Here is a 72,089-nt window from a genome sequence, read left to right as displayed (position 1 = left end):
TGAGTCCTGAAATTAAAGGAATCCACTGAGATCTGAATAAAGCGGAGATGTGTGTGTGTGTGTGTGCATGTGCACGCACACACATGTACACATATTCGTTGTCTTTCACTATCTTTGCCTTAGGATCTTGTATTTTACAATCTCTCAATCGATGACTACAATTTGGAGCTTGGTTGATGAGATTGTTACGTGATGTTAAGTCCAGCTCTCTGGGGTTGTGACCTGCACCATCACTTTCTAGGATGGCCTATAGCAGGGAATATTGCATTTACAAGCAAGACACATCTACCTCCTTCCTCATATTCATAATGATTTTAGTAAATACTCAATAAATGTTAAAATGGTGGCACCATAAAACAATAACTAAGGGATTTATGTGGATTATCTCCTTTAATCCTCACAGCAGGGCTTTTGGATAAAGAAACTGACAGTGAAATTAACTAACTCGACTGAGGCCACAAAGCTGATGAGAGATGAACAGACAGCCTTTTTCTAGAGCTCACAGATTCCTTTAGAGCCTTGGGACTAAGTTGATGCTAGGTTTAGTTCCTAGTTCTTTTGGAAGAAAATCAGAAATTACCTAGACAGAGATTCAAGTTTTTCATTACCTGCGTTTGTAACATATTTCCGTTAAATGAGATTAAGACCATGATGATACACTTAACAGATAGGCTTGTTCTGTGTTCATTGATTCATTCATTGATCCATAGATATTGTTGAGTACATACAATGAGGCGTCTGTGCTGAGTACGGAGCAAACAAAAGTGAGCAAAATATAGTTCCTTGAGAGCAGCTGGAAAATTATACGGTAACAAAAGGCTTGCCTAGGATATTGTGAGAACCATGAAAAAAGGCACTTCTCCCAAATTTGGGGGTGGGAGTGGAGTTCACCATTGTAGCCTGCAGCCAGTAAGAGAAGCCGCAAGTCTATCGCAAACAATCAGGAAATGTGCAAGGGTGGAGGTGATCATTTAAATATACAGTTACTGGGTTCTTTAGTAAGAGGCCTAATATTCTTTCAGCTTCTCCCCACCCATGGAGCAAAAACAAAGTCGGAAGCAGCTTAAAACCAGAAAGCCTTCAATGGATTAAAGAGAATTGAAATTCCCAACATTGTGGAGTTAATGCCACTGCTCAGAAAACTCATGCTCCCATTAATGTGTTTTTATAAAAAATGACCAGTGTGGGAAAGGGAAATGATACAGCTATTTTGCAAAACAGTTTAGCACGTAAACTTTCAAAAGTTACACCTAAAAGGAAAGTGAAACAAATAAAGTGAAAAATGAAGTTAAACATATATTTACTATATGATCCAGCCATTCCATTCCTAGGTATCTCCCAAGAAAAATGAAAACATACGTTGACACGAAGACTCATGCATGAATGTTCATAGCAGCCTTATTCATAAGGTCAGAAAGTTGTAACCATCCAAATGTCCATCAAATGGGGAATGACTAAGCAGCACGTGTTCTTATATACAATGGAACACTATTTGGCAAGAAAAAGGAACAAAATTCTGTTACACGCTACAACATGGATGAACCTCGGAAACATAGGCTAACATGTATATGAAATGTCCAGGAAAGGGAGACCTTTGGAGACAGAAAGGTGATAAGTGATTTCCTGGGGCTGGGAGTGAAAATGAAGAATAACTGCTGACTGGGACAAGGGATCTCTTTGGGGTGATGGAAATGTTCTAAAACCGAATTGTGGTGATCGTTGAGAAATTGTGAAAATTCACTAAAAATCCTTCAATTGTCCACTGAAAACAAATTTATTTTACAGTACATAATTATACCTTTAAAAAACTTTAAAAAAATGGCCAATAGCCTACTAAAATTTCTGTTTGAGTTAGTTGGAGCGTCTGAAATGTCATTTTAAATATTAATGACTATAACAGCCATCTCGGCTGTATACTCTTTTCAACATAACCTTCAAATCTGTTTCATTCTTTGGCTTAGAAAAGAGCACAAGACTTTAAAGGTGGCTCAGGGAATTAGTAAGTCATGGAAGCTAAACATTTTCATCAGGTTAGTTAAAATGACAAGATATATGATTAATAGATGTTTTCCAGCAGATCTGAACTTCTTGTCAGCATTTCAGATTCTGTAGGACTTTCTGGGCCTATGATGGATCTAGATTAGCACTGATAGTTCTTTTCCATAATTGTGTTGTACCCAAGGATGGCCCTGGAAATAAATGACATTCCTCAACCTAGAGCTATGAATTAGCCAAAACAAGACAGTGTTATTTTGGGGGGTATGTATCAAAGTAACATTACACATCTTTTTTGAAGAGCTCTGGACTGAAAGTCATGGGAAACATTTGAAGAAATCTAGTTTTCTCAAATTTCAGTTCTGCCTTTTAAACCAATTTTCTTGGATCAGGACTGAAAATTCTGCAGAGCAATTTAACTCTAGGAGAGGAACTGATAAGATTAGCACAATTCATTCTCAAGAATCAGGCAGGTGTCACCTGAAATTCACTTGAAATTTCACCTCCTAGGAGAGCTGGGTCCCATGTTCTGTGCTTCCATAGGGGTTAGGAAGGAACAGTCGCTGGTTTCTGAGAGGCTTGGTTTTAGTTCTTACTGTTGTTAACTGAAAAAAAAAAAAAGCACAGCCTAAAAGTTAAGAATTATGTTTTATTTGGCAGACTTTTCTGAGGACTTAAGCCCAGGAGATAGCCTCTCCGATGGCTCTGAGGGACTGTTCCAAAGAAGTCAGGGAGGAGCCAGGATATATAGGAGTTTTTGCAACAAAAACCAGGAAGTCAGAGCATCAAAAGATGACTGTTAATGAAAGAAAACCAGACTTCTCAAGTTACTGGATTTAGTGCTTTTGTCTGTATGGGAAGATGCAAGAGTCTGGGCTCACTGAAATCATTCCTCTGATATGCACCTCATCCATCTGGGACCCGTATTCTGTTTTTATCCATCCTGAATCCCCTCAGTGCACCATTGTGGGGTGGCTGTCATGTGATGGCTTGATGGCTAAAACATCCTTTGTTTACTGATACGGCAGGTGACACTATCAGTGTGACTTCTGGTAAGTAACTGAATCTTTTCAATCCTCAGTTTTTCTATCAGTAAAATGGAAACAATAATTGAATCTCTTCCAGAGGGTTGGGGTAAAGGATTACAAAAATAATTCATATACAGAGTTTGGCCCAAATTAGGTGCCTCAAATCATGGTCTATTCCTCATAGTAGTTGTGGTATTCTGTAGAACCTTCCATCAGAGGTAGGACCACTGTTCTATTATCATCAATTGAAAATATCTAGAATGTGTTCAAATGTGACCACTTTGAGCAGGGAGATTGTTGTTCTATGTCCTCAGCATGAAGCATAGTACCAGGCACATTTTACTTGGTTCAAAATATTTCTCTAGTAATTTAACTGAATCGTGCCTCATTTAATTTTTTTTTTACTTTATTTTTTTAATTAAAAAATTTTATTGAAGTATAGTTGATTTACAATGTTGTGTTATTTTCAGGTGTACAGAAAAGTGATTCAGTTATACATACACATATATCCACTCTTTTTTAGATTCTTTTCCCATATAAGTCATTACAGACTATTGAATTGAGTTCCCTGTGCTATACAGTAGTTCCTTATTAGTTATCTATTTTATATATAATAGTGTGTATGTGTCAATTCCAGTCTCCCAATTTATCCCTCCCTCCCTTTCCCCCCTGTTATCCATAAGATTGTTTTCTACATCTGTGACTCTATTTCTGTTTTGTAAATAAGTTCATTTGTACCATTTTTTTAGATTCCACATATAAATGATATCATATGACATTTGTCTTTTTCTGTCTGACTTACTTCACTCAGCATGACAATCTCTAGGTCCATCCATGTTGCTGCAAATGGCATTATTTCATTCTTTTTTAATGGCTGAGTAATATTCTATTGTATATACGTACCACATCTTCTTTATCCATTCCTCTGTCGATGGACATTTGGGTTGCTTTCAGGTCTTGGCTATTGTAAATAGTGCTGCAATGAACTTTGGGGTGCATGTATCTTTTCAAATTATGGTTTTCTCCCAGTATATGCCCAGGAGTGGGATTGCAGGATCATATGGTAACTCTATTTTTAGTTTTTTAAGGAACTTCCATACTGTTCTCCATAGTGGCTGCACCAATTCACATTCCCATCCACAGTGTAGGAGGGTTCCCTTTTCTCCACACCCTCTCCAGCATTTATTGTTTGTAGATTTTTTTGATGATGGCCATTCTGACTGGTGTGAGTGGTGCCTCATTTTATAGGTGAGGGAAGAAAGCTCAGAGATAGCGAATGGTTTTTCCACGTTGCATGGACGGTCAGGGCAGAGCTACGATGGAACTTAGTACCCCTGGTCATTCATCTGGTGCAACTGGCCCATTTAGTAATAGAGAGTGAGGATTGTGCTAGGAAAAAGGGAGGGGAGGACATTCATAAAACCTTGAACAGCTGCAGCTTCGGGGGGAGTTGGTGGGGGGATTCTTGTCTTTAACTGGACCTCATGCTTGATTGTCTGATTCTCTGTCTCCGTGACACTTTTTACCCACTCCCCCCAAATCCACTTTTCACTGTGCCTACCCAGCCAAACCTCAGCTCAAGGTCAGGGTTGAAATTGTCTTAACCCCAGGCTTCTGAGTTTGCGTAGAAAATCATGTGACTGGACAGGATGCCATCATTGCAAAATTATGGATTCCGGCGCTTAATAAAGTTCCAGTGACATAGGTAGGCACTTGGTATATATATATATATTTAAAAAAATTTTTTTTTTCCGGTACGCGGGCCTCTCACATTGCAGAGCACAGGCTCAGGACACGCAGGCTCAGCGGCCATGGCTCACGGGCCCAGCCGCTCCGCTGCATGTGCGATCTTCCCGGACCGGGGCGCAAACCCGTGTCCCCTGCATCGGCAGGCAGACTCTCAACCACTGCGCCACCAGGGAAGCCCAGCACTTGGTATATCTTGAGAGAGGATGTGAGTGAGTGAATGAATGAACCAATCTTGTTCCACATAAGGACTGAGAAATGGAATATTTCCTGCCATACCAGTAAACAAAGGGTGTCACAGCCACCAGTGATTGCAACAGAGCTGGTGAGCCCTGAGGGAACTCAGGAAGGAAAGAATACCTGCCATCTAGCAGCCATCAGACTGCAGCCACTCCCCACGGTGAGCCCTGAGGAAACTCAGGATGTGAAAATACAGGATACTGGCCCCAGATAGCTGAGGTGCACATCAAAGGAATGATTTCAGTGAGCCCAGGCTCTTGCATCTTCCCATACATAGAAAAGCGCTAAATTCCTTAACTTGAGATACCTGGTTTTCCTTTAATTAACAATAATCTTTTGACATTCCCGACTGCCTGCCCTTTGTTGCAAGACTTTTATACAACCTGGCTCCCCCACTCCTTGGAGCAGTTCTCTCAGGGTTACTTGAGATGCTGTCTCCCGGGCTTGAAGTCCTAAAAATTCCTGCCGAATAAAACATAACTCTCAACTTTTAGGTTGTGAATATTTTGTAAGTTGGCAGGACCCATAGTTGTCTCTGGTCAGCTCCTCTCCCATCCCCAGATTCCTGGAAGGCACCAAGGAGAACAGCTGTGAGCTCATTCTCTGCAGTTCAAATCCCAGCTCCATCATTTCCCATCAGCCCATTCTAGAACAATTAATCTCTCTGTGGCTTTGTGACCTTACCTGGAAAATGGGGTGGGTGGGAGAGTACATGAAATAACTCATGTTAAGTGCTTTGCACATTGCCTGGCACATCAATGAATATTAGCTGATCATTATTACTACTACTACAATCACCCCAACCTCTAACTCAGACTTGGGAAGACAGTCTCGCCCTCTGCTGGAAGGAGAAGCTTGGAGCCATCAGGGGTGAATGAGCTCACATTCCAACTCCTACTCCCAGATTATAAACTGAGGACACACGTGCTGCAATTTGCATTTTAGGAAGATGACAACTTCAAGAGAGTTTTTTCAGGATAGGCCAGCGTGTAGTATTATTTAGAAATTTAATTATAGAAATTTCCAGGAGAAATAGAAATTTCCAGGAGAAATAGAATCTGGGGGTCATCTAAGACAATGCCTTCGCCACACAGCTGGGGAAATTGAGACCCTACGGTGTAAATACTGACAGTTGGCTTTTCTTTTTGTAAGGTGAGTGGCTGATTTAAGCTTTCATGGCCGAAGCATCCACTTCAAAGATGGCTGTCTCACATAAACACTAGTCACAGGCTAGAGAAAAAAACAGCCCTCTGCCCCCCGTCATCCTCAGGCTTCTTTGCTTTGGAAATCTTGGTTGATTTCAATAACTGACCATTTGGCCTCTTTCCCTGGTTTGAATTCCCTATTATGTCTTAAATTCACCAATAAAAGGTGAGCCTGCAAAACCCCAGCCCCACCGTGGACCCAGTACTAGCAGAACTGTGTAGCGCTGGTGCATTCTCTGTCTGTCCGTCTCTCTGTCCCTTGTCTCTCTCTCCTCTTCTCCCCCTCCGGCCCACCTTCCCTCCCCACGTGACTTCGCTGTGTGGCTTCAGGTGTGCCATGTAATTTCCAGCACCTGTAAGTAATAAATCTTTTCCATTTCAAAGTTTCCTGATGGTTATTGTCGAGGGTGTCTTGCAATCATAAGAAGTGCACAAGGGCCTGTCCAGCCATGACATTGGTTATGATAGGCTGAGACCAGGTGAAGTGACTCCCAGACCGACACTGGGGCCCAGGCATATTGACTCCCGGGGCAGAATATTTCTCATGCTGTGATCTCTAGGCACACAGGCTGGAGTTTGCTCTGAGCTTTAACCTGCCTTGATGCTGGTAAATCGACCATCTCTTCCGTTTTATTCCTAACGGGAGAGGAACCAGGGTGCGTTGTGCAAGCCTGCCCTCTGCTGGATAACACATGTATTGACGCAAAGGGAAGCTCAGGTGAAGTCCACCCGCAAAGCAAGCCAGACACCACACTGAGAGATGCTCTCTCTAAGGAGAAGAGGAAATCCTTGGGTACCTTGGGGTGTGTGTAGGGGCGGTTCCTGGAAGTCTAGTGCCAGGATGGAAAGTGTTGTGCTTTTATTAAAGGATCAGGGGCAAAAAAAATAAAGAAAAATAAAGAAAGCAGGGGCTGAGCATGGGAGAATTGGTGTTTCTTTTAAGAGGAATACAGCAAATGCCATTACTTCAGCCACCTCATCATTGCTCTCTTACGAGGTCTCAGGCTCCCAGAATATTGCTAAGAGGTGTTTTGCAGGAGTCCTGCCCTTTTCTAGTTTGTAAATCTTGGAAATTATTTCACAAAAGTCTGGAAGAGGGGATGCAAAGAATAAAGAGCGGATAAAAAAATTGCTAAGTGTAGTCAGCTTTATAAAAATGATGATAAGGTTAGGCTGTGACTTAACATAGCTACGGATGTTCCCGTTAGGATGTCAAAGGAGAGGGGGGCAGCATCACGATGAACCCTGTGCTTTTCCGTCATAGCACCATCCATTTTGCTTACTGAGCACCTGACTCTTTCTTGGAAAACTGCCAGCTCCACGTTTACCTTGTTTGCTGCTGTATCTCCAGAATCTAGTCACAGTGCCTTGTATACACGAGGTGCTTGATAATTAGCTATTGCTTGACCGACTAAAAACTCTGTGGACTGGGCTTCCCTGGTGGCGCAGTGGTTGAGAGTCCGCCTGCCAATACAGGGGACATGGGTTCGTGCCCTGGTCCGGGAGGATCCCACATGCCGCGGAGCGGCTGGGCCCGTGAGCCATGGCCGCTGAGCCTGCGCGTCCGGAGCCTGTGCTCCGCAACGGGAGGACCACAGCAGTGAGAGGCCCGCGTACCGCAAAACAAAACAAAACAAAACTCTGTGGACTGCCTCTAAGTCATGCTGGTAGTTTACAGGTAAAAAAAGTTTCTTTATGTTTTAGAATAAGTACCTGCAAACATGGGTCATCGATTTGGAATTTTTTTAGTGTTCTAGAATATGTTTGTCAACTCAGCCCAAGGACTCCACGGAACTGAAAATGTAAATTGACTTTAATATTGTCAGTGTTGAGCCTGCCATTTCCTTAAAGGTGAGACTACATGAGTCACAAAGCTTAACTGGATTATTTGTTATCAGCACAAAATGAGTGCTTTTGTTAACTAGGGTTTGACATTGGGTCTGGCACTGAATGGCTATGAGGATGTGGGCAAGTTATTCACAACTCTGAGCTTCTGTGTTTCCATCTGTTAAATGGAAATATAAATAGTAACTATTTCATAGTTTTTTTCTGAAGAATAAACAAGTTTATTTCATTTACTTGGTGCTGTGGTTGATACATGGAAAATGCTTAGAAAATATTATTATCAGAAGAAGAGAAAGGAGAAGGAGAGGAAGATGGCAGAAGGAGGCTGAGAAAGAAATAGTTGTTTCAGGTACAATCTATGATTTCATAATCCTTGCTATGTTGACTACTTGGCATAAGGGTTATTAAATTTTGCTAATTAAATTAGTGTTACTTTTATATAGATAAACCAAATTTTAGGACTTAACTTCTCAAATTATCTAGTTGGAGAAGTGATTTTAGAAAATAGTATTTCTTTTTTTTCTTATTTCGAAAAGTAGTGCATTCTCACCACAGAAAAATTGGAAAATGCAGAAAAGCATCACAGAAAAAAAAGTGGACGACTCTTAGTGAACTACTCTATAACCTTCAAGCCTTTTGCATTTTATAAAACTCTGATCATTAAATCTGTTTTGCAACTTTTTCTCACTTCTTTATCATCACTCTTCTCCCATAACAGTAAAAATCAAGCTTTAGAAGAATATTTAAAGACTGCACAGTACCCATAGCATCCACCTTAATGAAGTTAAGCCAGATTCCCTGTTGCTGGACATTAGGTGATTCCAACATATACTGAATAACAATGAATGTTGTGTGGAACCTCCTGGTGACTAAATCTTTCTGCATATTCTTAATACTTTTATTGGGGATGACTGTTTTGGCAGTGGAGATTCTAGGTTAAAAAAGTACAATCAGTGTCTGTGAGGATAATTTTCTCAATACCACCCATGGTTGAATTCTCAGAGCCAGGTCACAAATAATCCACTGAATCTGAAAAATGGTGAAAGTTAAAGCAAGGTCTGGCATCCAAACTCCAAAATCTGGGCCCCCTTAACTTCCTTGAATCTTTCCTGTGGTCCATGCATCCCAGATCCCTGCTATCCATTCTTAGAGATTTCTGAAGCCCTGGGAAGCAGTAGCAAGCCTGGGCCATGGACCCAGCGTGTGCTGGTAAATGTTTAACCACTGGCTCTGCAGAGGGTGAGGGAAGCCCTGCTTTATAGCATTTTCTAGTTTTTTTGTGGGGAAACACTCCCACCATGACCAATTTTAAGCTACTAACATGGTATCATTGAATGTGAAGTTAGGAAGAGAAGTCTACCATGGGCTCTTGAGAGCTGGAAGGGGCCTACTCCAGCACACCACTGGGTGTCAACGCATAGACAACATGGCCACCTATTCCCCCTTCCTTCCGCAAAGGAGCTGTGAAGTCCAAGGACACTTTTCATTCCTCTTTACCAATTATGATTTCAGGTGCCCAAGAAAGCACCTCACTGTCTGCCCCCCATCCCAGTCTTTTCCAACTTATTGTAGAGACGTCGTGCTTCAAGGCAGTACACGTTTCCTTTTCATAATTACTGGTAAGTTACATGCAAACATCTCATTGTGATAATAGCTGACTGAAATCTGCTTATACTACGTTGAAAATGACTACTCAAAGATTCTTTCCTGTTTAGATTGTGGGAGGCAGAATAGATGGGTGTCAGATGTCAGAAGCATCCTTTTGCATCAATTACTTCGTTTTGCAAATTAAAAAATTAAAATACAGAGAGGTCCCTTAGCATGTCCAATTACATTTCAGTTACTTTTTACAAATGTTTCCTGAGCATCCCTGTATGTGTAAGGTTCATAGGGATGGACACAAAGCTCGCCAATAGGAAGTGTCATATATTGAGCGTTTCCAGGTGCCAAGAACTGTGCTAGACAATTTACACATATTACCCTTGTAGTTTAGTCTTCATCATGGAAGGTTGCTTCCATCTTTATCCCACAAAAAAGAAACAGATGTTAGGACTAAATGCATCTCACTGATTGCCAACTCCAGGTTTTTCTTCTGAGTCACTCTGTACTATTCTGCTGGGGCTGCCATATTTAGGTATCACAGACTGGGGAGCTTAAACAACAGAAATTTGTTTTCTCACAGTTACGGAGGCTAGAAGTCCCAAATCAAGGTCCAGCAGGGTCGGTTTCTGGGGAGGACTTTCTTTCTAGTTTCCGTCTTCTCACTGTGTCCTCACATGAGATCTTGGGTCTCTCTTCCTCTTTTTATAAGGACACCAACACTATCAGATTAGGACTCCACTCTTATAACCTCTTGTAACCTTAATTACCTCCTAAAGACCCTATCTCCAAACACAGTCACACTGGCAGTTAGGGCTTCAACACATGAATTTTGGTGGGGGGAGGACACAATTCAGTCCATGACATACTCTAACATGCTTCTTTCCCTTCAACAGTTGCAAGTACATATTAACATTAGGGACATACAATGGAACATTACTCAGCCATAAAAAAGAATGAAATAACGCCATTTGCAGCAACATGGATGGACCTAGAGATCATCACACTAAGTGAAGTTAGTCAGACAAATATCACATGATATTGCTTATATGTGGAATCCAAAAAAAATGTACAAATTAATTTATTTACAGAACAGAAATAGACTCACAGAAATAGAAACCAAACTTACAGGGAATTTCCTGACAGTCCAGTGGTTAGGACTCTGAGCTTTCATTGCTGAGGGTGCGGGTTCAATCCCTGGTCAGGGAACTAATATCCCGCAAGCCACACGGTGTGGCCAAAAAAAAAAGAGAGAACAAACTCATGGTTACCAAAGGGGATAGCAGTGGGGTGGGGCGGGGGGCGGTGGTGGAGATAAATGAGGAGTTTGGGATAAATAGATACACACTACTATATATAAAGAGATAAACAACAAGGGCCTACTCTGTGGCACAGAGAACTATATCCAGTATCTTGTAATAACCTATAACGGAAAAGAATCTGAAAAAGAAGATATAGATATAGCTATACCTAAGTCACTTTGCTGTACACCTGAAACTAACACAACATTGTAAATTAACTATACTTCAGTAAATAAAGGGTTTAAAAAATTAGGGGCATGAAAATGATCATTGGAAGCCAGCTCCCTGTGCCCACAGTCTGTCATCTCATGTGGCATCTATGGTTAAGAAGAAAGGTAGGCTTTAATCACATGTTCAGGATAGCAGTAAAAACAAAGGACCAATTTAAGCCCCAACATAGATGAATCTCCAACGCACCCTATTAAGTGAAAGAAGTCAGACTCACAAGACGACATAATGCGTGATTCCTTTTATATGACATCCTGGAAAAGGTTAAACTGTAGGAGTAGAAAACAGATCAGTGGTTTGTTTTGATCTCTTGGGAGTGGGAGCTGGGGATGCAGGAAGGAGTTCATTTCAGAGGAGCATGAGGGAATTTGGGGAGATGATGGAACGGTTGCATACCTTGACTGTGATGTATGGTTACACAACTGCGAGCATTTGTCAAAACTGATGGAACTGTGCCATAAAAGTTTTTTATTTTTTTAAACTATATGTAAACTTTACTTGAGGAATGTCTGGGCTCTCTGTCAACCATGTGATGTCTTGTGAAGTTTGAGGTCCACCTTTGTCCATCCAGGCTCTGTCCATGTTCCTCTTTGGGTGTATGTTAGAGAGGCTCTTCATACACAGTTTATTTTTCAGTAAACCAAAGTCTTAGTTTTCCATTTATCTGTGACTTTATTATATCTTTATTGATTTCTCTGTCTAGGAAACAGGCTTGGTCCAGGGCAGTTTCATTTAGGTTGTATGGCTTATACACACAACAATCTGTGAGATTAATAGTTATTCCCAATTTCCTGATTAAGAAACGGAGCCTCGCTGTATAGTACAGGGAACTCAGTGCTCTCCGATGGCCTATATGGGAAAAGAATCTAAGAAAAAAGGGAGTGGATATATTTATATGTGTGGCTGATTCACTTTGCTGTGCACCTGAAACTGGCACAGCTTTGTAAATCAACCATACTCCAATAAGAATTTTAAAAAAAGAAAAGAAGGAAAAAAAATCATGGCAGAAAACACAGAGTCTCACGTTTTCTTCAAATAACTTGCCTGTGCTCACACAGGTGCTGAAATGGTAGACCAGCATTCCGATTTTGGTGTGGCTGATGTGGCAATGTCCGGTTATAGCTTCCTGATTAATTCGTCTTGTGTTAAATATTCCCAGGTTTTTGTTTAATGACTCAGCGTCCATTAGAATACTACTTAACAGAAACCTCAACTCAGGAGGCTTAAGCTATAAAGAGAACTTAATGGTTTGTGAATTTCAAAGTCCATTAGTATGGACTTAGGTAAGTTTCAAGCCACTGACCCAACCAACATCATAACAGACCAGCTTTCGTCTTGCCATTTTAGTTTCTATGGAATATAGGCTGTTAATCTGATGTCTTAATTCTAAGGCTGAATATTCTTTGTGAACCCAAGACAATGGCCAACATCAACTGATGCTTCTTTCTCCAAGCCACACCCCTAGCCCCTGCCATCTTCCTGCACATCTCGTTCAGTCACAAGCCCAACACTGCAATAATTATTGTGGACACAGGCTTGCATACACTTGGTTGGTTTAAGCCAATCCCAAACCTAACCTCAAGGCTGGGAAACACATTTCTGTTCAGAAGGAGAGAGTGCAGTGGGATAATGGGGAAGCTTCCAGAGTATCTGCTACAGTATTCAAGCCCGACTTAAAAGCTAACTCACCAGCCAAAAAAATGTTTCCTATTATCTGTGTACGTGTTGTCAACAACTTTTATTTGTGAAGGTTCAGACAGAATGGGAAGATGCCTTGTCTACCATGGGCATCTGCGGTCAGTTTCTGGAGGGGCACCCTGAGCCTGCTGGGGTGTCATCACCTTCTCAGTTTTGATGGAGGGCAAAGGGCTAGAGGTTGGCTTTGGAGTGTGACTGCTAGTGGGTGTTTGAGGAGCCTTCCTTTTAAGCTGAAGCAGTGTTAGAAGTCACCAGATCTTTTCTTTCTGTATCCACAAGCATCTGAAGCCTGCCGTGGATGTAATTCTGGTGAGAGCAGAAAGAAGAGATTTGTGGTCACTTTTGTACAATGATTAGAGTACACATTTATTTGGCGTTTTATGCAGCTTTCATTTATGGGATCTAGAAGCAGACAGAATGTGGAGGTGGCTGGGTACTGAGGTCCGGATGCAGATTGCTCAAACTACATTCCATTACCCAAAGGTCTCCTCCATCTGGCATGCATTCTAGATCCAGATGGTTTTTTCTTCTTTAATTGGAGACTAGTTGATCTACACTGTTGTTGTGTTAGTTTCTGGTGTACAACAAAATGATTCAGTTATATATATGCACACACACACACACGTATATGTATATATATATTCTTTTTCAAATCCTTTTCCATTATGGTTTATTACCGAATGTTGAATATAATTCCCTGTGTAGTACACAGGGACCTCTTGTTGTTTATTTTATATGTAGCAGTTTGTATCTGCTGATCTCAGACTCCTAATTTATCCCTCCCCCAACCCTCTTTCCCCTTTGGTAACTGTAAGTTTGTTTTCTATGTGTATGAATCTGTTTCTGTTTTGTAAATAGGTTCATTTGTGTCATATTCTAGATTTCACATGTAAGTGATCACATATGGTATTTGTCTTTGTCTGGGTTGCTTCCTTCAGATGATTATCTCTAGGTCCATCCATGTAGCTGTGAATGGCATTATTTCATTCTTTTTTATGGCTGAGTAATATTCTGTTGTATACATACACCACATCTTCTTTATCCATTCATCTGTCAGTGGACATTTAGGTTGCTTCCATATCTTGGCTATCGTAAATAATGCTGCAGTGAACATTGGGGTGCATGTCAGATGGTGTTTCTGATCTTCCACTCTGACTCTGTCACAGAGACAGCTAGCTATCCCCAGTATCCATCCTTCACTTTTTTCTACAACAATAACAGAATAACAGATTAAAGAGCTACATTTCCCAGTCTCCTCTAAGATGACACATGGCCACGAAACTAAGTTCTATTCAATGGGATGTAGCAGGAGTGGTGTGTACAACTTCAAGAAACCATTCTTAAAGGAAGGGTCTCTGATTTTTCTCCTCTTTCATCCTTCCTTCTGGCTGGAGTGTTGATACATTGACTGGAACTGGGGTCACCATCTTGGATCAGACGGTGAGAATTGTGTGCTGAGGTTGCTGGGACAACACAATAGAAAATGTGGGGTTCTTGGTGAGGTGGGGTCATCCTTCCAGCCCTGGACTGCCTGTGTTAGCTGTCATGTATAACCATTCCAGTGTTGGTTTTCTGTCACTTGCCCCTAAATGTAATAGAAATAATAGCTAATGGTTAGAAACGTGCCTGGCACCCAGGGAGGCTTCTGTAATTGAACCTAGGCTGTCTGGCTTCAAGGGTCCCAGTTCTTAATCTCCATGCTGTCTTGAGCTTATACAAATGCCACCCAGCAGACTCTGCTGGAGGGACTGTGGAAGAGGAGTTCAGGTCTAGCAGACAGCGCTGAGGGAGTTACTAGATTGTAGCTTCTTTCCAAAAGTGCTTCGGATGAGGCTAATGCAAATGATCGGAAATAGATGGCTTAAATTGCCATTAAAATAGACACACGGGTTTAAAAGTTGAGAGCAGAGCACGCGGCCAAATGCATAATGTGTTTCCTTGAGCCTGGAAGGTTGGCCCATTGGCCTGAAATGGTGTATGGCCCGAGAACATGGAGGTTCATCTATTTCTAATTAATTGGGTTTTGTGGTGCTTTTGGAGGGTCTTTGGCCACATGACAGATGAGGAGGGAACCACCGCCAGGACCTTCTCTCTTAAGCTCCCGAAGGCAGATGTGTCTTCAGCGTTTCCAAATCTAATTATTGTTGTAACCTGAGCAAGTTACTTGCCTGCCAGTAGGGTATTTTTCTTGTTTCTATTCCAGGATTTCATATTTGAAAATCTCTTATGAGCCTTTCTAAGCTGGGGCAAGCAATCTTGAATCAGATAAAACTGAAAGGATTCATATTCACATTCAAGGCAACAGAGGCCTGGAAAAAGTTTATCTTCCCTCTTCTTGGGCTTCATAAGTTTGTTTTCTCATTCATTCAATTATTCATAAGAAAGCGTTGGCTAAATTCTGACCATTAATAATGTGACTTTGAACAAGTTACTTCCCATACATTCTCTCTAATTTTTATAACAAATTTCCAATAGATTAAAAGTGTACATAGTAGGTGAATGGAAATGATGGTTGTAGTTATTATTATCATTATTTTCAAAGCCCTATGCTAGTCAAAGGAAAAAATTAGCAACAGTTAGAAAATATAGGACAAATATGCCATCTTGTCTCTCAGCCTTGACAGACATGGATAATCATTCATTTATTCAAATGTCAAACAAATATCTCTTCAACACCTGTTGTTTACCATATACTATGTTGGGAAGTGAACATAAAAAAGTTAAATAAATACTTGGTTCCAGTTTCAAGGACTTTCCTTACAGTCTAGAGCAGTACATACCAATAGATATATAATGTACATCATATATATAATTTTGCTTTTCCAGGAATCACACTAGAAAGTAAAAAGAAACGTGCAATTAACCTGTTAATTTCATAAACTAATTAATTTTAGAAACCTGTTGTTAATGTATATTTGTTCCATTATCTCGGAACTATCATCATTTCAACATATACTCACTATAAAATGATTCATAAGATATTGCATTGTGAGTCTTCCAAATCTAGTGTATATTTTACATATATAGTACATCTCAAATCAGATGCTAAATTTCTGGAAATCCTTGATCTGTATTTAGAGTTCATAAAATTTTTTTTTTTTTTTTTTTGGCGATATGCGGGCCTCTCACTGTCGTGGCCTCTCCCGTTGCAGAGCACAGGCTCCGGACACGGAGGCTCAGCAGCTACGGCCCACGGGCCCAGCCGCTCCGCGGCATGTGGGATATTCCCGGACCGGGGCACGAACCCGCGTCCCCTGCATCGGCAGGCGGACTCTCAACCACTGCGCCACCAGGGAAGCCCAAGATTTCATAAAATTTTTAACTTACAAAGTAGTTCACATACTCAAGTTGTTCCACACTTTCAAAATTTCCATTAAGCAAATCAGCTTTTAAATGTAAATTTATTAAAATTAAGTAAAATTTAAAACCCAGTTCCTCAGTCACACCAGCCACATTTCAAGTGCTCGATAGCCACATGTGACCAGAGGCTGCTGTTCTGGACAATGTAGGTCTAGGGAGGGCAGTGGCCATTAAATAATCATAGTTCAGTTGCAAATACGGTATTTCAAAAGAGTAGTATGTAGTGCAATGAGAATGAATAACAGAGGGATTAACACCTGCCCTGGGAGGTCGGGACACTTTCCTTGAGTAGGAAATATTTCAGCTGAGGTCTGGAGGATAAACAGGAGTTTTACAGAGGAAGGAGGTTAGGAAGAAAGATCTGTGCAAAGGCCCTGTGGCAGGAGGGATCGTGGAATTAAGAGCCAACAGAAGAAAGCAGATTTCATTTACAATAGAACCCAGCTGTAAACCGGTGCTTCCCTGCTCCTTAGGAACTAAACGTGATCAGTCCAGTCCGTTCCTTGCCCATCTCACAGAAAAGGAGATTCCCTCTTCAATAATTCTTCAAATTCCTGGGGGCTTATGGCCTAAAGGGCCATCACAGCTGTAAGACACAGCATTATATAATAGAAATGCAGCAGCCAGGAGGTGACCGGTGTGTGGCCCAACAAGCCAGTGGTAATTGGCTGCTTTCAGCTGTGAGATCTTAGGCCAATTGTTAAGTCACTTAGTGACTCAGTTTATCAGGTAAATGAGGAAAATAATTCTCATCTTGTGAAATTGCTGTGAGAAGTAAATGACATAAATAGCGCCTGGCACCTGGTAGATGCTGGAAGGTAGTTCATGACCTTCTTATAGTCCCCTTCAAGAGTCCCTGTGCATGCTCCCATTATTGTGTTTAATCTAATAGGGGAGGTAGTCAAAACCTTAATTTCCTATTAACTTTTCCGTTTGCTTCTTCAGAAAAGGGTCCATGCCTTGTGTCTATCACTGTGCCTGGCACATGGCACGTTGCCCGTGATACTTACTGAAGAGTGTTTAGCAAGAGCTATACCCATGGAGAAGAGGGAATGACAGGTGGGAAAAACTTGTGGGTGGAGGAACTGAGAAATGAAATCAAAAGCGTGAAGTTCCTTACTGTGGACCATTGCTGCTTTTCTTTGCATCTCAAACTCCACCAAAGACAGGTTTTTTTCCCCAAATGTTTTAATAGGCTGAAAGCACCTCGAAGGTAGGGACCAGACATTCTGCATCAGTACATCTTACACTTTACTATAAATCACTCAAGGGTCTTGTTAGAATGCAGATTCTCAGTGAGTGAGTCTGCTGTGGGGCCTGAGACTCTGAATTTCTAGAAGCTCCCAGGTACTGCTGATGCTGGTGGTCCCAGACCACACTTGGAGTAGGAAGGGTCTACATCTTTCCGATGTCCAAAACAGTGTGTCCAAAACAAGATCCCCCAGTGTTTAATATTTATTTATTTAACTATGGATGTATGCATTTCTTATTTTTAGAAAGAGACTTTATTTTCTAGAGCAGTATTAGGTTCACAGCAGAGTTGACCAGGAAGTGCAGAGAATCCTTGAATACCCCCTGCCCCGACCCCTTGCAGTCTTCTCCATATCAACGTCCACACCAGAGTGGTACCTGTGTTACAATCAATGAACCTACACTGACGCATCATTATCAGCCCAAGTCCATAGTTTACCTTAGGGTTCATTCTTGGTGTTGTATATTCTTTGGGTTTGGATAAATATATAATGACACGTATCCATCATTATAGTATCACACAGAAGAGTTTCACAGCAATAAAGATCTTCTATGCTCTGCCTATTCATTCCTCCCTTCCCGCAACCCCTGGCAACCACTAACCTTGTACCATCTCCATAGTTTTGCCTTTTCCATTATGTCATATAGTTGGAATCACACAGTGTGTAACCTTTCCCGACTGACTCCTTTCACTTAGTTATGTGCATTGACGTGTCCTCTGTGTCTTTTCATGGCTCGATAGCACCTTTCTTTGTAGCACTGAATAATATCCCCTTGTCTGGATGTACTACAGTTTATTTATCCATTCACGCACCGAAGGACATCTTGGTCGCTTCCAAGTTTTGGCAATTATGAATAAATCTGCAATAAACGTCAGTGTGCAGGTTTTCACGTGGATATAAGTTTTCAGCTCTTTAGGGTAAATGCCAAGGAGCATCACTGGTGTATCACATGGTAAGAGTATGTTTAGTTTTATAAGAAACTACCAAACTGTCTTCCAAAGTAGCTGTACTATTTTGCATTCCCACCCGCAGTGCATGAGCGTTCCTGTTGCTCCACGTCCTTGCCAATGTGTGGTGCTGTCAGTGTTCTGCATTTTGACATTCTAATAGATGTGTTGTGGTATATCCTTGTTTAAAAATTTTTTTTAGCATCTTTATTGGAGTATAATTGCTTTACAATGGTGTGTTAGTTTCTGTTGTATAACAAAGTGAAGCAGCTATACATATATCCCCATATCCCCTCCCTCTTGCATCTCCCTCCCACCCTCCCTATCCCACCCCTCCAGGCGGTCACAAAGCACCGAGCTCATCTCCCTGTGCTATGCGGCTGCTTCCCACTAGCCATTTACCTTACGTTTGGTAGTGTATATATGTCCATGCCTCTCTCTCACTTTGCAACAGCTTACCCTTCCCCCTCCCCGTGTCCTCAAGTCCATTCTCTAGTAGGTCTGTGTCTTTATTCCTCTCTTACCTCTAGGTTCTTCTTGACATTTTCTTTTCTTAGATTCCATATATATGTGTTAGCATACGGTATTTGTATTTCTCTTTCTGGCTTACTTCACTCTGTATGACAGACTCTAGGTCCATCCACCTCACTACAAATAACTCAATTTCGTTTCTTTTTATGGCTGAGTAATATTCCATTGTATATATGTGCCACATCTTCTTTATCCATTCATCCGATGATGGACACTTAGGTTGTTTCCATCTCCGGGCTATTGCAAATAGAGCTGCAATGAACATTTTGGTACATGACTCTTTTTGAATTATGTTTTTCTCAGGGTATATGCCCAGTAGTGGGATTGCTGGGTCATACGGTAGTTCTATATTTAGTTTTTTAAGGAACCTCCATACTGTTCTCCATAGTGGCTGTACCAATTCACATTCCCACCAGCAGTGCAAGAGTGTTCCCTTTTCTCCACACCCTCTCCAGCCTCTTCAATAAGTGGTGCTGGGAAAACTGGACAGCTACATGTAAAAGAATGAGATTAGATCACTCCCTAACACCATACACAAAAATAAGCTCAAAATGGATTAAAGACCGAAATGTAAGGCCAGAAACTATCAAACTCTTAGAGGAAAACATAGGCAGAACACTCTATGACATAAATCACAGCAAGATCCTTTTTGGCCCACCTCCTAGAGAAATGGAAATAAAAACAAAAATAAACAAATGGGACCTAATGAAGCTTCAAAGCTTTTGCACAGCAAAGGAAACCATAAACAAGACCAAAAGACAACCCTCAGAATGGGAGAAAATATTTGCAAATGAAGCAACTGACAAAGGATTAATCTCCAAAATTTATAAGCAGCTCATGCAGCTCAATAACAAAAAAACAAACAACCCAATCCAAAAATGGGCAGAAGACCTAAATAGACACTTCTCCAAAGAAGATATACAGACTGCCAACAAACACATGAAAGAATGCTCAACATCATTAATCATTAGAGAAATGCAAATCAAAACTACAATGAGATGTCATCTCACACCAGTCAGAATGGCCATCATCAAAAAATCTAGAAACAATTAATGCCGTTTTTGACTGTGAAATTTAAAAGCTACCAGCTGCATGGTCCTTGTGCTTCCAGCTCTGAATGATTTACGTCTTAATGAAAGGTCCACTAGGGGGAGAAGTTTAGTAGCGTTGGAACTCCGCCGCTCAGCCAGAAGTGGTTTTTTTTCCCCCTTGAAAAGTCGACCCTTCAATAAACAAAAGATCGCTCGCGAAATCACACACCCCTACGCCAGACTGTTTGGTGTGCTTGTCCTGAGTTTTCCGGCGGCACCTTTACAGAAGCGTGGCGGCGCTTCCGGGAAGGGCTGATGTATCTATCCTTCGGACGCGCAGCCGAGCAGAGCGGCGTCTGGGAGCAGAAGCCCTTGCGTTTCCAAACATTGGGGCTGAGGGTGTTTATTCATGACGAGTGAACCAAACTCCCGCATTGTTTAGAATCAGGAGTTGTTCAGGAGATCGTGCTGGGCTCCCAAGGGCTTGCAGGGATGCTGCGCACCGAGCGGGGCTGTTCTCAGCACTGGTACCTGTCCAGAAAGTAGGCACATTTATTTACTCACTGTAGGCTTTTAGCTGCAAGGTGTACTTTCAGTGGTGCTCCGAGTATATACCTCCTAAGAAGACATCTGTCAGAGTGCCAGAAGTTCCACCACTGATGAAAGATGTTTTAGAACCCCTGGCCCAGGAGGATCCCTTCCCCAATTCCTGCCATGGCTGTGTGCTGCATTTCTTTAGTTGCCTTTGAATGGAGTCATCTTTTTTAACGAAATAAATTTATCTTAAAAAAAAAAAGACGAATAGCTATTATAAGTGGAAAATAAGTTCCACTTCCCATTGATAGAAAGCACGTGCAAAGATAACTTCAGCAAAGACACAGTGGTATTACTCAGATGGATACCGTGGCCTCCTCAAGATTTTAAGCCTGAGACCTGCTGCCTATTAAGCAAGAAGATTAGCAAGTGATAGAAAGACGTGTTAAAGATGGTTTAGGCCCCGTATGAGGTTTTTCTTTTCTTTGACAAAATAATCAAAAGGCCTGAAAGGGAACAGCTTTTCCCCGATGTGATTCAGTTATTTCATGTCTTGTCTGTGTGCAGCTAGTCTTCCTGTAATCCACCTAAAACCACGTACTCTACCACCAGCAGACCCCTCTAATACTTTGGAAAACACAACTTTATTCTTCTTTTTTTTTTTAATTTTATTTATTTATTTTTGGCTGCGTTGGGTCCTCATTGCTGCGTGTGGTCTTTCTTTAGTTGCGATGAGCTACTCTTCGTTGCAGTGTGCGGGCTTCTCATTGCGGTGGCTTCTCTTGTTGCAGAGCACGGGCTCTAGGTGCGTGGGCTTCAGTAGTTGGGGCACGCGGGCTCTAGAGCGCAGGCTCAGTAGTTGTGGCACACGGGCTTAGTTGCTCCGCAGCATGTGGGATCTTCCCAGACCAGGGCTCGAACCCGTGTCCCCTGCATTGGCAGGCGGATTCTTAACCACTACGCCACCAGGGAAGCCCCTTGGAAAACACAACATTAAATCAAAGCCATGAAAGCATCACCTGCTAGAAAGATCTCCCTCTGTTGCCTAGAAGTGAGAAGCCGCTCAATTTCTTCAAGAAGAAGGAAGCTACAGATCTACCTCCAAAGCTGTCTGTGTTATTAAAGATAACTCAACAGATTGACTAGAACTGAAGAGCATCCCCACCACCTGGCTAGCAGGCTGCATTTCTTTCTTTATTTTAATGTCTCATACTAAAAATAATTGAACTCGTTTGCAGGAACTTTGACTCCTTTGTTTTCCCCACATCCCACATTCAGTTTGCTCCTATGTTGTAGGTTTTGCAATCTGTTCTCTGGTCTGTGTCTCAAGTGATGCTGCCTTAGTCTAAAGTCTCATCTGCTATCGCCTCAACTTGATAACAGTTTCCTGCGTCTGTCTCTCCATCCTTCATTCCATCATCTACATAAAAATGATCCTCCAATAACAGTGCACAGTTTTTGCTGTGATCTTCCCCTGCTTAAAGATTTCTAAGTAAAATGCCCAAGGCTACACAATTTGTTAAGTGGCAGAGCTGGGATCCAAGTTCATTTGTCCAGTTCCAAAGGCCATAAGTTTATGACCATATCAGTGTTCATTGCCAAAGACGTAAGTTAAGCAACTGAACCTTCTTCCGCAAAGAAGTAATTTGTAGGCTTTAAGAACCCAAATACATCCGACATTTCCCAAGACGAAAATGGCTATTAATTCAACCAGTCAGTATTTATTAAATAAATCTGTACCCTTTTTGTTGAAGGGATAGAAACACACTCACATTGGTTCAAATACTAGGTGATATTTATTAGTTGTACACTGTGTATAATTGAGCCGTTTGGGAGGTGGGGCTAGCTTCTGGCCTGGCTGAATCCAGGAACCAGGTCCCTAGGACTCGGTCACTGGCTCTGTATCTCTCAGCCCTGCTTGTATCTGTGTTGCTCCTTCTTGAGCAGCTCCTCCTCTAGTGATGACAAGATGCCTGGTGAAGCTCACTGGCCCCAGGAACCTGCACAGAAAGAGACTACTCACTTCCTGGATTATACTTGCCAAGTTTTCGGCACTGAATCTCATTGGCCTAGCTTGGGTCATGTGACAATTGTGAACCAATCATTTGTGCCAGGGGAATGGTTTATGCTGATTGGCCCAACCTAGATCATGTGCCCATATCTGGAATCAGGGAGTGGAGTTAGGCTCTCTGAAACAAACGGATTTAGGCTGGAGGAGGGTAGTTTTCTGAACGGAAACTGAGATATGGTTACCAGGAAAGAATGGGGGAAAGCGGGGAATAGATACTGGGCAGGCCAAAGCAACAGGTGCTGCCACACCTCCTCCGTGCTTATGACTCGTTGTATATTGTGTGGGATGAAGAGGCATTTAAAGCATTGTCATGTTGTCAAAGAACTAGTACTCAGGTGGCAGATAAGAAGCAATAAGAGAACAAAAGGGGGCATTATCTCTATTTTATAGTTCACAATAAGCAGTTAAACCAGGTGAAATAGGAACTCAAAAAGGGGAGGGATCATCTGTGGGAATTAGGGGTAAAATCATTATTGAGACATTCTGGAGAAGAAGGGTCTTGAAGGATGGGCAGAAAAGGTAGGCAATTGCCTTAGGAAAGATATGGGCCCCCTGACCTCCCCTGGTGTCACACCTGTGAATATGTTTCATTACATGACAAGAGGGACTTTGCAGATGAAATAAGGCTAGCAGTCAATTGATAATCAGAAGTTGGGCAATTCTCAGGCACCGGGTCATCTAGAAACAGCTCACTGCATCTCTTCCCTGAAAGTTCCCCCTTAAAAGGGGTGTAGATGAGAAGGAAAGAGTGGCATCTCTGGTACTCAGGATCAGACAAAGGGTGTTTGTGTCACTTCTGGATATAAGAGGAAGGAATATGTATTTTGGATCCTGAAATATTGGGATTTCTTAGACGCTGAGAAGCAGGATTGGAAGTAATTGAAACTGTGGTTTAAGTGGCCGCCAGCTTCAGAAGCATCTGGGTGTTTAATAAAAACTACAGAATCCCTTTGAATCAGAAACCAGGTGAGCTTAGAAATCTGCATTTTAAGGTAACCTTCTCAGGTTGACTTTGAGGCACACTTGACTTTGACAGTGACTGACTTGTGAGGTCAATGGAACAGAATCTTAGGAATGGAGGACTGGACAGAATATGAAGGATTTAAAATTTTGGCTTTCTGCTTCATTGCCCTTCTGTGCTTTTCCCTCAAACTTTCCCTTCCACTTATTTACTTGCCATGATATTGATCACACGTTTCCAGGTCTGCAGATGGGTTAGAGGTGGTGTGTGGCAGAGTTATTTAGAGTAGATACACGATGGTGGTTGGTGAAGAAAACATTTGAATTCTTGACTTTCCCCATCTCAAGCCCCTCTTCTGCATTTTAGAACAAGAGTTCTGAGTCTCTGGTCCATGGATAATTTTAGGGTGTTCACAGAGCTTCTGGAGACTAGGCTTCCAACTCTGTATTAGTACATTCAAGAATGTTCTGTGGAAGTCTCTATGGCTTTCTAATTATGTCAAGGTGGTTTCTGATCCCGAGAAATATCAAAAACCACCACCTCAGAGACTCGTTTTTTTCAGGGACCAAGGTCTATTCACACAGATTCTTTGGGAAGAACTTGGACACAGTTTGCATCTAGTTCCATCTTTTAGTGCTTTGGAACTCTAAAAGCCCCAGCAGCCAGCCCAGCACCTTTCCTGTGTCTTGGGATTATGGAAATATGAAAGGAATTTGCTTTGCTGAGTAATTTTGAGTAACTTGAGCTGTGTATTTGGGGGAAAAGAGAAAAATCTATCAAGCAGTCCTGTGCCCTGCCCTATGGCACAGACAACGTTTCTCCAACCCACATGCCCCCCAAATTGAAATCACTGTTACCCTAAGGACAACATGTGGTCCAGGAAGGGGTATGCCTGATTTTAGAAAGCCAGACTCATCGCTGGGGCGATCTTTAATAGAAGTCTTGCTTGAACAATGGTTTTTACCCCAGAGTGTGATCACAGCTGTTTTATTTTAGCTAATGCAGCAATTCAAGCAATTAAATCCACATTCCACTGTGGCTATTTAATTTCACGTAGTTCTCCGCGCATTGTCATGAAAGTATTCTTTGAGACTTGCAAAGTCAAAACAGAACGTAGACGTTTTTTTCTTCTAAAATAGCCACACTTGCTTCTTCAAGTTGTCTTTTCTTGGTTGATGTCTCGTAAGGATGTCAACTTTTAACCTCTAGGAGTTGAGTTCCATTGGGAGAAATGAGATTTATTATTCAGAGGCTATAGAATAAGTATCATGGCAAATCACAGTCCGGGATAAAGAGGAGGACCTGTTCCTTTTAGCAACAAAATAACTTAAATCAGGGAGTTCATGTTGAAATCTGATATTGTTATAAAATTAAATAAGATGATTATCTCCTGGTTATAACATTATATATGAATAAAAGATTTGATGTTTTTATTGTGTGACTCCCCTTTCCTTACGATTATATATTGTGTAATTATTTTATTCAATCATTCAACAAATATTCATTGAGTTGCTACTATGTGTCAGGAATGGTGAACAAGATGGACACAGTTCTTGGCCTCGTTCCATTTTTATCCTTTCTGGAAAGACCGACAAGGAGCCAGGAAATTTAGAAAATGAATACAAGAATTGGAGATTGTGGTACATGTCAAGAAGGAAATAAAAAGGGGGTGAAATAGGAATGAACTGGGAAAGGAGGTTACTTTAATTAAAAAAAAAATACAACCATAGAAGCTCCCTCTGCAGATGGTATATTTAAGCCGATGCTTAAAGGAAAGATGATTTAAAGGAAAGGTTTGTATATTTATAGGAATAGGGGAAGGGCATCACAGGCAGAGGGAATTGGTAAGGGCTTGAGATGGGAAAGAGCTTGCAGCTTGGTGTGTTTGAAGAACTACAGGGTGAGCGAAGTGGCTGGAGCACAGTGAGTGAGATGAGTGTGGAGGGAAAGTGATTATTCCTGCTCTTGCCTTGTTGAAATGTGATTACACTGTTGGGTCTGAACTTACAGTGGCATAGTCACTGCCATTTTGCTTGCCACTGCCTGGGGGTAAGGTGTGCCCTTTCCAGCAAAACTCAGGATGAGCTGTACTGAGATCATGGCGCTTGGGGTGTTATGAACTAAATGTTTGTGTCTCTCCGCACCCCCACCCATAGTCATATATTGAAGCCCAAATCTGCAACGTGATGGTATTTGGAGGCGGGACCTTTGGAAAGTAATTAGGTCATGAGAGTGGAGCCCCCATGAATGGGATTAATGCTCTTCAAAGAAGCAACAGGAGAGACATGCTGTCTCTTTCCCTCCCTCCCTCTCTCTCTCTCTCTCTGAGTCATGTGAAGACACAGTGAGATGCTGGGTGGTCTATAAACTAGGAAGAGGATCCTCACCAAGCGCCCGACCATGCTGGCACCCTGATCTCAGACTTCCAGCCTTCAGAACTGTGGGAAATAATTGTCTATTGTTTAAACCATCCAGCCTATGGTGTTCTGCTGTAGCAGCCTGAGCTGCCTAAGACGTAGGAGTGAAAAGTACTGCGGTGCTTTAACAAGGGAGCAAATTGAGTGAGTGAGTGTTTCTGCTTAGCTGTACTGAGAACAGCAACCAACCTGCAGCGTTCACAAAGTCAGAATCTAACCAGGATGCTGGGGAAATGTCTCCAGCCCTTTGAGCTAAACAGGAGCCTATACCAGGGAAATCTGACGACATTACAGGGTTTATTATTGTCATATTGATCTCCTATTTTGCCTACTCTTAAATAGAAAGAGAAATGACCTAACTTTGGCAGCCAGCCTCAAGTGTGCTAAAGGGAAGACATGAAGGGTTCCCACTCTAAGACTTGGGCTAAGGAATAAAGGGGTAGCAGGAATCAGGGAGAAGAAGGGGAGGAGAGAAAGATAATAAAGTCTGCTCAGGACTTCCCTGATGGTGCAGTGGTTGAGAATCCGCCTGCCAATGCAGGGGACAGGGGTTCGAGCCCTGGGCCGGGAAGATCCCACATGCCACGGAGCAACTAAGCCCGTGCGCCACAACTACTGTGCCTGCGCTCTAGAGCCCGTGAGCCACAACTACTGAAACTCCCGTGCCGCAACTACTGAAGCCCGTGCGCCTAGAGTCCGTGCTCCGCAACAGGAGAAGACACTGCAATGAGAAGCCCACACACTGCAAAGAAGAGTAGCCCCTGCTCGCCACGACTAGAGAAAAGCCCGTGCGCAGCAACGAAGACTCAACGCAGCCAGAAATAAATAAATAAATAAATTTATTTAAATAAATAAAGTCTGCTCAGTCAGCTTCCCTTCTCTTCTTCAAGTGAGTCGGTTATTACTTAATTTATCAAGAAGATCTAAAAATATTGGGATTGGGCTTTATCCTGCCCATTCAGTTATTTTCACAGAGCACCTACTCTGTGCGAAGTCCTGTGAGAGATAACTTTGGAGATGCTAGTGCAATTTACATACTGACTGTCGCCTCTAGGAGCTTGAAAACGTTGGGGACAGTCGCCATGTCCATGAATAAGGGCCGCGATAACTCAAAGCAGGGACACATTGTTTCTGGAGGGAGGAATCTCGAATGGTTGTATGAAGGAGGAGAAATATAAGTCAGGATTCGAATTATCGGTGGGATTTGGGTGATGGATATGAGAGCGGGAAGGAGTCTCAGGCACAGAGAACCTTGTCGTAGACAAGGCAAGTGGGACTGCATCGTAGGGCTTCGTAAGTATTGCCTGGAGAGCCTGTTACAAATGAAGGTAGGCAGGAACCATCCTGAGAAATTCTGATTAACAAGGCCAGGGTGGGGCTTAAGGATGTGAATTTTAAGGACATGTCACATGAATCTGTTGCAGAGGGTCCAAGGACCACCCCTGGAGGAATGCTGGTCTAGAGGAGAGCCGGTGAACCCCCGAGGTAGCAGTATTTGTTGAAGGGCATTCATGTAGAATAAACTTGGGAAGGTTGGTAGGAGCCATGCACACAGAAGGTCTTAAATGCTAAGTGCTTTATTTTGCCACATAGCTACCATTTTTTTTCTTGAGCAGTCACTATGAACTAGATCCTCAAAAGAACATTGTAAGAAACTTATTTTAGTCCGATGTAAGATGAAGACCCCTAACCTTAGATGAGGGTAAGTGACATGTTCGTTTCCCCAAACAGTAAGTGGCAACACTGGGAATCAAACCCAGGTGGTTCAATAGGTAATGGGTAATGGGGTCAACGTGATTAGAAATGAGATTGAGAACAATCGTTGGCTACATGATGAAACAGAAGAAATTGCTGGTGGAGTGTCTCCTGAAACGGCGCAGACAAGGGTTAGGTACAAAAGACCTGCCCAGTGGAAGAGAGGGGAGATGTCGCAAGAATTCCTGGAACGTTTTGGGCGATTGTATCGCACGGGGTGGAGTGGGCCCATCGCACTTCTCAGTCACTCACGATTTCATCAAGTTGGCAGAGGCCTTGCATGGCCACTTCCGCAAACCCTGTCCCTCTGGGACTCAGAGTACGTGGGTGTTGTCAGCACTGTTGGTGATGTGCTGACCTCCAAGCCTCTCTGGCACACGGAGGAGCGGTAAATTGTTGAGGTGAAGGTGTTGAAGTCAGATGTCTTGGGTTCAAATTCTGACACTCCACTTCACTGCCTGAATGACCCTGGGCTAGTTTATTTCATCTCTTTGTGCCTCCGTTTTCTCATCTGTAAAATGGAGAGGTAATATTGGCATCTTCAAGCAACGGATATGGGATTGAAATGAAATAACATATAAGAAAGGCTTAGAATCACTTCTGGCACAGAATAAACACTTACTATATGCTAGGATTTACTCATATTGCTACTATTTTTACTATTTTATTTTTGACTTTTATTTTTGTGTTTTCAGCTCCTAGGCATTGTGAATCTTGGACACGCCTGTTGCTAACTTGACAAGCCACAGGCTTATTTGTTCAGCACTGAGAGAAGTTTCCGTATCAAGAGCCTGCCTTTGAGGGAACGGACTGTGGACAGTGGTCAAGGAGAAATTCCTCTTCTGATTAGTTTTATTGCCCCTGTGACATCTGAGGAGTATGAAGTAGGCTGGTAATTCAATCCTAGAAGGAAATTGGAATATTAAAGAAACAGCTTATTGTTGCAATCCCATCAAACTTGCCTCTTCCAGTGGCAGTGAGAAGCTCCATGGTGGGTAAGGTTTCCTTCTTACAAAGTGAGCAACACCCTGCTAAAGGGGAGGGAGTGTCTTCTCTTCTGAATCCTTTTCCCTGGCGCTCTGTGACTGTTATGTCGGTAACTTTTATATATGATTCACATTCGTTTAATGACTGTAGGATTGATATATTTTCCCCACACTGGGCAATGAAACCAGTTATATTTGTTGACTCTCATTAGACTTCTTATTTATGTATAGAGAATTGGGGCCACTGACCACATAAATCATGGCCATCCCAAGAAGTCTGATGTAAAGAAAATAAGCTGCATTATTTAAAGAGCACCTTCGCAGCTTACAGTTCTCAGAGAAAGCTAAATGTAAGGTGGGAGCAAAAATATGCACCTGACACGTATATTTACAACTTGGGGAAGAAGAATCCAGGAGGGAAGAGGAAGTACAAAAACTATGGGCCCGTAGCCAAAACGGAGTTGATACATTTGAGGAACTGGGAGGCATTTGCGTGTAGTAGGCAAAGGGCAGCGGGCTGTGAGCGAGCAGAGAAACTTCAGGAACCAAGGTATATAAAGCTTGGACAGCCATGGTTTCATTTGGAATATAGTTGAAGCTGTGGAACATTTCTAAGCAAGACTGTAAGATATTATGACTTACATCTTTTAAAAATTCACTCTGGGACTTCCCTGGTGGCACAGTAGTTGAGAGTCTGCCTGCCGATGCGGGGGACACGGGTTCGTGCCCCGGTCCGGGAAGATCCCACGTGCCGCGGAGCGGCTGGGCCCGTGAGCCATGGCCGCTGAGCCTGTGCGTCCGGAGCCTGTGCTCCGCAACGGGAGAGGCCACAACAGTGAGAGGCCCGCGTACCGCAAAAAAAAAAAAAAAAAAAAAAAAATCACTCTGGGGTCTGGTAGAGAATAGATTCTAGAGGACAAAAGTAGAGGCAGAAGTCGGTTAGGAGGCTATGCTGTCAGGCTGTGAGTTAGAGTAGATACTCATTAAATTGTGTAAAAATACTGCATAATTCATTCTCGTAACATGCTTGAGTTGAAGAAAACTATGGATTACTCTGAAGTTAGTTGAGAATAAGTCATTGCTACCCCTGGAGAGTTACAGACTCTTCTTGAACGTCAAGATTTCTGAAGATTAGCTTGTGGCGTCATCAGCTCTTATGCCTGTGCGTGGGTGTGGCAGCTTCTGTACACCTTGGTCTGTGCAAACGTACAGCACTGCAGGACAGAGCACACTGACGAAAGGGAGAAGCCTGGTGTCTTAAAGAAAGGAGCCTTCTGTCAGTTGAAGGCCATTTATTAAAAAAATAATTAACCCAGAGGTACAAAGAGGTACAAAGTCCAGTGGAAGAGGGGGTGGGAAACTGGAGAAATGAAAACAAGTCCTGAGGTGTCATGGTTCCCAGCAGGAGTTGAACCAGGTGCTGGGGGGGTGGGAGTGAGGACAGCAGGGCACACACTTCTTCAGGGCAGCTGGATCCATCTCCTGCGAGACTCAAGTCATGGACACGACCCACCCCAAGGGGACTACTTAGCATCAGGCGGCCTAAGCTAATTTGCAAACTCCTGACATTCTTAGAGTAATTGCAAGCCAATTTGGCCAAGGGCAAATGACTGCCAATGGTGAAGTCATTTTGCAGAATTTTCCTTGCTTACCCAAATCCTACAGCTGAAGGAAATAAGAGAAATTTAAGCAGTATATTGGACTCCCAGAGCGAAAGTCCTAAGGTAGAAAATGAACACCAACTTACAGAACCTTAGCCCTTTTCAGAAACCCATGGATTTAATGAATTCCAGCTTCTGTCCCCAGCTGACCCCAGTTTTCTTCCCTTCATTCCAGGCCTGGGGCTCTGAATTAGGTTTTTTAAAGTGTAGCTGAGCCTGCTTGTTGCCCACAGGCAAAGAAGCTCTGGTCGAAGGAGAGGAGTTATAAGGAGGTCTGTTTTAGCTCAGAATTGGGGAAAAAAATGTTTTAGTAACCATAGCTGCCCCACAGTGGACAGACTGCCTTGTGAAATAATAATAATAAGAGGTTAACATTTATTGAGCATATACTATGTGTCAGACGCTAAGTGCTTCACGTGCCTTATTTTATTTGGTCCACAGCATAGCTCGTTTTGCAGATGAAGAAACTATAGAAGGATGAAAGTTATGTGTCTGAGGTCACGTAATTATTCTACATCTTCTCCCTGGGGTGAGGTTGGTAAACAGAGACTGCACGTTTGAAAGAATGAATGAAGGAATGAATTTAATTAAGTTCCAGAAATAGGTTTTGAAAAGCTACTCTGTGCCAGGCATAGTGTTAGGCATTTGGGAGTAAACAAAGACCAAGATGATCTAGATGATGGCTGGAAGATCTTTCCAGACTAATAGGAACGATTTAGGAGGTACTTTAGAATTTATAAAATTAAACATTTACAAAATTCCCAAAAATGTGGTGACAGCATTTGGTTGCATTTTCAGGTGGAGATGGATTTAGGAAAGACTTCCTGCATGAAAATGGCATTTCAACTGGACATAGAAAGATCATCTGGAGGGAAGTTGGAGACAGCTTGGGGACCGAGGAGTATTCCAAAGTATGGCATTTACCTTTTATTCATGTAATTCATAAAATGCATACATTTTATTCCTGAGTGTGAGGAATTCATGAGTGCTTTTTCTAGGAGGGGGTGATCTGAAAGTACCGAGAATGATCTGCTAGCTAGAAATGAAGAGATTTGGTTAAAAGCAGGAGTGACGGTCAGAGGCCAGTTCGATGTCCAGGAGAGTGGGAACAAGACCCTGGGTAGGAGTGATACGAGTTGGAGGAGAGGGGCAGGCGGCTGGAAGAAAGCTTTTAGAGGTAGCATCAGTGAGTCGGAAGTAGGCAGACTGACAAGGAAGACGGAACCAATGATGCTTCTTAGGTTTTGAAACCGATTAACGTGGAGGATGGTGGTACCATAAGTTAGGGACAGGAGACACTTTGGGGCCCTGAAGTCTGGGAGAAAGAAAAAGGAAGGCAAATTTGGTCATGGATTCACCACGAGCATGAGAAACACTTCTCTTGCCTCCCTGCTTCCCAGCCGTGGTGGGGGGTTGCTGACTGCTGTGCCCTAGCAGTCTGTGTAGCCAACTTCCCAGCCGTGGTGGGGGGTTGCTGACTGCTGTGCCCTAGCAGTCCGTGGTGGGGGGTTGCTGACTGCTGTGCCCTAGCAGTCCGTGGTGGGGGGTTGCTGACTGCTGTGCCCTAGCAGTCCGTGGTGGGGGGTTGCTGACTGCTGTGCCCTAGCAGTCCGTGGTGGGGGGTTGCTGACTGCTGTGCCCTAGCAGTCCGTGGTGGGGGGTTGCTGACTGCTGTGCCCTAGCAGTCTGTGTAGCCGACTAGCATGTGTCAACTATGCCACGCATTTCCCAGGCGCCACCGATGCCATGAACAAGACAACTTCCATCCTTGCCCCCCTGGATTGCCCAAGCAACTATTAGCAGATGACAATTGCGGTAAAATCCTTGAAGGAAGGGCGTTAGCTTGAACAAGGCTTTGGCTAGGATTCCGTGAGAAATGCAGTTCCAGCTGATACCTGAATGGTAATGATGCCTGGAATACACGTTTTAACTCACATGCTCTGTTTTCTTGTGATTGGAATAAAAAGCAACAGATGTGGGCACTTGAAGCTGCTTGGACCTGCACTCCAACTTTCGACGAAATCCTCAATGCAGGCATAAAAGGTCTCATTGGTGGGAGGTGCTGACCACGTCTGTCTTCAATGTCTGCCCTTCCTTCTGTTGGCTGGACCCACTACCTTGTCAGTTGGGCTTACGTTGCCTGGGTTATTCTTAAATTAAATTCTGAAAACACGCTTCATTTTCTCCGAAGCAGTGACTTGGGGGAGACCAGAAATGATGCTGTGGTCAGAGAATGACACTGGAATGTAGGACTGAGGGCTGAGGCCCTGGCTGGAGATCGCTCAGCCTGCCCACAAATCTAAAAACGCACAGCTTGACTGTGACGCTGGAAAATACCTCCTCATGTGTCGGCTTCTGCCAACAGAAAAGAGAAAGCCCAAATCACGGATGGCAGCTATATTGTTAATTCAGGAATCTTAGCGCTCCAGCCTCGCTCATTTTGCCCTAATGATTAAAAAAAAAAACTATTTCACAGTGAATTTGTCCCGTGCAGGTTAGTGAGAAAAGGGGAGGAAAAAGGGAAGGAAGGAGGCAGAAGGATAGACTGAGGCCTCTCTCTGGGGACCCTTCAGAAATACCGTGGCCCCTCCTGGGGCACCAGGCTGAAGTGGATTTGAAGGCTTATCCGTCTGTGCCACTTCTGTCATCTTTCCTGGGATGTAGCCTTGCCGGTTTTGTTGTCGGATGCCTTTTCCTCGTGGTGGAAGTGTGTGCCAAGGTTGATCCAAGGGGCTTGGAACTGGGCTGAGCTTTTCATCCCCACGATCAAAACATCTCAGCACTCTTCAGTTTTCTTATTGTAGAAAACAAAAGCACATTTTTGCCTGTAGAGATCATTGGACCCACAAAGGGGTATTCAGTCTAGTATCAATCCGATAACATACCAGCCACCGGGGGGGAAAGGGCAATGTTCATATCGAATTCTTCTTTGTTTTCCTTTGTTCATGTATGATCTAGAATTGCTGAGATCTTCAAGGTATCTTTCATTGCAAGTTCTTTTTACAGGTGACATATGTCTTCATTCATTACCTGAGCACCTGCTGGATGCATGGTAATGGGTTGGGTCTGGTGAGCAATACAAAGTTAGCAAACATACGTTTCTTCCAAGACTATGAGTTTCTTGAGGGCAGGAAGTAAGGTGAACATAAATCCTTCTTTAGGAGGTTAAGATGTGGAGGTTATTATAACAACAGAAGACCTTTGTTGTTATCCTATCATTTGGCAAGCACTGTGCTATGCTAGGCTCTGGGGACCTCTGCTTTGTCATCAGAGAAATCGCTGTTAAAGCTCTCTGGGGCTTGGGGAGCAAGAATTCACTTCTGGCTAGAGAATGGGAGAAAGTTCCTTGGAGGTGGTGCAACAGAGCTGAGTCTGAAAGAACAAGAAATGGTTTTTATAGGCAGAGAGGGTGGGGTGGGGGATTTGAAGTTGGGGAGATGGCCAGGGTGGAAACAGGGAGGCACCTGGCTGGGATGAACCTTTACAGAGAGCGGTGGTCATGTATCTTATAGGTATGACTGCCTCTGTTTTAAAAAATCTTTTATTAAAATAGCAATATAAAAACACATATAAATCACATGCACAGCTCAAGGAATGTTCATTAACTGGATACACTCACGTAACCCACATCCAGATGATCAAGAAACAGAACACTACAGGCCCCCATCACTCAAGTTCCACTACACACCTCAGGGTAAACTCTCTCCTGACTTTGCACAGCACAGATTCGTCTCGCTTGTCTGTGAATATTATATAAGTGGAATTACACAGAGGGTTGTTTTCAGGTCTCTGTCTTCCTCGCCCCACATCACACTGTGAGATTCATCCTGCTGTTGTGTGCAGTGGTGGTCTGTTCTCATTTGCTGCTGCATCGTATTCCGTGGTATAGCTGTTCGACACTGTGTTTAGCCACTGCACTCTTGTTGGCATTTGGGTCGTTTCCACTTTGGGGAAGTGATGAATACACTTCTGTGAGCGTTCCTGTATAATGTCTGTGGATGGACACATTGCTGCATTTCTGTTGAGTATACATCTAAGAATGGGATTTCTGGATTGTAGGATTGAAAATCCCCTTTTAATAACAAAAACTCCCATCTCATATGATTCTAATTATGCTTTTAATATTCCTGGGTTGGGAAATATACAATGATAAATATCTCCTGTGAATTCAATAACACTTTTGAATCAACTGGTATATTATCAGTCACAGAAGTAGATGTCCGTGATGTATGTTGTCTGCAGACAAGGTTCAATGTACATATGGATACACAGACCCCTTGCAATACCTCTGAGCACCCAGTTGGGAGCCACAGACTTAGGTGAATCGTGGGGCGTGAGGCTAAGGAACAGTTGTCCGTTGAGTTCAGTGACGTTGCTGCTTCTCTGCGCCAAGGCTCTAGTCTGAAATCTAGTGGAATTTTTCCTTCTCTGTCTTTCTTTTTCCCTGAGAAAGCACATAGGTGCGCCCCTAACTATACTACAACTAAGACATCATTAGGAAGATGGTGTGACCAAATGGAATGATGATGACTTTGGAGGGGGATCTGGGCTTGAACCCACAACCTGCCACTTATTAGTTGTGTGAATAAGGTAAGGGATGAATTTTCTATGAGCCTCAGTATACTCATCTGTAAAATGGAAATGAGAATACCTACCTAGTATAAGGATCATGATAATCAAATCAGTGGCTATATTGTAGATGTCTAACACTCTGTCTTCTCCCTGAATGATGACTGCAGCATTGTTTTCATGGTCATTTCATCATCTTTTCCTACCTGTGTGTCTTCTCCTTGGGGTTAGGTTCTTCTAGGGGCACGTAGTACTCTTGTTTTGTCTCCTAACGCCTGCCCACCTCCTTATTATTCCCATAACTAAGGAGAAACATTTTTTTACTGAAGTATAGTTAATTTACAATGTTGTTAGTTTCAGGTGTACAGCAAAGTGATTCAGATATATAATACACACGTATATGTTCTTTTTCAGATTCTTTTTCCATTTTAGGTTATTACAAAATATTGAATATAGTTCCCTGTGCCTGTTAATCTCAAACTCCTAATTTATCCCTCCTCCCCTTTCCCCTTTGGTAGCCATAAGTTTGTTTTCTGTGTCTGTGAGTCTATTTCTGTTTTGTAAGTAAGTTCATTTGTATCATTTTGTTTTAGATTCCACATACAAGTGATATATGATATTTGTCTTTCTCTGTTCTAACTCACTTCACTTAGTATGATAATCTCTAGGTCCATCCATGTTGCTGCAAGTGGCATTATTTCACTCTTTTTTATGGCTGAGTAATATTCCATCATATATATGTACCACATCTTTATCCATTCATCTGTCGATGGACATTTAGGTTGCTTCCATGTCTTGGTTATTGTAAATAATGCAGCTATGAACATTGGGGTGAATGTATCTTTTTGAATTAACATTTTCCCCAGATATATGCCCAGGAGTGGGATTGCTGGGTCATATGGTAGTTCTATTTTTAGTTTCTTAAGGAACCTCCACACTGTTCTCCATAGTGGCTGCATCAATTTACATTCCCACCAACAGTGCAGGCGGGTTCCCTTTTCTAAGAAGAAACATTTTGATTGCTCAGCCCCACGTGCCCCAGGCATCTTTCCTTGTCATATCTAAACAAATATTTTGTGTCCATGATCTATTTTCATTAGCCCTGCTGGTGGCCAGAGCGAATTTGATAAGTTCATTTTAGCCTGCGTACCTGTGGTCGATTATGACTTCACCAGTTCCCCATCTCCCTAGACAGTTGCCTTCCATGTTTTAATCCAGAGAAAAGAATGGTGGACTTTTCAGTCCTATGGCAGGCTTCTGAGGGAGTCATTTTTGGTCAAAGGGGACTTTTTCCATCACTCTCTCAAAACATTCCCTGTAGGAGACCCCCTATGTAATCCACAGAGGGTGGTTTGCACCTGCAAGGTGATGAGCACTGTATTGTATAGGTAGAATGTCCATGGAGAGATGCTTAGTGGGATGCTTGGGTGGAAATGGGGGGATGAGCTGGTGTTGCCATTAGCAGGAGCTCCACGGTGTGAGGTCAAGATGATAGAGAACAACATTTTCACATGGACTCTCCGCCCTTCAAAACAAAATCTGATTTCAGAGCTAAGCTAGTGGAGAGTCAGATGGTCTGGTCATTTGTCTGGGATTGAGGTCAGACCCCAAGATGGTGGGAAGTTTCTGGCAATGGTTATGATGAGAGCTGAGGATCGAGAAGGCAGTTAGGAAGGAGTGACAGGTCATACCCTCATGGGGCACAAGAGCGGGACTTCTGGGAATGGATTTCTAGGCAGCTGTGACTTTTGATGAAGAGCAGTCAGATGTAGTTGTGTTTTGAAGCACACAACTCTGGATCCAGTCAGTCTTGAAAATATTCAGAGCGGAGCAGATGGATTCTAACAACTTATTCATCTATTTGTAATGCCTGTTCTGACTGTAGTCCAACTGGCCTTAGACAGCATCAGTCTCCTCCAAGGTGAAAGGCAAGGGCTGCATTTTCTCTACCTTACTAGATATTTCTCTCCTCCCAGCTCTCTAAGCGTAGGTCTCCTGAAACTCCTGTAGACTCTCTCCCTCTCCCCCGCTCTCTGTCTCTCTCTGTGTCTCCCTCCCTCCCTGTGAAAATGTAAGTTTCTCTCACGAGCTTTCAACCGTAAATGTCCACCCTCGGCATACAGAGTGTGCAAAATTTAAATATGGGAAAAAATCGCAATCACCGAAATCAAATGTTAGTTTCTTGAAAATCCTTCCATTAAAACAATAATCAGAAAATGCTTATCTGCTTGCTTGATATCAACTAATGTTTAAAAAGCATATATCAAAGTTCTCTTGTAATTTCAGGGTTTGGAAATTAAAGGGGAAAAGAAGTTGCTGGGGAAAGTGTGTTAGAGTTTACTGAGCCCCAAATATCTGGAAAACAGTTTGAGATCCTTGGCCAAACTTAGAGCTCTGGCTGGGTTTTCATACCCCTGCTATTGACAGCTAATTTCTTGAGCAATTTATTCACTGTTTTCAAAAAAAAAAAAAAAAAAAAATTGGCTGCCTGGAGCCACCTCAGATGTGCAGCCTATTCAGAAATTCCTGAGTTCAACTTTCTTAAGCTTTTCTGTTTCCTTCTTAGCTCTCAAAGAACATTCTAGCAACATGACTGATTATTTGTCTGTGACCTTTCACCAGTGGGCACAAAAATGGAGAAGCCCTGCTTCTGAAGATAAGGCAAAAATGCTTTATCTCTAACGCAGCCTTATTTCTCAAAAAACATTTAAAAAAAATTTTTTAGTGTCAGAAGGAAGAAAAAGCTTAAACTCTTTTGATTTTGACAGTAGAATTTAACTGCTGGTCTCAAGAGAAGATGTCTATGTCTGCTGAAAACTTGGAATCTGGAACTTGAATCTGATTTCATTTGTAAAAAACCCAGTCATTAGGACAGAGGATTTTTAAGGCAGTGAAATTACTCTGTATGATACTGTAATGATGGATACATGTCACGATACATTTGTCCAAACCCACAGAATGTACAACATTAAGAGTGAACCCTCTTGTGCTATACAGCAGGGAACTGTACTCAATACTCTGTAATAGCCTGTACGGGAAAAGAATCTTAAAAAAAAAAAAAGAAAGAGTGGATATATGTATATGTAAAACTGATTCACTTTGCTGACCACCTGAAACTAACACAACAATGTAAATCAACTATACTCCAATAAAAATTAAAAAAAAAAAGAGTGAACCTTCATGCAAACTATGGACGTTGAGTGATAAGGATGTGCCAGTGTAGCTGCGCTGATTGTAATGTGGGTCCCACTGTAGCGGGGATGTTGCTAATGGGGGAGCTATGCACGTGTGAGGGCAGGGGGTATATGGGAAATCTTTGCACTCTCTGCACATGTTTGCCATGAACCTAAAACTGGTCTAAAAAAATTAAATCTTTTAAAAAAATCACCTATTTAGTGTCTGAACTAGACCTTAAATCTAGGTCATTGTGCGTAAGTTGCTCTGTGAATAACTCTTTGTGTTCCTGCAAAAGAAAGCGTGGAGAGGAGGGTCACTAGGAGACTGACCCTGGGAAGCACAGGTGAAGAAGTAGGGTTAGGGGCGGGGGGAGGGGAAAAGCCACTAAGAGGGCCCCTCGTGAGCAGAGCTTCGAGGCGGGCAGAGCCAGTGATGGAAAGCATAGGCACCCTGGGTTGGGGAGCTGTCAGTGAGCTGGAAATAGCCCAGGTCAAGGAAGTCCAGGTGGCTCAAGGGGGGACAGGGAGGCATTGGCAGACGGTGCTTCCTTACCTTGGGCAAAGTACATCATACCCTAAGCCCCCATTTTCTGATCTTTCACAAGAAGGAATTGCGTTTCCACACTGGGTCCCCCGGATGACGGGTATTCCTTAACAGAACAGTTCCTTGGTCAAGTAAGTTTAGGAAGTATTAGGTTAAACTGTGTGTGTGTGTGTGTGTGTGTGTGTGTGTGTGTGCGCGCGCGTATTCAACTGCAGAACATCTCAGAGCCTTTAATATCTAAGTGTGGGAGAGCGTGGATGGTGATTTTCTAAGATATTTGATCATAGACCCCCCATTATTGTTATTTTTTTCTGACAACATCTGTCAATGTCCTGAGGATCTAATGGTCTGCGGTGTACGGTTTGGGACATGCCACACTAGACAGGTACACAAGTCCAGCCCACCTCCAGGGTTAACTGATAAACAAAAAATTTGGTTTCAGAGGACATTCAGAAGGCTGGAATCTGAAGGATTCCTGGCTCCCAAATCCCATTTTCGTCTTTCTTTTATCCACTGGACTTCTGAGTCGGTTTTCTTTTGGCAAGAGCTTTCTGGAGTAAATACAAAACAGGAAAACTAGTATATTTAGGAGAAGGTGCTGGAAAGTCATATTGTGGGCGTGGTAGGGACGATTACAGGGGTGAAGGATCAAGAGAGCTGTGCTCCCATTTCTACTGTAAAAACTCCTCCATGGCTTTGGGTGGGTGTTTTCAACCCTCATCTCACCTTAGAATTCCCCGGGGAGCTTTTAAAGGAAGACCTATGCTTGAGACTCCCTCCCGGAGAGAAGGATGTGATTGGTCCGAGAGAGAGCCTGGGCATCTCTGTTTTTTAAAAGTCCCTCAGGTGATTCTCATGTATAGTTAGGGTGGAGACCTACTTTCTTGGAAGAAGAGTTTTATTTCTTGTTTATTTTTCTTCAGTGTTTTGGAATGTTGTCAGAGAATCGTATAGGCCAAAATTTGCTTAAATTGTGATAAAAAAATAAAGACTCTTAGAATGTGATATTTCCAAGGGAAGACAGAGGGGAACTAACATTTGTGATTGCTCTGCTGTGCAGAAGACCCTGTGTATATATCCTTTTATTACACACACACACGCGCGCGCACACACACATCTTGTGAAGAAGGCTATTTTGAAACTGATTTGCTCACAGGGACTCTGAATTCAATTCCTACTGCTGCTGTGCAAATTCCCACAAGCCTCATGGCTCAGAACAGCACACATTTATTACTTTATAATTCTGGAAGTCAGAGGTCCAAAATGAGCCTTAGTGGGCTACAGTCAAGGTGTTGGCAGGGCTGTTCCTTCTGGAAGCTCTAGGAGGGTCTCGGGGCTTTTCGAGCCCTGAAAGGAGCTGCCTGCATTCCTTGGCTGTGGTCCCTTCCTCCATCTTCAAAGCCAGCAATGTCCAGCTGAGTCCTCCGCATGCTGGCGTCTCTCTGGTTCTCTTCTGTCTCCTTTTTCCCCATTTAAAGACCTTGTGATTACATTTGGCCCATCTGGAAAATGCAAGATCATCTCCCTATGTTAATATCAGCTGATTAGCAACCTTAATTCCATCTGAAATCTTAATTCCCTTTTTGCCATGAAACCTCGCATGTTCTCAGGTTCCAGGGGTTAGGATGTGGACATCTTTGTGGTGGTGTCTGTTATTCAGCCAATCCAGACACTGAGGTTCCTGCTCTGTGTTTGAAGCTGGGATGATTGTCAGAGCTCAGCCTTCAGGTCACAGCACTATGGAGCCATTTGCTTCATGGTTACTTTCAAAAACATTCCTTAATTGATTTGTGAAAACATATCATGGTGAAACTGGGGGCAAGTCTTTTAACCATTCTGATATGACCTCAGTTCACCGTTCTGTCCATCTCACTGGGATGACATCAGAGTACAATGTATATGGAAACCTACTTCATAAGTAATAAACCACCAACCCCTCTAAGAGATGGTCATTAGCACAGATCACACCAGTGGGGGAACCAGAATACAATTTTTGCTTCATTCACTCAGTAAGTAGTCCACTAGGCCATAAGCTTATTGAAGGTACGGACTGGGTCTTATCTATGCTTCTCTTCCAGTCTAACCAATTCCAACACAGAGGAGAAATTCCACACTTGCTGCAGAATTGAGAAACAGGTAAAAGGCTGGCTGGAAGATTGCTAAAACCCAAGAGGAATGCAGGAGTAGATAAGCTGAAGTTTCTTGCCTTGGGGAATTAAAGAGCTAGAAGAGGCAAAATGGAAACATGCAAATAGTAGAGTGGAATCTAGTATTATAAGAGAAGCAGAAGGAAACAGTTCTGGAGTTTCCAAGGACGGAGATTTCAGGACTGAATTGAGGAAATCAGGCAATGCTTAATTGACACTGTGACATCGGGTGACAGGGCTTTTAAAATTCATGGAACTCACTTCCCATCCCAGGGTGGACATCGCTAATCAATCTTGGACTCTTTCCCACCAAGCCAGTGCTTAGGACCACCCACCCATTGTTTGAAATTGACAAGCAGGTTGAGCCCCATTTATCCTATTGGATTCTAGGTAGGATTTCTCTACTGGCAGTTCAGGAGATAAATTTTGCCTGAAACTCACTGATAGCAAAGTGTTATCTTAAGGTCCCCTTGGGCATCTGTAGTAAAGCAGCTCACTGTTTGTAGATTTCTCTGGATGAACGTTCCCAGCAGCACAAAACTTTCTTTATGCCTCAGCACAAATTTTGTTCTGATTGAGAGCCAGGGTTGGAAGGCTCTGTTTATACCCACAACCATGTAATTTAAGGGTCTGTTGCTGACCCCGTTGGTAAGAAGCATGCACTTTGAAAGCACACTGACATATGAGTAACCACAGCCTGAAACAATGGCCCACTTGTGAATCTGTTTGCACATAATTGCTCACTGCTCTGTCGTAAAATCTTGGTGACAATGTGATGAGGTACATTCCCAAGTTTGCTCAGAGGACACCCTGTGTGTCTCCATCCTCGGCATGGCAAGGGAGGATTCCCCAGACAGAAGCTTTTGGGTTAATATAGAGGGCATGAGGAGAGAATAACCCTGGAGGGTGACAGGGCCTTACTCTCTGTTCTGGAAAGGTCTTACTCCTCAGCACTTGAGAGAGGACTGCTCCCATTAAACACGGTTCACTTGACCCTGAGTCTGTGACAAAACTGAAGGATAGGATTATGCAGACTCACTTGGCATGGTCTCTTTCTGCTCTGAAACCATGACATGTCATTTACTTTTCAGCAAAATCATGCAGAAACCTGTGGTCCAGAATATTCACCTGAAAAAAACAAGTCTCTCTTCAGCTGAGGGTTTCCATCTTTTAAAAGTGGAAAGCATTTTTTAAAAAGCAGTTTTACCTTCATCATAACTGCGAATAATTTTCTGTGTGTTGCTACAGATATACAGTATTGTTATCAGACTGATGGGTAGTTATCTGGGAGGATAATCTGTGCTTCCACAGAAAGGAGAACAGCATCCTGACCTGGATCGTAGGCTCCAAAGTAGGAGATTGGTCTGTTTTGGTTTTTTTTAATCCATTTTCCTGTTTATCTGCAGGAATTAGACCAATAATAGCCAGGTGATTGCCTCCTATTTTCACTTATCAGCCACTTAGTGGGAGTTTTGAGCTGGTTCTCCGGGTAAGAAAAGTGTAGTGAGGATGCTTAACTGGGCATTCCAGGTACTGATTCTGGCTGATTTAAGCAGAAAAGGATTTATGAAAAGGGTATTTTTAGGAGGGCTAAAAACCAGGCTCCGATTTACACAGAGACAAAGGTCAAAACCATGCCCTAGAACTGGTTCAGCAAAAAAGCACAAGCCAAGCCCTGAATACTTGGACTTACCGCCCTGTAGTTGTGTCCTGGGAGCTCAAGTTTGCTGCAGCCCCTATTGCTGCCTGAGATGGTCCCACTTCCTGGTACCACTGGGTACTGTTTCAGAGTCCATTGTGGGTGCATCTGATTGGCAGAGCCTGGGTCACGTGTTCACACTGTAGCTGCAAGGGAGTCTGGGAAAAGAAGTACCTGACATTTGCAGCTTCTGTAGTGGGACACAGGGAGAATTCTCCAAACTTAGAAGAAAGTTGAGATGCTGGCAAGCCAACAAGCTTGAAAAGTGTCTACCAGAAGGGATTCAAGACAGAGTCACCAGGATGTGCACAATCATAGCTGCATAAAAGATCACTCAGACACAGCCTGGCCCTCTCAGATCTTACAGTTCATTAGAGAGGGTGGGTCACAGCCTGTTCTGACTTATCTTACAGTTATTCTTGCACAATTCAGTAAATAAAGGTATTTGGAGGCTAGAGAAGACAGATGTAACAGCTTGAAAATTATTACAGTATTTTGAAATAGAATGTAGATATAATTATTTGAAAGCAGCACCTGCGTTTTTAAAAATGTGTCACAAGAGAATGGTGAGTGGGTGTTAGACTTATCTTCCGTGGCACAGTTTTTTCCCATTTTTTGAGAAAACTGGGCTTTGGAGAATGGAGTATTTGTGAGGAGATGACCCTCTTCTGATGGGTATGTGGATCTCGCATTTCTAAGATTGTTTAGAGAGATGCCCAATAAAGCCTCAGCCTAAGGAGGAACAGGAGGTGAGGCTACAAGTGAATTTTATTCCTGCTGTTAGTCAACCAAGGAAGAGATTGGTTTAGACAAACCACAAAGGAGACATGGATCTCTTGCTTTTGGGCTCAGTGTTTAGGTAGAGCATATAAGATCTCAGATACGTAGGCATGAACTCCTAGGTGCTGAGAGTTAAAGAGAGACGAGAAGTTTGGAGTTGCCTTCAGCTACGTGGAGCCACAAGCTGACAGTGAGCTGGTCATTCTCGGTAAACAGATTATCTGCGCTCTAGGTACTCTTGGTTTTGGTGTTGATTTCCCTTTTAGCAAAGTCGGATGCGACTCTTCTGACATTGTCTCAGTTAAGTTATGGAGTATAAAGAGAAGGGTCTTTTGTCCACATTTAGGCTAAAGTATGAGTCATTTCTCCTGCTCCAACCCTACCCAAGGCCAGTGGGGTGGTCGCACCAGGACTCCTGTAAGAAATATAAATCTTAGGACAGAGTCAGAGCTGCAAAGTCTAGCTATCCTTCTCAACCTAAATCTCCTTGCAGTGGTGAGCTTGATGGTTCCAAATGTTATAACTGATAAAGACGAGAAAGAGGGAGTTCTTTATATTACACATGAGAAGTGAGGGAGCGTATAGCCCTAGAGAAGATGACGAAGCACGAAATAAAATGTGGCACTTGCCGCGTCAGCCCTCAGCACTCGGTTGTACCAAAAGCTGGGGAAGAATACTGTTCAACGCCACTACCCTCTGTTCTCTCTATAAAAGGAGAGGTTTTTTTGTTTTATTTTATTTTTTTAACATCTTAAAAGGAGAGTTTTTGTGGTACTCTTTGGAAAAAAGACTTCTTATTCTTTCTTAAAGATGTTGTCCCAAATCACTCTCGCTTCTAATTGGTAGTGGTGGCATTTGGCAAATCCTCTGGTTTGGCCACTTTTGCAAGGTTTGCTTGATTTCACAATTGCGGTTTTTCTGCAGGATGACATTATTTGATCTAGTAATTTTCATGCAAATGAAAGATTGAAAGGACAGGCCGCAGAGTGAGATACCAATGTCCTACATTTTGTGTGGAAATCAATTTAAAGGAGGGCTAAAACCCCAGTGGACAAGACTGTTGACTAGACATTCCTTATAAGAAATACAGTTGAGAAAAACTGAAAAAAAGACTGATGGCTGAGTGCTGACCACAACCCAGACATCTGTCATAGTTCCCCCCCGCTGCCAGCAAATCCTCACTACAGCCTTACAAGGAAGGAATTATTATTGTATTATTGACAGTTTATGGATGAGTTAAACGTGGTAAAACCCTTCTGGTAGAAATCTGCAGAGAGGTTTAGCGTTTTCTCTCCCTGCCAGCCTCTCCAGAGCCATCTCACACCACCTTCTTTGTCCCTCTCTGTTTTCTAGCCACATGGATCTTCTTCCATTTCTTTGGTTTTGCCCAGCCTCCTTCCGCCACAGGACCCTGGGGTGTGCTCTTCCTTTTGGAATATTCTCTTTGTATTCTTACCATACCCTTTGCTTAGTTATTGCCAGTTTCTCCTCCTGGTATCCATGCGTTCCAGCAGGACGTCCCTGCCATTCCAGTTCTACAGCAGGTTTCTACTTTGTAGCACATTCCTCTCCTTCAGGGCCTTCTTCCTGGTTTATAACTTGACCTCATTGAAATCATCCCCCCACACCGTCCCCCCAGGGGCAGCTCCCCCATTAGACGGTAAGCTCCACGAGATCAAAGTCCATGCCGGGCGTGGCTCACTGTGCATCCCCAGCCCCGTCTCACCGAGTGCCATATCACTGGTCCTCAGTATTTATTAAAGGAGCAAAGGGGGTACATTTAGAGCAACGTTCTCAGAGGCTTACTGATAATTTAGTGGCAGAGCTGAAATTCAGACCTAGTCTCTTGGATTCCAAAGTCAGTAAATAGTGGTGTAAGGATGTGCACTCTGGCCTGAGGACCCGTGTTTGAATCCTAATGGTGTCACTCCCTAGCTTTGTGATCTTGGATGGATTAATTAACCTTCTGTGACAAAGCTTCTTTATTTTTAAAAGGTGGTTAATAAAAGTAGCTGCCTCAAAGAGTTCCTGTGCCCGGGGCTGCGTCATCACCAGTGTTATCGTACCATCCTCCTCTATTAGGATATATGTAGCCAATGATTATATAGCATGACAAGGGAAGTATGTACACAGTGCCTTGGATGAGGAAGCTCTGAATGCTGTCCAGGGGCATCGGACCAGGATTAACTTCCTAGAAATGTTAGCAGCGGAGCTTGGTCCTAAGCTAGATTCAGAGAGAGGCATTAAAGACCCCTCAGAACCTCCACTTCCGGCAGCCTGGCAGATTGGATTCAGAGGCTGCCTATTGTGGATTGAATTATGTCCTTCCCCCAAGTTCATACACTGAAGTCCTAATCCCTAGTATTTCAGAAGGTGACTGTATTTGATGAAAGGGACTTTAAATAAGTAATTAAGTTAAAAGGAGGTCGTTAGACGGGCCCCAATCCAGTAGAACTGGTGGCCTTCTAAGGAGAGGATTTGGACACAGACATGCACGGAGAGAAGACCATATGAAGACACAGGGAGAATATGGCCAACCGTGAGCCAAGCAGAGAGGCCTCAGAGGAAACCAGTCGTGCCTACACCTTGCTCGTGGACCTCTAGCCTCCAGAATAGGGAGGAAATTAATTTCTGTTATTTAGGCCCCTCAATCTGTGGTACTTTGTTATGACAGCCCTAGCAAACTGACACAGTGACCCTATGGGCAGTGCAAGGCTGGAATTTGGGATGGAGACCCTCAAACCAGGAAGTGCTGCTTCAGTGTGAATGGGGCAGTAGAAAACCTGTGCTCCCTAGTTGGGGGAACAACCAGGAGCTTGGTGCTGTTTGGGGGTCTGTATAGGGGAAAAAACCCTTCCCAACAGGAAACAAAGTCACAAGTTTGTGCCATACTTGGGTGTATAATCTGAATTTTCACTATCAAGTTGTCATTGGAATTTGATTCACAAAATAATTGGTCTTAAAAATAATGGTGGTGGGCTTCCCTGGTGGCGCAGTGGTTGAGAGTCCACCTGCCGATGCAGGGGATGCGGGTTCGTGCCCCGGTCCGGGAAGATCCCACATGCCACGGAGCGGCTGGGCCCGTGAGCCACGGCCGCTGGGCCTGCGCGTCCGGAGCCTGTGCTCCGCAACGGGAGAGGCCACAACAGTGAGAGGCCCGCGTACCGCAAAAAAAAAAAAAAATGGTGATAGAATTAAATCTAAATATTTCGATAATCATAATAGATGTAAATTTCTTAGTTCATGTATTAAAAGATAGCAATTCTTAGACTGGGAAAAAAACCTGCCACTTTTTGTTTACAAGAGATATTTTAAATGTATCATAACATGGAAAAGTTGAAAGTCAAAGGATGGAAAAATATATATCAGGCAAAACTAAAATGGTCATATTAATGTTGGACAGAAAAGATTGTAAGGTAAAACACATTATTCGGATTCGTCTAATCCTAATACAAGGAAATCACTAACCAGAAAGGAGCTAGAAAGTTGACCCTGAATGTGTATAAGTAACAAGATAATCACAAAATATTTAAAACAGAAAATGGATGGAATTACAAGGAGAAATGGGCAAATACAAGACTGTACTAAGAGACTGAAGCATATTTCTTGTAGATACCAATAGATTAAACAGACAGACATCAGTGAAAATACAGATCTGAGCAACACAGTTATGTAATGGGCACATATAGAAGGCCATATGTTTGGTAATTTTAATGCGTCACTTCAAACAGAACGTTGTTCAACTAAAAAAAAAATCCATAGTGGAATTTAGAAAATATTTCGAACCAAATAACAATACAAACACTATATATCAAATACTTGAGGGACAGGCAGACATGGCATTTAGAGTGAAATCTTGGGCTTTACATTAACAGATAAGAAAGATTAGATTCAAAATTAATGAAAAATCATTCAACTAAAGGATATGGGACCATCCACCAAAATGAACCAGCTGATGCTTTGGGTCCTCTGTCTTTGACCTCCTTGCCTCCAATGATGCCTTTCTTCACACTATTCTACTGTCTTTTGTCATTGTTCCATCTTAGATCTTGCCATCTCAAGATCCGTATCTTAAATCTTCCAAGTTAGTTTCCGCCCCGGAGTCTTTGCACTTAACTCTCCCCTCTACCTGGAATCTTCTTCCTCATTTCATTTAGGGTTCTTCCCAAAGGTTTCTTCCTCAGAGATGGCTTCCTTGACTCTTTTATTCAAATAGTACCTCTGACCATCATTCTTTATCCCTAGACTATAGAACATATATGTAATATAATAAGAAATCATTAGTGATACCTATCACCCATCCATCTCTCTCTCTCTCTCTCTCTCTCTCTCCATCCATCCATCTATGTCTATCATTTCTGCTCATTTATTACCCCCACTGGAGTGTAAGCTCTGTGAGTCCATGGTTGTTGTCTGTCTTATTCACAGTGGTAGCTTCAGCATCTAGAACTGAACCTGGTGACTGATAAGGCTTAGAAATATTTTTGATGAAATCAATGGATGAATTAATCTAAGCCATTCATAAAAATACTAAATATCTGATTTGAAGGGAAAAATTATTCATAATTTCTCTCCAATAATTGAATTTCTCCTTTGGAATGTTTTATAAAAGTAAATCTTTTAAGTGCCACGCACAATTATGAAATATGTTCCCGGGACCTTATACTTTTATAAAACCGTAACTGAATGTGTAGTTTTGATGACATTTGACTGGGAAAGCACAGTATTTTTATGTGAGTTGACATTATCACTTTCAAGTCTTCTTCTAAAACATATCCTTGATAAGAAAATCACAGCTGGGGGGAGTAAGGAAGCGCCTTCAGTTCATTTGTTTGGGAATTAATTATTATGTCATTATTTAAAGTATCAGCAGTCTACTTTACCCAAGAAAACGTGTTTTCTATTATATAAAGAATTGTACTGTTTGGCACTGTGCGCACTCTTAGAAGTTGCATTTGTAGTTTATAGTTTTTGGGTAGCACCCCTTAAAATTTGTAATCATGTTGTTGAAAACTGTTTTATGGCCTGAAAGTACTATATATTGCGAAAGCTAGGCAGAAAAAAAATACTATCTTTTGTAGCACCAAGCCCTCTTTAAACCAGTTATTTGAATTTTTTTCCTATTGTGGAAGGGACATGTAAACAACAAAAAAATTAAATGTTTGCCCAGAAAATGATGCTTGGTAACATTTAACCATTCCTCTCCCCATCTTGCTTTCAATGGTAGTTCTGGGGCCAACACACTCACTGTGGTTCAGTGTATCTTATTCCAACACAGATTGGCTTGGGTCCCTGCCCAGTTGTCCTGGAGAAATACAAAAGCAGGGATCAGCACAAGTTTTCATGAGGCCTGAAGAATTGTTCCCATGTGTATTTCTCCTTCATTTCTTTCCCCCTTCTCGTCCCGATTGTGTTCAAACCTACTCTCTGGTCCTCTTTCAAGATCTCATCTCAAAAGATCCCCCAGTATCAAGAGAGCTTATTTTTATCTGCTTATATGTTTAAAGTCTGCCAAAATTGAAGGTACCTTGAGGAGGCCAAATTTTTCCTATTGAGAATTCCCAGAAAGATTTTGCAAGGATTGCAAAAAAGTTTCCCTTGTACCATGTCTCAGAATAGGCTGGGTTATGCTGAAGGAACAACCCCTCCATCTTGATGGCCTCAAAGAACAGAGGCTTACTTCTTGCTCTGTCTACATGCTTGTGTTAGTCAGGGTTCTCCGGAGAAACAGAACCAGTAATAGACACACATGTTTATTATGAGGAATTGGCTCATACAATGACAGAGGATGAAAAGTCTGGTGGTCTACTCTTTGCAGGCTGGAGACCGAGGAAAGCTGATGGTGTAATTGAGTCTGAATCTGAAGGCTTGAGAACTAGGGGAGCCTATGGTGTGAATCCCAGTCTGAGGGCAGGAGAAGATGAAATGAGCTCACACATTGAGGCAGGAGAAAAAGGGGCAGATTCCGCCTTTCTTTGCCTTTTATTCTATTCTGGCCTCAATGGATTGGAAGATGCCCACCCATGTTGGGGAGGGCCATCTGCTTGACTGGCTTCATGAGTTCAAATGCTAATCTCATTCAGAAACACCCTTGCAGATACACCTAGAAATAATGTTTAATCTGGGCATCCCGTGGCCAGTCAAGTTGACACATGAAATTAACCATCATGGTTTTTATCGTGGCTAGACTGAAGGCTTTAAGCCACATCCCTGTAAGCCCCAAACTCATACTGCACCGACCATGTAGAATGATTCAGGCCACGTGGTTGATGCAGTTAAGTCACGAACTGCCTCTTAGAGCTTTGTGTCTCTTCAGTTCCAATAGCATTGGCCCATAAAATCCCCTGGCCACACTTACCTTAAAGGGACTGGGCAAATGTCGGTTCAGTGTCTTTCTACCGTGCTCAGAAGGAGAGAGGATTGTTTAACTCTAATGATTGCCTGCCACGCCATATCTAGTTGCTTGGGAGGAGCAGTCTAGAGCACCCTGTTGTGAAGTCTTGAGTACTGTGTCTGTCCTCGCTTATCAAGCAAGGCTGCGATCAGTCAGCGTTATCTGTAATGCCAGAGTCAGGACCGTGGAATCACATGGGCTGGGTAGTTCCCTTTCCTGGATGGCCAGCATCGGTGCTTTTAAGAAGCACAAAATCTCCATGGAGATTTCGACAAATACTACAGAGACTCAGGTTTCATCACTAAAGTCTTTTTCCTAAAGTTCAACGTTATTCTATCTCTCTAATTTTATCTGTCAGATATGCTCCACCAGAACAAAAGGAGAATATGGCAATAATTTTCTAGTCCCAGCAGTGAGAGAAGAGTATGAAACCTGCTGTAGATATAAATTCTGATAACTAGTGAAGAGTTCTCTGCCTTATGGCAGAAAAAGGAGATCCATGGCTTGGACTAATTATCCCCCTAGGCCAATATAGCGTATAAGATTTCATCTCATTATAATAACTCTGATTGATTGGATGGGGCTGCCTCGAGTACTCCGTGGGACGGATACAGGTCCGCATCAGAGCTTATCATGAAAACTGCGCAGTGATTGATTAACAATGTCTGTCATTGGTTCAGTAAGGGTAATAGTGGAACATATGTCAACCGTTTGTCTTTGCTATTCCACATCATCATTTCCCACGCATCTTCCCCTTTATTGGGGATTACATTCTGATCTAACAATTACTAATTTGTGTCCGTGTGTTCCTTGCTATTTGGGTAGGTACGATCTGAATGACAGACATCTATTTTTCAGTCACTAGATAGGTATTTTCTTCAGAGTAAAGAAAAAACAAAACAAACAAATAAAGCCAGAAACTAAAACCAGAAGTTTGACGTTATGATTTATATTAATCGTTTAGGGGTTTGATTAAATTGAGTCAGTTCCAGAGTCACAATCAACTGATAATGTAAATTCCTTCATGTGAAAATCTGACCTTGAGTGTGGTCTTCCCAGAAGACATTCCCTGTTTGGGAAACTGGTCAGCTTACTTCTCTGACATCACTATATTCTTTCTTTCCAAAATAATTCGAAATACTTCAATAATTGTCAACTGGATGGCATCAGAGGTGGAACCAATGTGAAATAACTCATTATGACCAGAATGGAAGAAAAAACACAGCAGAGGAAGTTCAAGGGAAAAAAAAAAAATAAGCCAACGTGAAGGGTAAATGATACTCTGCTAATTTATCAAGATTAGGCTGAATATCTCTAAGGTCAGTAAGGAATGAAAGGCTGGAGTATTCCAAACAGCTGCTTGGGCCTTATTTTACCATCAATGTGTGATTTAGGGGCTGAGAAAATACATGCTTTCTTGGCTCCAGAAGAGACATTTAGTATTAGGCTTCTTTCTCCACCTTTAAAGACAAGATGAGGTTGGGCTGTCTTTGCAATGTGATCGTTGATCTTTGGAAATAAGTATTTGACAGGTGCTGCAGTTACAGACACCCTTATAAGCAAATGAGAGATGGGCTATATGTCAAGAGAAATTAGGAGAACATTTCAATCTGCCCAGTTACATGACTAAAAGAAAAATATTTCATTTTCTCATATTCTTCATGACTAAAAATTTTTTATAATCTCGTAAATCTTCAAACTCATAGTGTGTACCAGTAACTTAACCATAAATATATTTCCAGGGTGTAATGATATTTATCTAATGAGACCGAACCTCTGGCCAGCTGCCTGCCTGTACTATTTAGGGAGCCTTTCCCAAACCCTTTGATTTAACCCATTATACTCCCAAATGCTGCCTAGCGTAATTTAACAATAAATAAACAATTCCACTGGCAACTTTCATTCACATTTTATGTAACATAAATATGTAATTTTAAAGGTCTTATAATACGATCTATACCAATTTAGAATTATAGAAAGTTAGAGATTGATTTCTTTAACATGTGCATTTTCAACAGGGGTAATATTTCTCCCAAGAGGGTGAAAATTGGTTCTTAAATATTAAACTGGTTTGTGGCTCTCCAAAGAGCCACAGCACATACACAGATATACAGTATAGATCTGTGGTATTAAAATTTCAGGGAGAAGAGGTATGATTAGGTGAAAAAAAATGTCAGAAAACAGCTTCTCAAGGAGGCAATAATAAAAAGGTTGAGAAACACTGCTCTATCTCAATAATTTTGGAATTAATAATAGCTTTAATAATAACATTTGTTGTCTGTTTACCATGGACCAGGTTCTGTTTTAAGTGTGATACTGAGATTACCTCGTTCTCCCCGCCCACCTCCCACTTCACACCCCTCCTCTCCCCATGTAGCGTAGGTGCTTTTGTGTGTTCTTTTACATATGAATGTGGGAGTGCTACACCGAGAAGCACAAAGAGGACTAGAGAAGTAGTCAAGGCATTTGACCAAGCTCATCCAACTAGTAAGAGGCAGAGCTAGGATTTTAACCTAGACTGTCTGTCTTCAACCTCTTAACATGCACTTCATTGCCCTGTCCACCAGCTGCCTGTTCCACAGGTAAAAAGACGAAAGCCCAGAAAGGGCTTCTTGTTCTTCATCACCAGTCGGGCTAATCCTGGACTTAAGACACGTGCTATCCATCCAGGATAGCAACTTGTCCAGGATGTTGTCTAATACCATTTTTCTGCCACTAGGGTTCTTTTGATACAGTGTCCTTCTTGTCTTGGTAATGGGACAATTGACAATTGACAAAGGCCAGTTAAATCAAGTCAGTTGGGGGTGGTTTAATTCTTCTGTATCCTTGCTGATTTGTTGTTGTTTAATCATGCTATCTATTGTTGAAAGAGAAGGTTGAAGTCTTCAGATATAATTGTGGATTTCTCTGTCTCTCCTTTTCATTCTGTTAATTTTTCCTTCGTGTGTTTTGAAACTGTTTTTAGGTGAATACACACTTGATTGTTATGTCTCTTTGTCAGCCGACCTTTTAATCATTATACCATGTTCCTCTTTATTTCTGGTAATTTTGCTTGTTCTGAAGTGTACTTTGTCTGATATCCATAGAGTCACTCCACCTTTTTTTTTGATTAGTATTTTCATGGTACATCTTTTTCCATCCCTTTATTATTACTTACCTACAGCATTATATTTAAAAGTGTGTCTTGTAGAGAACATATCCTTGGATCTTATTTTTAAAATGTATTCTGACAATAACTGTCTTTTAAATAGTGTGATTAGTCTACTTACATTTCATGTGTATGTGATGATGTGTTTGGATTTAGGTGGACCATTCTGTTTTTTTTGTTTTCTGTTTCTTCCTTCTGTTTTTCATTTATAGGTTTCCTCTTTTCTGCTTTATTCTGGATTATTCGATTTTTATTTTTAGTATTCTATTTTAACTTTTCTATTGAGATTTTTACTGTATCACTTTAAAAGTTTTTTTGTGTTTGTTTCTTTTTTAGTTGTTGATTACAATATAAAATATAATATAGTATAACATGATATAATATAATATACTTAGCTTTTCACTTTCCGCTCAGAATTAATATTTTCAACTTCAAATGGAGTATAGAAACCTAACTACAATATAGGTACTTTTACCTTTCCCCTCTTTATTTATATGTAGTGTATTTATCATATGTATTTATACACATATTTATGTATATTATATGTAACATATATATAGTAATTATCATATGTATATTTGCATCATATGTATAATTACATCTATAGACATTGAAAACTCCATCAGTGTTATCATTTTTATGTTAACCATCATACATATTTTGACCAACTAAAGAGGAGCAGACTACTTTATTTTATTGACTGAGATGGTTACCATTTCTTGTGCTCCTCCTGCATTCTTGATGTTCCACGTTTCCTCCCAGTATCATTTCCCTTCTATCTAAAGAACCTCCTTTAACATGTCTTTCAGAGAAGATTCTGGTGACAATGAATCCTCTTAATTTTCCTTCATCTCAGAATGTCTTTATTCCACCTCCATTTGTGAAGGACATTTTTACTGGGTGTAGAATTCTGGGTTGACAGTTCTTTACCTGCAGAAATTTTTAAAAGTTCTCATTCCTCTGGTGTCCATGGATTCTGATGAGAAATCTATAGAAATTTGAATTGTTGTTCCCTTATATGTGCCTTTTTCCTCTAGCTGCTTTTAAGAGGTTTTTCTTTGTCTTTAGTTTTCAAGTCATGTTATGATATGTCTGGGTATGATTATTTAAAAATTTATTGTGTTTAGTGTTTGCTGAAGATAGAGGGGGAAAAATGTAATGGCTAGTTGCCTAATGCTGTTGGAATCATGCTCTCTGGTCAGGGAAAAGGATTCCCTTTCCTCAGTTTTAGGCATCTTCCCAGTCTGCTGCTGCTGTTGCAATGTGACAGGATTGCTCAGCAGCTGGGACAGAAACTTTAAATAAAGAAAAAGGGACTTCTCTTACTGTCTCTGATCCTTGCAGCCCCCTTTCCTAATCCTTGGGTCAGAATACCGGTGTTCACACCAATGTCCACTTCTGGGTTCGAGCTGTGTGTGTGTCTGGGCTGGGTGACACTCAGGAGAAAAAGTGGGGATATTACCACCAGTTCGGTGATACTTCCAATTCTGCTTCCCTGGTCTGCCTGCTACCATATATTTCTTAGATAACTGCTCCACGCATTCTGTCCAGGGTTGATATTTGCGTTCAGTGGAAAGACAGGCTGGAGTGTGATTACCCCAGCTTGCCCAGAACTGATTGCAATCAGTTCTGTTTGTTTCTTTGTTTATATTGAGATATAGCTGATTTATAATATTATCTTAGTTTCAGGTGTACAACATAGTGATTCAATATTTTTATAGATTATGCTCCTTTTAAAGGTATTACAAAATAATGGCTATATTTCCCTATGATGTAGAATATGTTCTTGTAGCTTATTTATTTTATACACAGTAGTTTGTACCTCTTAATCCCCTACCCCTATCTTGCCCCTCCCTCCTTCCCTCTCCCCACTGGTAACTGCTAGTTTGTTCTCTGTATCTGTGAGTCTGTTTCTATTTTACTCATTTGTTTTAATTTTTAGATTCCACATGTAAGTGAGAACATACAGTATTTGTCTTCCTCTGTATGACTTATTTCACTAAGTATAATCTCCTCCAGGCCCAGCCATGTTGTTGCAAATGGCAAAATTTCATTCTTTTTCATGGCTGAGTAATAGTCCACTCTGGGTGTGTGTGTGTGTGTGTGTGTGTGTGTGTGTGTGTGTGTGTGTGTCACATCTTTTTATCCATTCATCTGCTGATGGACACTTAGGTTGTTTCCATATCTTGTAAATAGATTGGTATCGTAAATAATGCTCGTATGAACATTGGGGTGCATGTATGTTTTGAATTAGTGTTTTTGTTTTCTTTGGATATATACCCAGCAGTGAATTGCTGGGTCATATGATAGTTATGTTTTTATTTTTTTGAGAGACCTTTTTACTGTTCTCCATAGTGACTGCACCAGTTTACATTCCCATAGTGCACGAGGGTACCTTTTTCTCCACATCCTCGCCAGCATTTGTTCTTTGTAGACTTTTCGATGATAGCCATTCTGTTAGGTGTATTTTATTTTATTCATTTATTTTTGAATTTTATTTTATTTGTATTTTTTATACAGCAGGTTCTTATTAGTTATCTGTCTCATACATATTAGTGTATACATGTCAATCTCAATCTCCCAATTCATCCCACCACCCCCAACCCCATTATTCCCCCTTGGTGTCCATACATTCGTTCTCTACATCTGTGTCTCTATTTCTGCCTTGCAAACCAGTTCATCTGTACCATTTTTCTAGATTCCGCATATATGCATTAATACATGATATTTGTTTTTCTCTTTCTGACTTACTTCACTCTGTATGACAGTCTCTAGATCCATCCATGTCTCTACAAATGACCCAATTTCGTTCCTTTCTATGGCTGAGTAATATTCCACTGTGTATATGTACCACATCTTCTTTATCCATCCGTCTGTCGATGGGCATTTAGGTTGCTTCCATGACCTAGCTATTGTAAACAGTGCTGCAATGAACATTGGGGTGCATGTGTCCTTTTGAATTATGGTTTTCTCTGGGTATGTGCGCAGTAGTGGGATTGCTGGGTCATATGGTAATTCTTTATTTAGTTTTTTAAGGAACCTCCATACTGTTCTCCATAGCGGCTGTATCAATTTGCATTCCCACCAACAGTGCAAGAGGGTTCCCTTTTCTCCACACCCTCTCCAGCATTTGTTGTTTGTAGACTTTCTGATGATGCCCATTCTAACTGGTGTGAGGTGATACTTCATTGTAGTTTTGATTTGCATTTTTCATGAAGCAGCTTTTCATGTGCTTCTTGACCATCTGTATGTCTTCTTTGGAGAAATGTCTATTTAGGTCTTTTGCTGTTAGGTGTATTTTAAGTGTTCTTTGTTGACTTCTGAATAGCTGACATACATAGAGATTTGCATTCTTAATCGCTTACATTCCCTAAATTTTAAATATGTTTCAAAATTTGATGTGTCTTAAGTTGTAGATTTGTCTACCTTCTTGCTGCTGGATACCTGGGAGTTGTGGAAAGAATTTTAGGGGAAAGAGAAGTAAGATTCATTAAGTTAGTCCTTGCTGCAAAGTCCCTTGTGCACATTTGCCACATTTCATCTTCATCATAGTGCTTTTTCATGTGCATTATTTCCTCATTTTACAGAAGAAGATAAGCAAAGTTGCACAACTCAGTCAAGGGGCACATCCAAGCTCAGGTTTATTTGTTTAATTCCAAAGCCTGAGTTCTTTTCATCATATGATGCTGAGGATAGACTAATTTTATATTTTTGAAATGTGAGTATTTTTGAAAATAGCCTTTTTTTTTAACCCATTAATATTTGAAAAGGCAATCAACATGTTGCTCTTATATTACCCGAAGAGGGCTCACTCTCTTGCTTGGAGTAACTCAAGGACCAACTGTCCTCTGATTCTCTTTTAAGACCTTTGTTAGGTGTTGTGATTTCATTAATAACCACCTGATCCCCTAGTAGAATATTAGCCTGAGAAGTTCAGACTTTCAGTTTATCAAGAAAGAAACCAGCTACATTCCACGTAGAATGTTTAGATTGGACAGGATATCAGGCTCATAAATACTAATTTGTGAGAAGTCACTGGGGTCTGTATGGATAAGTGGATTGACCTTCAGCAAGTACGTAACTGAGGAGCTGACTGGGCTGCCCCTGTGTCAGGAAATCCCAGAAGTAATGGATTTGACATGGTGGGAGCCGTGGACCCACTGTCCTCACTGCCTGATGAGATTGTCCTGGTGGCAGTAACATGTGTTCTTTGGCAAACAGCCATTTCCGCAGCCCCAAACCAACAGTTCAGTGGTTGGAAGCTGTGTCTTGGGAGGAGTGGCTCTAATTCCTTGGCAGCCTTCCCGGGGTTAGTGGTGTGGAGAAGCCCTATGAAGATTGAGGAAAAGATAGTGAGTGAGGTTAGCAGGTCAGACTGCAATCGTTAGCTTTCAAACAATAAAACAGACAAGAGCGGTACCCTGGGTCTACAAACTGCCTGAATTACATGGGATTGTTTACCTCTGCATTTTCTAGGGAAAGGGGCAATTCTTTAAATTCATCAAGGACCCAGCAAAATTAAGAATCCTTGGTCTATCTGTTATGTCAACAGTGTAGATCTGTGGTCAGTGCCTGTGCTATGTATGGAGGAAATAATCAGTAATAACAGGAAAAGTGTGAGAGGGGCAGCCGAGAGCCTCCACCAAGGGGGAAAGCCACCCATGTGAGGTACTATTAAAATATTAGCTGGTTTTCTTTCTGTGTCCCTACCGTGTTGCAGTTCAGTTGATTTGAATTTGACAATGATGACCCAAAGACCGAAAAAACCATGGCCTTCAGGGAAGCTGGATGAAGGATGGATGGAAACTGTACTATTTTTACAACTCTTCTGTAATTCTAAAATTTTATATATCAAAGGAGGGATATATCTATATCTATCTATCTGTCTATCTATATATGTATGTCCATCCTTTGGAATATGATACAGTCTAGAAGACAAGTTCTATTATCCGAATGGATGAGGCTGACCTTGGAAATTTTGATAGCAAGTAGACCAGGGTAAGCATAGGGCAGTATTTAAGAGCATGGACTCTGGGATTAAGAATTCCTGGGTGTGATTCTCAGACCTAGTATTCACCCACTGTGTGAACTTCGTCATTTTACATACCCGTATTTTACAGATGAGAACACTGAGGCTCAGAGAGTTTAATAATGGATACCTACATCACGTGGCGGTCACGGGACTTAAACGAAATAAGTAAAAAGTGCCTGGCACATAGAAAGCATCCAGTGAGTGTTTGCTGTTAATGTGATTATGATCACAATTATTATCAAAGTGGAGACAGGAGATTTTTAGAAAACATGAGCAGGCTGGTGAGATCAGGTAAATTCTAAGCCCTGAGAGCTGATGACCTTCCTTTATGTCAGGTGGTTTCAGGGAATGAAGCTACAGAAAGAGGTGGTAGTCAGTGGGGGAAAATTGGGGGAAAAGTCAATGAATGTAGGATACAAGCAAACAAGCTGGGCTGACAGGGGCCGCATTGGGAAATTTCTGCATCTTCAGAGACACAACAGAGAAGGGCAGGCCAATCACTCACGAGACTCCTAGAAGCCCTATATTATTAATAATTAATATAATAAACCCTGAACATCTCATAAGTCTGATTTGTTGGGAATCATCGTTTTGGAAATCAGGTAGTGCTTGATTTCTTTTTTCTCAGATGGGTTTTTAATTCATAGGTACTTTTGAGTAAGACCGTTTCTTTCCCTTTTTATTTGGGGGCTTTGAGATCTTTCTGTAATAGGGATCTGATTGCCATCTTAACGAATTGTTAAAGTTCTGAGAAAACTTGCCTCTCACCCCCCACTCCATCCCCGCCATGTACACAATGACCTCTGAATGCTTTAGACCAGCTTTCGAAATGTAACTCCATTAACCCAAATGTGACAGTAAGAAACAAGTCCAAATATTATGAAAACGATGCAGCCGTGACCTGCAATCACTTTCCTCCATTCTAACTGTAGACAAAGCATGTTATTTCCCCCTTGAACTTAACCATGATTTCAACATGATATGTTATCATTTTAATGTCTGTGGTCTTACTCAAGAATTGAGTGATGAAAAACCAAGACACATGAAAAATGGTCCATGGTAAAAGCCTGTCTTAAGAGCACGTTCAGAAAGAGATTACACTAATTGCATCCAGGGGAATGTGGGTTATGAGAGACTAGACTTGTGTTCCTCTTTAGGGTTACCGTCTCTCAGTGTGTTTCTTTATTTGATATGAAATTCTATTAGAAAAGAGTTTGCCTGGATAATGAATGTACCGATAACAGAAAGGGAAAACATCATGAAGCCAGAGAACTTCGGTTGAGCGAGGCTGCTGATGGTGACTATGGGATGTGAACACAGCCACAGGCTTTGATTTCTTGTTTTCACTGATGGGCACATTTCAGTTTTATATGGTCCATAGGCTTGCTTACAGAGGTAGTTAATGTTAGAACGTTTTTTGATGGTGGTGGTGTGTGTGTGTGTAACAAGGTGGGATAAATCAGAGATCTCCTAGAAATAGGGGAAGACATAGCTAGAAGAAGTATTTTTCAGAGTACAAAGGAAATATTTCTTTTGAACATCCAGGTTCTAGAGATCTGGGGTCATGACAGAACAAAATCAATGTCCTCCAGAAGTAATCTCTCTCATTGGTTTTTTGTAAAAGATAAGCACCTCTACATTTCTTTATTATAAAAATCGTGCTCACTTAGAATATCTGGAAAACAAAGAAAAGTTAGGAAAAAATGAAAAGCCCCCAGCAAATACAACACTGAGATAAACAACGTGAACACATTTTTTTGCAATAATTTCAAGTAAAATAAGTGTTTATTTCTACATAACTGCTGCTATCGTGAATATACAATTATGTATCCTGCTTTGTATCCATGGTGAAAAATGTCCCCATATGACTGAAATATTATCTTAAAGTTGAAGGAGAGTGTGGCTCCCACGCATCAGAAAGGCAGGGCTCCCTACACAGCCAGAGCTGGAAGGAAGTGTCCTCCACGGCTGGGCGAACACCCACCATCTGCTAATGCAGAGCATCCTTGCTCGGCATCACAGTCTTGATAAAGGCTTGAGTGGTATTGAAGAGAGAGGTCTCATGGCTTCTAATTGGTGCTGATTGCTAATCTTATATCTGTCACAGTTGAATGACATTGTTTCTCGTCTCTGCCTTTCTTTCCCATTTGATGATTGCCGAGATACTTTCAGCTCTAGGATGCTCTGTGTCTAGACTTAGTATACCTTAGTACCATGGAACATTGGTTCTCCCCCCTCCCCCTTCCTCTCCCCTCCCCCTTCCTCTCGCCTCCCCCTCCTCCCCCCTCCTTCTTCCATTTTCATTGTTTCAATGCCTTTCTCTTGTGTTGTTGCTCTATTCCGGACACTGACATGTTTTCTCATGTTGTGTTCACAATCAGCCTGCGAAATAGGTATTCCTGTTAACCTCATGTGACAGGCAAGGCAAGTGAAGCTCAGAGGGGCGGCGGAGTGAGTGGGGGAAGCTGAGCTCCCACGCTGCCATCCAGTCACTCCTGGAGACAGGCTGCTTTCAAGGAGCTGAGTGGTCATCACCCCGAGCTGGACACTCACTCAGTCAGTCCACCAGGCTAGTCTGTTGGTCACTCATTTACTCACTTGTTGGCTCACTGGTCATGGTAGACAGGATAATGACTCCTAAGATGACCCTGTCTTAAGCCTCAGAAGTCGTAAACATGTTACGTGGCAGAAGGAAATTAAGGCTGCAGATGGAAACGTTTCCTAATCAACGATCCTTAATAGAGGCTAGTATGCAGGTAACCTGTGAGTATCAGGTGGGCCCAATGTAATCACAAGAGTCTTTAAAAGTGGAAGCAGGAGGCGAAGAAGCGTCAGTGTCGAGGTACGGGGTGTGAGAGTCAACAGCTTCTGCTGGCCTTGCAGGTACAACGGGTCCAGAGCCAAGGGTTGCAGGTGGGTTCCAGAAGCTGGAAAAGGCAAGGAGACAGATGCTCCTCTGGAACCTCCTGGAAGAAGTACAGCCTTGCTCACCTCCCGATTTTAGCCCAACGAGTCTGTCCTCAGATTTCTGACCTCCAGAACGGTAAGATAATAAATTTGTATTATTCTGCGCCGTTTGGTATATGGTGATTTCTTACGGCAGTCATTTTCGAAAGTAATACACATGCTGGGTTCTGAGAGAATTATCAGACGCCTGGAGCGTTACCGTATCGATGCCCCGGGGCTCTGTGTGGTCGGTGAGAGCAGCACGGGCTTCTAGCAGGTGTTGGTGTCTGGAGCAGCTGAGTGGTAGCTTCAAGGTTCTGTGGAGTTGCTTGATTTAGAACGGGACTTGGCCAGTTGTCAGGGGCCTGGTTGGGACCAGCTCCTAGCAAGTGATCGGGCGGCGTCTCCAAGTACGAGTCGGTCAGGTTTGAAGGGATGTGGAGTTCTGTGGTCTGGAACATAGGATCAAGAGCAGTGCTGTCCAGTGGGAGCACAAACACCCTATGCGAGTCGGTTTTCAGTCTTCAGAGAATATATTTTATACTTTTTCTCTATCTTCCGAAGTTCAGACTTTTAGAAAAAGGAAGCACATGTTGTTCAAAAAACAGTTATTGATTTTTTTTTTTTTTTTTTTTTTTTTGCGGTACACGGGCCTCTCACTGCTGTGGCCTCTCCCGTTGCGGAGCACAGGCTCCGGACGCGCAGGCCCAGCGGCCATGGCTCACGGGCCCAGCCGCTCCGCGGCATGTGGGATCTTCCCAGACCGGGGCACGAACCTGTGTCCCCTGCATCCATTTTGAAATGGGAATTATATCAGACTGTTGGCTCAGAAAATATAAAAAGACAATGGAAACACACGTTGTTTGTTTCAACATGATGGAAATAGAAAATAATTCTCAGCAAGAAAACATCACCCAAAGGCAAGAAGCCGAAAGAGCAATAGTGGTTAATATACTAATATAATAAATCTAAGCCTGAATGCTTTCTCTTATGTTTAAACAAAAGAGCAATAGTAATTCTATTCTGTAAGACTATCCCTGGGAGTTATACATGAAAATATATTTTTTTTCTGGGCAGTATTTGGATTTTCCTCTTCTCTCATCTACTTCTGAAACAATTTAATATCTGGTAACATCTGTTCGCTCAAGCTGTATTTCATACTCGGAACAGAACATGTGGCAGCGTATAAGAACACATTGCCACTGTTGTAAAGGATTCTCTGATTTATTGACTGTACTTAAAACTTTCTATTCTCCCCAAAGGAACAAAATCCAATAAAAAAAAAATAAGAAATTGGGGCAAGGAAAGGAAATTGAGGAAGGAATCCACATGATAACTCTGCGGATTAATACATTTCCCATGGCTGACCTTCCAATTTGACTCTAAGTTTCCTAGCAGCGAGTGCAAAACAAACTAACTGAAACCAAAAAGGAAAAGAAATTTAAAATATACAAGGTTCCCAGTGGCAGAAAGTTAGAATAAAAATAATTTTATAAGGGATTTCCACCATCACTCCATATTTTTTCTCTTATTTTATGTATCTATTTTTAAAATGCTCTTGTGTTTTCTTTTTTCTTTCTTTTAATTAATTAATTAATTAATTTACTTATGGCTGCCTTGGGTCTTCGTGGCTGCGCGCGGGCTTCTCTAGTTGCGGCGAGCGGGGACTACTCTTGGTTGTGGTGTGTGGGCTTCTCATTGCGGTGGCTTCTCTTGTTGTGGAGCACGGGCTCTAGGCGCACGGGCTTAGTTGCTCCGTGGCATGTGGGATCTTCCCGGACCAGGGCTCGAACCTGTGTCCCCTGCATTGGCAGGTGGATCCTCAACCACTGCGCCACCAGGGAAGCCCTTTTCTCTTATTTTAAACCATAGAAAACTTTCTCACTGCAACCAAATCCAACAGCAGAGAACCCATCACTAAGTTCTAAGGTAGTAGTTCTCAAACTCTGACATGCATTGGAAATTCCTAGAGGGTCTATAAAAACAGATTTCTGGGTCCCATCCCCAGTTTCTGAGTCCGTGTGTCCTGGGAATTTGCATTACTAACAACTGTCCAGGTGATTCTGATGCGGCTGGTGCAAGGACCACATTTTGAGAATCACTGCTCTAAAGGAGATTTATAAAGTGATATCTCAGATGAGACACTGAGTAAGCTGTGGGAAAATAGCTTTAAAAGAAGTTCCACAGTGCATGCAAAGCCCTTTTTGACATGTATGGTCCTTGGAAAGATCGTCAACCGAAACTAAAGCTACAACTCCGTGAAGGGGAATTTTACGGTATGCTCAGTTGACATGGTCTGACAATGTCCAACATTTCTGATGTGCTACTTCATTTCATAGATAGAGTTTAGAGTTCCTAAACGAATAAGTACATAACATATTTCTAAATGTAACTTACTCTTTTTAAATCTTTTTTTTTTTTTTTTTGCGGTACGCGGGCCTCTCACTGTTGAGGCCTCTCCCGTTGCAGAGCACAGGCTTTGGATGCGCAGGCCCAGTGGCCATGGCTCACAGGCCCAGCCGCTCCGCGGAATGTGGGATCTTCCCGGACCGGGGCACGAACCTGTGTCCCCTGCATCGGCAGACGGACTCTCAACCACTGCACCACCAGGGAAGCCCTAAATCTCTATTCTTTTTAAGCTGGGGTTTCGATTAACTCAACCTTTTGAGCCCTCCTTATAGTTCTCTTAATTCAAAAGAAATGCACGCATGCTTTCCAATTCAGGGTTGCTGTCTGCACATACGTGAACACAAAGAGTTTGCTTCCTCTACCTCCAAAAATCCCACTGGAAAGATGATAGAAGGAATAAAACCCCTATTTGCCTAAGAATGGGAGATGGAGTGTTCACTGTGTCCGGAGAAGGTCATGAATGTATGGAGGTGAGCATGAAGGTGGAGTCACAGTTACCTCATTTAAAAATATTTTTATTTTGAAATAACAATTGAGTCATGGGGAGTTGAAAAAAATAATGTACAGGGAGATTCCTTATAGGTTCCGTGACGGGAGTTACCCTTAACCCAGGGTTCTCCACTTGTAGTGTCTTGGATAACTAGCACAATATCCAAGCCAGAAAATCAGCCTTGATACAAGCTACAGAGATTATTCAGATTTCATCACTTTTACATGCTCTGTGTGTTTGTGTTTACAGTTTTATCACATGTGTATATTCATGTAACTAAAAGCACAATCAAGACACAGACGTATTCCATTATCACAAAGATCTCCCTTGTGCTACCCTTTATAATCACACCTGTGCTGTGCCACTCCCCCTCCATCCCTAACTCCCAGCCACTACTAATGTGTTCTCCACCTCTATGGATTTTGTCATGGAATCATTCACTATATAACCTTGTGAGACTGGCTTTTTCACTCAGCATAGTTCCCTTGAGATCCAGTCAAATCGTTGCAGGCATCAGTAGCTTATTCTTTTTTATTGATGGTATGGATGTAACACAATTTTATTCCACGGTATGGTTGTAACACAATTTATTTAATCATTTACTTATTGAAGGACATTTGGAGGAAGGGGCCCAGAGCACACCTAGGGCCAGGTGGTAATGGTTTGGTTCAATTTGGGAATTATTCTTTCCTGGAGCCTCAAGACATTCCTGGCTTGGGTTCAGTAGGTTACAGAGTATGAGGGTTGGAGAAGAGGCAGGAATGAGGGTGATTATTGGAAGACCTCTCTAGAGCATTGGTATGGGCATTAGTGCCGCAGAGTAAACACACTGTGATCTGACATTTGGTGAAGTGATCAGTTGCTCTGTCTGCCTGCTCTGAACTCGTCCATCCTATAGTGAAGCCTGCTTACTCATACACTTCACCCCGAGTTCACTCTGATTCAGGGAAGAGGTCTGTTGGGGGCAAAAACCTACTAAAAAAACTGGAGACTCAATCCAGTGACTTATATTAATTGATGAAGCCCTGCATTGGTAAATATATACAGAAAGTCAAAACCACCAGACGTTTGCAGGAAATCTCAACAATAGAGAAGAACCAAGATGAACAAACAGAACATTTGACTCTGGAATACAGAAATAATTCAAGACACAGAAGAGAAATTTAACAAGCCCTAATTGTATTAGTGACTGTGGCCAAATGAAAAAGAGAAGAAATAAGGGAAATTAGAGTTCTTCTAAATCAGTTGTCTCAACGTGGGGTGATTAGCAGTGTCTGGAGGTATTTTGATTGTGATGATGGGGGTTCCGGTGCTATTGGCATCTAGCAGATAGAGGCCAGGGATGCTGCTACACATCCTTCAGTGCACAGGATCGTTCCCGAAGACAAAGAATTACCTATCCTAGAATGCCAGTAGTACCAATATGAGAAACCTTGCTCTAAATTGAAACTATTATTGCTGTAATAGTCTTAAGAAAGAAATGTGCTTTAACACCAGGAAGAAACATTTTTGAAAATCTCTCAGAATGTAAACATGGGAGAACAGTTGACATAGATGATCAGTATACAAGGGTCAAATCCCCAATGACTAGGAGTTCCCTAAAGAGAGAATCGAGACAGTGGAAATGAGGAAATAATCAAAGACATAATAGAAGATAGTTTGCCAGTGCTGAGCAAAGACACCAAGCACAGAGCAGGATGAGAGAATAAAGACCCCAAACTAGATAGAACCCACTTATATTTTAGAGCATTAAGGAGAATGAGACAATTAAAATATTAGGAGAAGCTGGGTGAGGTATATGGAAACTCAACAATTCATGCAATTTTTCCCTTTAAGTCTAAAACTAGTTCCAAATAAATTCGAAAATGTCTCTAATTTGGTTTCCAATTTTCTCTTTGTTATAATTAACCCTGTAGGGAATTTCCTGTGGCTTGTGGATAGATCTTGACAGCAGACAGTTTGCTTATGGGTCTTGCCTTACTGAGGACTTGGTGCCCAAACCCAGTTCCCTTGTTCCTAGATCCGTCCCCTGTTGTCATGGAAAGGAACCTCAGTGATTATCCAGGCATAGATGTTTATCTTACAGAGGAGGAAACTGAGTTCCACCAGATACAGGTTAATAATCCGAGTCAGGAAGTCAGGAAGTCTGATTCTCAGATGGTGGGCATTTCAAACAGTACCCACGCCGCAGCGAGCCCACTGTGGGCTGGAGTTTTGTCTGAATCATGTCTCTGTCACCTTCAGTGGGTAATGCCCAAATGAATAGTCTTCCATGATTTTTTTCTATGCTGTCTGAATAGCCTTCCGTTCATTCATCTAAATGCCCTTGTAGTTCTCTGAGCAGTATAGTTACTAATGTACATTGCACAGCTCTGGAGGATAACTTCTTATCTTGCAGAACAGAACCTCACAGAGCAAATACTACAGTGTCTTATACTTAATTAAAATAATATTAATTAATTAATTCAACAGATATTTAATGATTACCTACTGTGTTCCAGGTACTACTGAAGGGGCTAGACAGTGGACAAGATAGATAAGGTCCTTGCCTTCATGGAGTTGACATTTTGTAGAGTCAAACAATAAACTAATGGACATAATATCAGGCAGTTAGAAACGCACAGAGAGAATTAAATCCGGGTGAAGGGTAATAACTTGCTATTTTAGGTAAGGCAGGCAGGAGAGGCATTGTATCCAGATATGTGATTTTCAGAAAGAAAATCTATGGTCGTCTTATCACCTTGGACTTAGCCACAAAGTTTCAGAAATATATAATCATTTTTCATTAGTTTATCCCTTTTAGTACTCCCTTTGGGAAAGGTAATTGGACTCAGAATTCCACGACTTTTTTCCAGGGCTGTAAGCCTGTGACATGAGACGCACTGCAGGAGCAGCAGAGGTTCTTATCAGAAATGTGATGAACCCCAGAGAGCACTCATATTTTCAGATAGAAAATTACGAGCCTCATGAAAGTGTCTCCATAAATGGTTCCTTCAGCTCCCATTGTTGACTGGTGTGTGTGTGCATTTAGATCTGAAGTGTGTGTTTAAGGTCATGCCTGGATGTTGGCTCAACGATTCCCATCATTTCTGGCTCATTTTCACCCCATAACTGTGGCTGACGAGGTTATGAAAAGAGAAGAGGTGGAAAGGAAGGAGGCAAGGGCCCATATGCTGGTATCTGATGGCCTCCTGGACTCTTGTTTTGGTTCATCATTTAAAGTAATGAGATGAAGGTATTCACGTTTGCCTCTTCCTCTCCTCCCCTTGTCCTGTGGATTCTTCCTCCCCACGGACACTGTTACAAGATGCTCTAACGCTTCAGCCAACATCCCAGTTAAACGTCTAGATAACACCAACCCCAACCGCCATCGGCAGTGGCATGAAACACCCCAAGGAAGATCAGCAGAACTGCCCAGCTAGCCAAGCCAACCCATAGAACCACAAGAAAGAACAACATGGCTGTTTGAAGCCACTAAGTGTTAGAGTGACTTGTTACAAGGCAACGTGTAACCAGAATAGGCTTTACACTTCATTATCCCACTACACTAGATGCTAAGATGGAATTGTGGGGTTTTTTTTTTTGCAGCATTGTTTTGAAAACAACGAGAAAAATCATGCCAGTGCTTTGTGCTGGATGCCAACAGGCACCAGAAGCAGCCTGATGCGGGGAAGATTCAAAGACTGCCCTTTGCTATGAGCAAAGCACTTGGATGGCTGTTGAAATTAAAGCCAGTTCCAGGATGGCGTTTCTAGAAAGCTGAGAATCCCTGTCTTGTTTGAGGGGCACTTAGAAAGAGCTGCCTGACAGTGCAGAATTTCGGCTTCTGGTGAGATGAGGGCGGGAGGGCAGGATACAATCCTAGACACCATAATTAGAGGATATTTTCCCGGAAATCAGTATACCCAAACAGAGGCTAAAAATAGCTGAGCATTGTCTGCTGAGCCCAGCTGCTACCAGGGCTTTTGGCTCATGGCCTGGGACACCCCCCAACCCCATTTTCATGCTTTTTCCTCTCTTCAGCATTAGATTCCTTCAGTGCAAGAACTATGCATTCCTTTTGTTTCCTTTAAATCCAAGTAGAACCATTCCTTCTTGGATAGAGTCCTGAGTTTCCAAGGGTATTATGGGTCTACTTAACTGGGAGATGCTAGAAATGCATTCCTTCGGACAGAGAAAAGAACCGTCAAATAATGTATCACCATAGCTTCCAAAAGCTGTCACATGTAGAATAAAAACTTTGAGGTCGGTGCCGCCGCTCACCTTGAGGTGAGGAGGAAGGCAGGTGTAGAGAGGTTTTGACTTTGCCAAAGGTCACATAAGTGTTAAATGGAGAGTTGGGATTTGGACCCTCTAATTATGGATTCCCAAGATGGGTACCACACAACAGGGTACTGTTCTTGGGTCCTTATTAATGGTGTCTTACATTATGAGTAAGCAGTAGGAGGGCTGGTCAGAGGAGGAGGTAGACCTGGGGACTTTCCAAAGGGACCTGATAGCCACTTGGGGTCACAGTAAACTTGGTTGTTGGGGAGGGCAGTCAGAGGCAGAGAGAATAGCAAAAGGGAGTCAGGGAAGCTTGTGATGGGTTTGAGAATGCACGAGGCATGAGTTTCTAGTATTTTCTCAAGTATTATCTTTTGTTTTCATAATAACCTTGCAAGCCAATAGAGAAAATAGAAGTCAATCTCCCTCTCACTCTTTCTCCTCACTACTAACCTCCCCCGTTTGTGTTTGTGTGTGTGCGCGTGCACGCACGTACCTCCATTACCTTCATTCATGTGTGTGCAATATACTCTTATTCGTATATACACAACATAGATGTTAGTGCCTTGTCCAGAGCTCCTCTATGGGGCAGTGTGTCCATTCCCCAGCTGCTGTAAATGTTGCTCCAGGGAGCTCATCTCCAAAGAATTATCTTCACCTGAGGGTAGCCTCTTCACCCAAGAGAAATTAATTATTATCTCCATCCTGGGGGCATTCCAGTGCCTGATAACAGGGTAAAAAAAAAAAAGGCTGACCCTCTTGTCTCACAGTGGGGACTATTGTGAGTTACAGATTTATGTGTTATGCTCCTGGTCTGTTTAATCTTTTCTTGTGAGTCAGGCTAAGCCTAAGCATAACCCTAACCGTATCCTTGTTCAACACTTTTCCTTTCTCTCTTGCTTCACCTCCCTTACAGGTTGGTGTCCCTCAGTTAATCACATGCCTCTGAATCCCTGTCTCAGGCTCTGCTTCTAGAGAACCTCATCTTTACATACACAAACGCACACGCACGCACACACACATACATGGATACATACACATAAAATGTGCAACTCCTTACTTTGCAGATAATAGATATGAAGCCACTTAAGGTAAAAAAAAAATTAAAAAAAAAAGACTTGACCAAGTTCACATGATGAGTTAATGTCAAAACTATGAGTAGGAGCCTTTTATTCCGAATGCAAATCTTGCCATTGTTTCAAACTAGATTGGCTATAGTATATAATAGTCTTGGTTCATTAATTCATGGTTTTTTTGGAGTTGATTGTATATGGAGGAACCTGTAGTTTTACTTGTTTCAATCCTGCAAGGTCTGCTGAAAGTAAAGAAGTCTCACTCTGGTTGATTTCAACAAGAAAGGTGAATATAGGTAACTTAACTGGAAGATGGGTATAGTTTTATACAAGCTTTGCTCTGCAGAGTAAGTGAGAAATGTGCTGGCAGAGAAATGCTTTCTGTCTCCAAGGTCAAACTTCTTTCAACCTGCAGTGCATGGAAATTGTGGAATGGGGCTGTCGGAAATTTTACACATTCATAAATATTGATAGGCTGACAAAGAATTTTAATTTTGAGATGTCTGACTCTGATTATTTCTGAAACATAAACATCTTTTAATTCTCCCCTAAGGCCAAAGATCAAGCTTCGGCTGTGGTCTCTTAGATAAGGCGTCTGACTGTGCGATGTAATCCAGATCTGCACACATTCCCGCCCAGGGAAGCTACCCATTCAGCTGCCAGAGGAATGAGAAAGCTTGCTCTTGCCTGGGACCTCCTTGTTTATTTTGCTGTGTTATCCTCAGCCAAAGCCCGAGGGAGCACATATACACTCTGCCCAGGAATCTCCCACCTTGGGTGGGGGTAGGTAGGGTTCTCCAGAATAACCCTTTCCTTTCCTTTTCCTTTTTCAGATGAATTCTCATCTTCATTTTATTTTTAAATCTGTTAATTGTATTGTAGTAAGAACACTGAACACATGAGATTTACACTCTTGACAGATTTTTTTGTGTGTCTTCCTCCATTTCTTTCTTTCTTTCTTTTTTAAATTTTTGTTGGAGAATTGTTGATTTACAGTGTTGTGTTAGGTTCATGTGTACAGCAAAGTGAATCAGTTATACATGTACATATATCCACTCTTTTTAAGATTCTTTTCCCATATAGATCATTACAGAGTGTTATGTAGAGTTCCCTGGGCTATACAATAGGTCTTATTAGTTACGTATTTTATATATAGTAGTGTATATATGTCAGTCCCAACCTCCCAATTTATCCCTCCTGCCGTTTCCCCCCTGTTACCCATAAGATTGTTTTCTACATCTGTGGCTCTATTTCTGTTTTATAGATAAGTTCACTTGTACCATTTTTTAAAAGATTCTACATATATGATATTATACGATATTTGTCTTGACAGATTTTTAAGTGTACAATATAGTATTGTTAACTCTAGACACAATGCTGTATAGCAGGTTTCTAGGACTTATTTATCTTGCATTACTGAAGCTTTAAGCCCATAATCACTGATCTCTAGAACATACTCATCTTGCATTACTAAAACTTTAAACACCTTTCTGCTCTTTGGTTCTATGAGTTTGACTATGTTATATACCTCATATAAATGGACTCATGCTGTTATCAACAACAACAGACAAGTGTTGGTGAGGATGTGGAGAAATTGGAACCCTTTACGCTGTTGATGGGCGTGCAGAATGGTGACCCTGCTATGGAAAACGGTATGGAGGTTCCTCAGAACATTAAAAATAGAATCCTTTGCTTTTCAAATGCAGTACTTCAGCAGCTTCTCACTGTGCTTGGAATGAAATCCAAACTAGTAACTACAGCCTGGGAGATCTCACAGTCTTTCTCTCCCTTACCTCTTTTATCTCACATTCTCCTTGTTCACTGCTTCAGCCACCATCATCTTTCAGTTCCTTTAACACCCAATCTGTTTCCGGCTTGGAGGTCTTTGCTCATGCTGTCCCATCTTCTTGAGATACTCTTTCCCCAGATCTGTGCTTAGTCTTAATTGAAAGCTCGTCTCCTTTCCTGATCGTTATGGTTAGTCTATGTCAGAGTGCTCTGCTTTACATTGTCCTTCAGGAGTTTCATCATGAAGTGCAAATATTTATCTGCTCCTTTAATTGTTGTCTTGAAAGTAAGGACCATGTCTGTTTTGTTTTCATCTTCTGTTTCTTCCTTCCTGCTTCTTTTTGGGTTGTTTAAACATTTAAAAAATTATCTGCCATTTTTTATTCTTTTAAATCTTTTATCTATTTTATCTTTGTAAAGTTTTTAAGTAGTTGTCTTAGGGTTTATGATATGTATGTATGAGTATGTGTGCATGTATGTCAATGTGTGTGTATGTATATATATTAGCTTTCCACTCTTTACTGAAAATCGACATTTAACCATTTCAAGTGGAATGTAAACACCTTACCACGACATGCATCATAAGCATCTCTTTACATTACACCATATGCATCTTTTCACATTCCATCATATGCATGTCTTTATGCCCCCCTTTATAATTGTCTCATATAGTAAATCTACATATATTGAAAACCCCAGTAGACAAAGTTTTAATTTTTCTTTCAACCTTCAAATGTATTTTAAGGGCCTTGAAAGAAGAGTAGTCTATTATATTTATTCTTTCCTCTGCTCTTCATGACTGATACTCCACATTTTTATCTGGCATAATTTCTCTTCTTCCTGAAGAACTTCTTTTAGCAATTTGGATAGATCAGGTCCGTTCTAGCTGATTTTTTTCATAGTTTTTCTTCATCGGAGAATGTCCTTATTTCACCTTTATTTCTGAAGGATATTTTTGCTGGGTAAAGAATTTGCACTGGCAGTTGTTTTATTTCAAAACTTTAAAAATATTGTGCCATTTTCTTATGGCCCCATGGTTTCTAATGAGAAATCTACAGTAATTTCAATTGTTGTTCCATTATAGATAATGAGTTTACTCTTTGTCTTTCGTTCTTAACTGTTTGATTATGCTGTGTCTTAGTGTGGATTTATTTTGGTTTATTCTTTTTGGAGTTTACTCAGCTTCTTGGATCTGTAGGTTTGTGTCTTTCATCAAATTTGGGACGTTTTCAACCA

This window comes from Globicephala melas, chromosome 19, assembly GCF_963455315.2.
Source record: "Globicephala melas chromosome 19, mGloMel1.2, whole genome shotgun sequence".
NCBI lineage: Eukaryota > Metazoa > Chordata > Mammalia > Artiodactyla > Delphinidae > Globicephala > Globicephala melas.
The sequence above is the reverse complement of the archived record's forward strand: the minus strand, read 5'-3'. Positions refer to the sequence as shown.